At 46.2% G+C, this 70666-nt stretch overlaps 3 protein-coding genes across 6 annotated transcripts in view; 1 reads left to right on the top strand and 2 right to left on the bottom strand.

Moving 5' to 3' along the window:
• Window positions 1-24614: 24614 nt before the first annotated feature.
• Window positions 24615-36933, bottom strand: Gucd1 (guanylyl cyclase domain containing 1). Of its 2 annotated transcripts, none has more exons than XM_015997780.3 (6): window positions 36795-36933; window positions 29849-29933; window positions 28959-29124; window positions 27794-27885; window positions 27347-27588; window positions 24615-26759 (listed from the first exon to the last, which is right to left on the bottom strand). In XM_015997780.3, the coding sequence occupies exons 2-6, from the start codon at window positions 29857-29859 to the stop codon at window positions 26668-26670; spliced, it is 603 nt and encodes a 200-aa protein (XP_015853266.1). In that variant the 5' UTR covers window positions 29860-29933; window positions 36795-36933; the 3' UTR covers window positions 24615-26667. The 2 variants fall into 2 exon arrangements, with proteins under 2 accessions (XP_015853266.1, XP_006979139.1); XM_006979077.4 differs by lacking the exon at window positions 36795-36933 and adding an exon at window positions 36235-36423.
• Window positions 36782-51178, top strand: Snrpd3 (small nuclear ribonucleoprotein D3 polypeptide). Of its 3 annotated transcripts, none has more exons than XM_042266520.2 (4): window positions 36782-36906; window positions 38394-38540; window positions 48043-48235; window positions 50955-51178. In XM_042266520.2, exons 2-4 carry the CDS (start codon window positions 38415-38417, stop codon window positions 51014-51016), a joined length of 381 nt encoding a protein of 126 aa, XP_042122454.1. In that variant the 5' UTR covers window positions 36782-36906; window positions 38394-38414; the 3' UTR covers window positions 51017-51178. The 3 variants fall into 3 exon arrangements, with proteins under 3 accessions (XP_042122454.1, XP_006979140.1, XP_076414754.1); XM_006979078.4 differs by lacking the exon at window positions 36782-36906 and adding an exon at window positions 37093-37230; XM_076558639.1 differs by lacking the exon at window positions 36782-36906 and adding an exon at window positions 37094-37230 and having other exon boundaries at window positions 38399-38540.
• A 15767-nt stretch (window positions 51179-66945) lies between these two features.
• The window catches only part of Lrrc75b (leucine rich repeat containing 75B), an 11378-nt gene continuing 7657 nt past the window's right edge, over window positions 66946-70666 (bottom strand). The window contains exon 4 of the mRNA XM_015997708.3: window positions 66946-70666. This exon is cut by the window's right edge and continues 1111 nt beyond it. The gene's annotated coding sequence lies outside the window, so the exon portion shown is untranslated.

The raw sequence follows: 70666 nt of genomic DNA, 5'->3' as shown, positions 1-70666 counted from the left end.
ACAGCAGCAGGGAACCAGCCTAGGTGTCCATCAGTAGAAGAACGGATAACAAAACCCTGCCATCCGTACGCAATGGAATTTGTTCAGCTGTAAAGAGAAATGAAATTTGCAGGAAAATGGGTCAAACTGGAAATCATCATACGAGTGAGGTAAGTCAGTCTCAGATAAAACTTGTATCTTCTCCCTTACATGTGGATCCTGACCTTTGGTGTTTGTGTGTCTTAGTTTCTTTTCCTGTTGCTGAGATAAAATACCCCAACGAAAGCAGTGTGAAAAGGAACGTTTTATTTCCGCTCACAGATGGAGGAGGCACGGTCCATCATTGTGAGGGAAGTCACGGGCGCTCACATTTGGGGCAACTTGCACATCACAGCTACAATCAGAGGAAATAGAGATGAATACATGCTCACACTCAGCTCCCTTTCCCCCAGTTTCACACAGTCCAGGATACCCTACCCAGAGAAGGTCCTGCTCATAATTAAAATGTGTCTTTCCGCATTAATTAGCGTAATCAAAACAATCCCTCACAGACTTTCCCAGAGGCTGACTTGAGTCTCCATAATCCCTCACGGGCATGTCCACAGACTTGTCTCCTGGGTGATTTGGGGTTCTGTCACATTTAACCTGTGCATAAATAGAGGACTGTGGGGGTGAGCAGAGACTGACACTGGATAGGAGGCTCCGAGTGGGATGAGGTGTTGAGAAATAGGGAGCAGGCAAAAAAGCCATATGTAAATGAGAGAAGAACAGAGGCTACTGGAGGTGGAAGGGCAGAAAGGGGGGGTAAGAAGGGGAGGGAGAGAAGAGACAAATATAAACTTTGTTTGAAAAATGCCATAGTGAAACCTAATTTTTGAATTGAAATTTTCTTAGAAATTAAAAAGAAAGAAAGGAAGGAAGGAAGGAAGGAAGGAAGGAAGGAAGGAAGGAAGGAAGAAAGAAAGAAAGAAAGAAAGAAAGAAAGAAAGAAAGAAAGAAAGAAAGAAAGAAAGAAAGAAAGAAAGAAAGAAAAGAGAAAAGAGAAGAAAAGAAAAGGCTATAGACCTAGAACCAGATGTGGGGTGCTTGCCTATAAATCCAACAATCAGGAGATAGAGACGGGTGATCCTGAGTTGAGGGCAGCTTGGGCAGCACAAGGAGACCCCATTTTACAAAATCAGGCTGTGGGGGTGTATGTAGTCCAGTATAGGAGAGATTCCTACCATGTCCAAGTCCTTGGTTTGACCCCCACCCCTAAACAGAGGGGCTAAAGCAGACAGATACTGGGACTGTATGTGACTGAGGAAAGGCAAGGATTTGCTGAGTTAGCACAGAAACGGACCCCAGTCTTCTGAATCAAAGAGAAAAAGCCAGGTGACCCAGCAGCAAATCGATGAAGAGTGTAACTGTGCTGGATGGTTTTGTGTCAACTTGACACAAGCTAAAGCCATCTGAGAGGAGGGAACCTCAATTGGGAAAATACCTTTGTAATATCAGGCTGCAGGCAATTTCTTAATTAGTGATTGATGGGGGAGGGCCCAGCCCACTGTGGGTGGGGCCATCCCTGGGCTGGTGGTCCTGGATTCTATAAGAAAGCAGGCCGAGCAAGCCATGAGAGCAAGGCAGTAAGCAGCACTCCTCCATGGCCTCTGCATCAGCTCCTGCCTCCAGGTTCCTGCCCTGCTTGAGTTCCTGTCCTGACTTCCTTCTAAGATGAACAGCAATGTGGAAGTGTAAGCTGAATAAACCCTTTCCTCCTCAAGTTGCTTTGGTGATGGTGTTTCCTCACATCAACAGCAACCCTGACTAAAACAAATTGGTACCAGGGAGTGAGATATTACTGTGACAGACCTGACCATGTTGTTTTGGGGAGGACTGTGGGAGGACTTGGAAACTTTGTGCAAGTAAAGCCATTGGGTGTTCAGTGCTTGGTACGATGTTCTGTAGGAGCTTGGGAGATAAATATGTTGAGGGCAGTGTACATGATGGAGGCCTGGCTTGTGAAATTTCAGAGGGAAGTTTAAAGACTCTATGGGGGCCATTTGTTATTTTGAATTAAGATCTTGTGGTTCTGGTCAGCTGGGGCTGAAGAATCAGCTGTGATCAATAGGATACCAGAACTACTAAAGTGAAACTTTTGCTTTGCTGGGATACTTGATGCTGGCTAGCCGGAGCTGAGAAACGAGCAGGGACTAAGGAGAGACCAGCACTGTTGAGGTGAAATCTTCTGGGAAGTGTTCCCTGAGAGTTGGGACACAGAGGCTGTGTTCCAGAGGTGGACAAGGTTGTACTTCGCACTGGTAGCTGAACTTGGTAGTGTTGGAATCACCCAGGTGGTGCTGGTTTTGAAGGCATGAAGGGGTCATGGAGAGCAGCTGAGGCTTGGCACTGTGGGAGGCCATTGGTGAAGGTACAGCCTCAGTGGCAGTTGAAGAAGGCCCAGGACTGAAGGGGTCTTTTAGAGAAGTTGAGGCTTGGCAGCATGAATAGAGCCCAGGAGAGGCTGTTGGTGAACATGCAGCCCAGTTGCGGCAGAAGACCCCGGCGTTTTGGAGATGCCAGTGCCACGGGATGAGCACCAAGGACAGCAGCAGTGGGTGAGTGGAGCCAGCCGAGATTAAGAAGCAGGCTGTGTGTGCTGCAGAGGGCAGAGCTGGAGAGGTGACCCAAGCCCCTTGGAAGAGCACAGAAAATTGTGAGTGAATCCCAGATATTGGATGTTGAGTTATTTACACTTTTGGAGTTTGGGTTTGCTTTGATTATGACTTTCTTTGCCCTGAACTTTCTAATGTCTTCCCTCTTGAAGTTAGAAAGTATTTATTTTTTATTTTACAGAAGACCACAGTTGAGAGACTTTGGATTTTAAAAGACTTTGGGTTTTAAAAGAGATTGGATACTTTAAAGAGACTGAACTTTTAATGTGTTTGAATTTTTAAAGACGGTATGATTTTTAAAGTTACTTTTATTTTTATTTACTTATTTTTTTGTTTTGTTTTGTTTTGTTTCGAGACAGGGTTTCTTTGTGTAGCTTTGCACCTTTCCTGGAACTCACTCTGTAGACCAGGCTGGCCTCGAACTCAGAGTTCCACCTGCCCTCTGCCTCCTATGTGCTGGGATTAAAGGCGTGGGCCACCACCGCCCGGCTGGTTACTTTTATTTTTAATGTGAGATCTCGGGGATGAACAAGAAAGGAAAGGTTGTGTTTTAACACTGAGCTGTTTGTGTGATACGTTGACAAGGGGTCACTTGTGCTGGCTGATTTTGTGGCAACTTGACACAAGCTGAAGTCATGTGAGAGGAGGGAGCTCAGCTGAGGAAACGCCTCCGTGAGATCCGACTGTATGCAAACCTGTTGGGCATTTTCTCAATTAGTGATCAGTGGTGGAGGGTTCACGTGGGTGGTGCCATTCCTGGGCTGCTGGTCCTGGGTTCTATGAGAAAGCAGGCCGAGCAAGCCCTGGGGAGCCAGCCAGTAAGCAGCACCCCTCCATGGTCTCTGCATCAGCTCCTGTCTCCAGGTTCCTGCCCTGCTTGAGTTCCTGCCCTGACTTCCTTCTGTGATGAACAGCGATATGGAAGTGCAAGCCGAATGAATCCTTTCCTCCCCAACTTGCCTTTTGGTCATAGTGCTTCATTGCAGCAATAGTCACCCTGACTGAAACAGTAACTATGAATGCTGAGAGGAATACCAGAACTGTCAGGGGGTAGGCAGCATGTAACCCACCTTGGTAGCAGTGACACAGGAAACATTTTCAGTGTCGGAGACTGAACCTGAGTGTGCTAGGGAAGTGTGCCACATCCCCGGGACAAGGAAGACATTCAGTTTTCTTTTGTTTGGTAAATGCCCATTATCAAGTGATGAGGCAGAGGTGGTGGACATTTGGAGGAGAAAAGTGAACTCTAGATAATCACCTCATCTGAGCATGAACTTGATTTCTCAAGAAGTACAGTAGTTCGCCATGTGATGTCCCTGCTCCTTCGGCCTCCCTCCTTTATTTGGGGGTGGTCAGCAAAGTGAAAAACATCTGCAGGGCTGTAGTTAGTTCCCTGGGAGGGACATGTACCGCTGTTGCTAAGTACCAGCTGGAGGGGGGTGGACAGTCATGCTATCCTTCTGTTTTCCCTGCCATGAATCCTTAGCTCCCTGCATATAGCACTGGATGGTTTTGCGTGGGGTGGGTGGTTCAAGAGGACAGTGAGATGGTTTACTGGAGACTAGGAGTTTATTAGAGTTATTGACAGCATGGACGGACGGACAGACAGAGGGGCAACAGCATGGCTGGGGCTCCAAGGAGAGTTCAGGCCCCATCACCAGAGATAGCCTGACAGGGTCCCTGAAGAGAGGACGAGGAAGGTTCACAGCCTGGCTCTCTGAGAGGAGGCAGGGGATGGGGTGGGGAACAGAATGTGGAGGTGCCCCTTTGAGTGGTGGTACCAGCAAGTGGGCTAGCTCAGGAATCACAGTGTCCCACCCAGTAGGATGCCTATCAGCATATGAGAGGAGGACCCAGCGGAGGCCAGATTCTCACATTCTTACAAACTCTTCCAAAGCAGGGTGTCTGCGGCAGAAATGCAGGCTTCTGCTCTGTGGTCCTGATGCCCAGGTTCTAACTCAAAGGAGTGGGGACCGTGGGAGGAAATCTGATTTGATTTCTCTGTTGGCCCACACTCATCTCTCTCAATGAATTTTTATTCCATTTCTTGTAAAGGTCCAATGTGACACCTATTTTTACCTTTGCTTGAAGCAAGTGGCTCTTTTCTTGTGAATGGCATCCCACCACATTCAGAAGGCAGGCACTAACAACCTCAGAATATGACTCCCCAGTCTCCTACCCCAGCATCCCCGGGGGTACTATTGACTAAAGGGTAAAAATCACCTTCATTTCAGAGACTATACCAGGGTATTAATGGTGATTTGAATAGAAGTCACTGCCCATTGGCAAGATGATCTCTGGTTGCCCATTCTGGGTAGAACACTGGGACCACATCACACCATCCGTTGACCAAGAATTGCCCTGTCCTTAGCTTTCAAGGGTAAGTGTAATAGTTTAGCAGCGGAAGGCGACCTTGGCGGGTTGGAGCCAAGGGGCACCACAAAGTCACACCATGCAACGGAGCTCACCTGGGAGGTTTATTGGGGGGAAGTGCGGAGGGGGCCTCTGAGGGAGGGCAGAAGGAAGAGAGGAACAAGAAGAGCTTGCCTTGAATAAGGGGATATAGCTCATGGGCATGGGGAGAGTGCTCCACTTGGTGGCGGCATGGCTACACATCTTGGCTGCTGATGTGTCCTACTAGGTTTCTGAGAGCAGGCCAGTGTGTAAATGTCTGAACACCAACAGTAAGAGTGTTTGGGACAGCTATACTGGTCTCTGTGGGGGTGGGGCGGGTGTATGCTCCATGGGACATGTCTTTTAACAAGGTGACTGTGATATCGTATTCCCTCAAATATTGTGCATGCTAATAAACTTATCTGGGGTCAGAGACAGAGCAGCCACAATATTAAACATAGAGGATAGGCAGTGGTAGCACATGCCTTTAATCCTAGCATTCCAGAGGCAGAAATCCAAGTGTTCAAGGATGGTGACTCATCACGCCTTTAATCCCAGAAAGCGAGCCTTTAATCCCAGGGAGTGGTGGTAGAAAGCAGAAAGGTATATAAGGCATGAGGACTAGAAACTAGAAGCATTTGGCTGGTTAAGCGTTCAGGCTTTCTAGCAGCACAGTTCAGCTGAGACCCATTCTGGATGAGGACACGGAGGCTTCCAGTCTGAGGAAACAAGACCGGCTGAGAAGTTGGCCAGGTGAGGTTAGCTGTGGCTTGTTCTGTCTCTCTGATCTTCTAGCACTTCACCCCAATAACTGGCCCTGGGTTTGATTTTATTAATAAGAACTGTTAAGATTCCTGCTACAGGTGACCATGTTCCTAAAACCATAACCTGAGGAGACGATGTCAAAGAGGAAGAGGTTGTGTGTGAGACGTTTGTGGTGGTATTCATAATAGAAAAGCGGGAAGCAGCAGAAATGTCAGAGCTAAGTTAACTTCTCCCATTGCTTCTATGGGTCAGTGCCACTAAACGAGTCACTGTGAGGAGGATAACACAGCCTAGTGACAAACGCCTATGAGATATAAAACATGGTGTCCCAGTTGTGTCCGGTCAGAACTCTGACTTTTTTTTTTGTCCTATGAAAAATAGTCATAGGGTGTGATGACAGGCGGTTAAGATGTTGGGATGTTCTGCAAGATTTTCTTAAAATGATCCATTTGTGGAACTGATCAATGCTTTTAGGCAAAAATGATGAGTAAATTTCATGTCATTTATTTTTTTGTTCTAAAAATCTAGCCCACCACAGACTATAACTGACCTTTCTACATTCTCATTTAAGTGAAGCATTTTAGTTAATTAGTAAGCGTACAAAGTAGTTTCTCTTGTGGGTGTGTAAGGGTGTTCTGGTGTTGGTGTGCATGTGTGGTAAGAGGAGCGAGTGTGTGCGTGTGCATCTGTGCACATAGGTATGTAGACCAGTCATCAACTTTTAGTATCATTCCTTGGGAGCTGACTACTCTGTTTTGAGTAGCAGGGTCCCTCACTAGGTCCTAGGCTTACTAATTTAGCTAGGCTGACTAGCCAGAATGTCTACATTGTTTCTTAATGAACCTCTCTTGACAATGTGCCACTGTGGCCAGTCCAGGACAGGAACCCAGCCATTGCCAATCAATTCTTCACTGCTATTAACCCCTTGGACCAGACTTGTCTCTGGATCTGCCTGAGGGAAGGAACCACTGACTGCTGACCTTGGTGGAGGTGTCTCACCCATCTCCTTACTCTTCCCCTGTACAGGCCACACGCATATTCTGGGTTCCAGGAGAGAAAATGGTTTGGTCTGATTTTCCTGGTTTTGTTTAAGCTGAATATTTTACTGAAATACTTCTGAAAGGCCGTCATTTCACAGTTCTTGCTCTCTTGCTTTCAAGTGTCTGGTTTCTTCCTTCCTTTCTTTCTTTTGTGTGTTTTTCAAGACAAGGTTTCTCTGTGTAGCCCTGGCTGTCCTGGAATTCACTCTGTAGACCAGGCTAGCCTCGAACTCACAGAGATCCATTTGCCTCTGCCTCCCAAGGGCTGGGGTTAAAGGCGTGCGCCACCACTGCATCACTCGTTCTTAACAGCTGAGCTGTCTCTCAAGTCCCACATGTCTCATTTCCAATTCCTCTCCGTTATAGACAGGCTTAATGAACTAAATCGCTTTGACTACGTACAATGCATGTATTTCGTAACACTCTCCTCCTCCTTGACTTTCTTTCCTTTGACTTTTGTATGGTATTTGTTTTGTCTTGTTTGTTTGCCGTGATTTTTGAGACAGAATTTTACCTACATAGCACAGGTTGGCCTAGAACTCACTATGCAACCCAAACTGAATTTGAACTCATGAAACTCCCAAGTACTGATCTCCCTGATTTGCATTAATCATCTGTTAAACTCTCATCAGAGCATCTGATCAGTCATTATTTTCTCTACGAAGCCTATCTGATCTTGGGCAACATAAGGAACCCCAGTGGTTTACTTACTCAAGGTGGGGTGTTATTTCCGAAGGCAGGCTGACCTCACATGCATTGCCCAGCCCTGAGAATTGCAGGAGCCTGGTGTCTCCCTGCTCCAAGATTATAAACCCAAGTACAAAATCCAGGTCTTGCCTTGCCTGTCACATTCTGTGCTGGCTTCCTAAGGCTCAGTGGTGGCCTTCTGAACATTTACCAAACACTTGCTGATCACCCAGTGAATGTACCTTGCACCTCCATTTCAGCAGTTCTCAACCTGTGGATCAGGACTCCTTTGGGGGCCATAGGACCCTTTCACAGGGGTCGCCTATGATCATCGGAAAACACAGATACTTACATTATAATTCTTAGCAGCAGTCATATTACAGTTCTGAAATAGCAATGAAAATAATTTTATGGTTGCAGTCACTACAGTGTGAGGAACTATATTAAAGGGTCGCAGCATTAGCAAGGTTGAGAACCAATGCTTTGTTTCCTGCTTGGGCCCCTGGCAGCTCTTGGTCCCGCTGGGTGATCTGGAATGACTGTCCTGGTGCTGCCACCTAGAGGTTCATCTTAGTCTTGCACTTAATTCACAGGAACACTACCCCAATGAGTTCACTTCTGGAGATGGAAAGAAAGGTATGTTCATAAACATTCCTGTTGCTGGGCCTCATCTCCCCTGCTCCACCTGCTTCCTCTGGGAGGGGTCCACTCCATAGTCTGTGCCTGCTCATTGGGCACCTAGGAAGGGATCACTGACAAGTCTCCTCTGCTTCCTTGTGTGTCGTTTGGGAGACTATGGCTGGAGTGTGGATCCTCACGGGTGGCCACCCTGTTCCCCAAATGGGGATCAAATGGGAATGGACTGATCTCACTGTCTCCCCAGGCCTTGTGTGAAACTGTACAGTGAAATTATGGGGGACCCCTTTGTGAGCTCTCTAGAAAATGGGGGGACTCTCACAGGGGTCCCCATCTTCTTTCTTCTCCACCCACCCAACTGTACTGATGATGTCCCCTGAGTCAGCATAGACTGCCACAGGTTCTGGGGTCCACAGGTGGTTGTGATCTGAAGGCAACTACCAACACAGCTCTGCTAGAAATCCTTCACCCCAAAAGCTGTCTCCCCTACCAAAGAGAGATCTTACCTGGCTTGGTGATTCATCACTGCTCCGGAAGGCTATAAGAGGTTGAACATACCTGTCTTCTAGATCCCTTCATGTGAAGCCCCGGATGGCACACCAAACTTGAGAATGTTTTGTATTAGTCAAGGTTCTCTAGAGGACTAGAATTGATAGAATGAATCTGTGTGTACTAAAAGGGGGTTTATTAGAATGGCTGATACCTTTTGAGGATGAGGAAGGTTCACAGCAAGGCAGGGAATAGGGTGGAGACTCTGCTGGCTGTGGGAGGAATTGCTGGATAGAAAGATGCACAAGCCCGAGATCTTAATACATTTTCCTTCCATTTGATTTAGATTCTAGGCATCTAATTAATCTCAATTTCATTTGTCTAGAAAATACAGTGGGCTGGCTTCTGTAATCCATTTTTTTCTTTCCAGGCATTTGCACTTGTCACAAGATAAATGTGCATGTCTGGTTCTGCCTGCCACCAGGCTCCAGAGTCTAGGCATGGAGACAATGGTGGCAATCAGGTCACGTGGATCTTTGCCTGGCTCTGACTCCACCTTACTCGGTTCCTTTGGGGCAACCATCTTCTGTCCCTAAGCCTTAGGAGCAGTCTCCAATGCTGCCTATGGTGTCTGAGAGAGCAGGTGCCTGCCACGCTGGGATGAGACAGTGGTGGCCAAGGCCAGGACCCCTGGAAGGACTCCTGACTGCAAGGCTTGTTACACTCACCTCCAGCAGTTACAAACAGAGAAGATGAATGTCCCACTCTATGTGACTGAATGGCTTTGCGAAGTGTGATTGGAGGAGCCCAGATGCGGACTCTGAACTCTGTTCCCGACTTTATGTGAGTGTGAATCCTTGGTCATATCCAGAGACTCAGATTCTCATTGGACAGATAAAATACTGCCTGTGACAAGGTCTCCTGACCTCCCTGTCCTCTTCTTGGGCAGCTGAGGTTAATGCAGGATTCCATTTCAGTCAGAAGTTGGAGCCAAGAATGTGGCCAGCTCTTTTGCTAAGTATATCCAGGAGCAATGAGTGGTTTCTCTTTAGACCCTTTCTGGAAACAAAAGCCTCCCCAGTGGTGATGGATGTGAGTTCACGCTTCTCTCCTGACCACACCTCCTGAACCAAGAGGTCACAGTCAACTGGGCCGGGCTGTGTGAGTCATCTCACGTCCTTGAACTTCACTGGCATCCATGCTGAGGTCATAATGCAATTATTTGTCTTCATTAGCGTCTGAAATAACCCCAGTCAGCATTGTATTGATGTATTTTCTGCCCCATGGCTGCCCCCTTAGTGGCCAGATGTGTGCCAAGTAAGGTGGTCTGTATTTGTAGTTTGTGTTTTGAGACAGGATCTCAAACTGGGTATCCCTGGCTGGTTTGGAACTTGCTTTATATACTAGGCTGGCCTCGAACTAAAAGAGATCTGCCTGCCTTTGCCTCCCAAATTCTGGGATTAAAGGTGTACACCACCATGTTGAGAGAGAGAGAGAGAGAGAGAGAGAGAGAGAGAGAGAGAGAGAGAGATGACAGGCAGATCTGAGATGTGTATTTGGGAGCTTGCAGAAGCTGTCAAACCCAGCTACAGCCTCACCATCTTGAAGGAGGACCTGGCTCCAGGTATAGGACATCTTAGGCCCCAGTGGGTGACTTTTGAGGTGCACTGATGGGCTTTTAAATGTCCAAGCAGCAGACAGATGGACTGGGAAAGAGAAAAGTTAGTCACTAAAAATTAGTACTTTGTTTTCTTCCTGGGTGTTAGAAATATTCTGGGGGATGGTTCAACAGCCTTGGAAATGTATTAAGTATAACTGTGTTATACACTTGATGTGTTTCATTTGTTATATAAATTCTACCTCAATTTAAGAAATCGCTAGATGTTGCTTATGCTGGTGGATTTGTGATTAGACACACAGGATGCTCCAGGGGTGAAGTACCAGCTCCTTGAGGGTCAGTTTTGGAGACTGCGCTAGTGGAGGGCGAGGACAGATGAGAGACTCACAGAGACCACAGTGTTCCGGTTTGGTTTTGCTGATGCAGTGAGAAAACACTGACCGAAAGAAATGAGGAGGAGGAAGGGCTTATCTGGCGTGTAGGTTACAGCCCATCATGGAGGGAAGCCGGGATAGGCGCTGGAGGCAGGAACCTGGAGGCAGGCGCTGAAGCAGAGACCTTGGAGGGATATTACTTACTGGCTAGCTCCCCATGGATTTGCTCAGCTCCTTATGCAGCCCAAGCCCACCGGCCCAGCAGAGACATCAACACCCACAGTAGGTTGTAATGGGATTATATTATTAGCAATCCATGGAGCCTGCTTAATGATCAAAGGAATTTATTTGGGGGTAAACCCACAAGACAGAATAAAGGAATTTGTCACAGGATCCTGGGAGGGTGAGGCACGACCCAATGCAGTTCTCTGGCGAGCTCTGCCCTGGTCTGTAACAGCATCGAAAACCACGTGGTAGCAATGAGGTAGAGCGTACCTGCATCCCAGGTCTTAAGGGTCCCCCAGCAGCCACGCTCCAGGGGCAGGTACCTCACACAGCTACCTGCTACCTCACTCGGGGCAGTGCTTCAGGGCATGGCTCAACCAGCCACCCACGGACAGGGCTGGGCCTTCCTGTATCAATTAGCAGTTAAGAAAATGCCCCACAGACATGCCCAAACGAGAGAGGCAATTCTCCCATGGAGGTTCTCTTTTCCCAGGTGTGCCAAGTTAACAACAAAAGTATCCAGGGGACACAGCATGGCTGTGAGCCTGTGGGATGTTCTTTTTATGTATCCCCACTTTGGCTATCGTCCCAAATTCTTGAGTTAGCCACAGCCCTAGGTGAGTGTTTTTAAAAAAAAAAAAGATTTAGGACACAGAAGGTTGAGACAACCTAGCCTTCAGTAGGTTGTCCAGGCTGGTCTTGAACTTCTTGTCTTCGTCATGCTAGCTTAGCTAGGACTATAGGCGTGTGCCACCATGCTCTGTGTGGCTGCTGTTTTTATTGTTGCTGCCACAAAAGTTCCTGGTAGACTTAAGGAAGGAGGTAGGGAGTTTCTCATGGTTCGAGGGCAAGGTCCACCATAGCAGAGATATCATGAAGGCAGAAGCTTAGGCAGCTGGCTCCCGTCCGCCTACGGAAGGAATGATAGCCCATGGAATGATACTACCCACCCCAATTGCCCGATCTAGAAACCTTCTCATAGGTTTGCAGGGAGGTTTATCTTCATGCCATTCTAAATCTCCTAAGTTGATAATCGAGCATAATCATTACAGATAGCTTTGTGCAAAGGTATCTTACAAGTGCCATTAAAGTTTATAGCCAGCTGACTGAGATCATGTCATCAAATCTGGATGGGAATCCCCGTGGCTTCTGTGAGGAGGAAGGCATTGTGTACAGATAGCAGTTCCAGTTCTCCGTGAGGGTTCAACCTGCCTCCCAGACAGCCCTCCCTGGGGCTATTAGACTTTGCCCAGCTGTAGTTGGACTTTCCTTGGACTTCCAGCTTGCAAATTATGACATGGAGACTTCTTATTAATTATGAAAGCTTGGCTTTAGCTTAGGCTTGTTGCCAACTAGTTCTGTCACGTGGCTTTTTTTAAAAGATGTATTTATTTATTATGTATAGAGTGTTCTGCCTGCACATATGCTTGCAGGCCAGAAGAGGGCGCCAGATCTCATTACAGATGATTGAGAGCCATTCTGTGTTTGCTGGGAATTCAACTCAGGAAGGACCTCTGGAAAAACAGCCAGTGCTCTTAACCACTGAGCCATCTCTCCAGCCCTGGCTTTTTTTTTCTTTTTCTCCTTCTTCCATTCTGTATGTCTGACTTGTTCCATGTCTCCTGTCATGGCTAATTCTTCTTCCCAGCTTTCCTCTCTCTCCCTGGGAATCCCACCAATCCTCTCCTGCCTAACTATTGACCACTCAGCTTTTTTTTTTTTTTTTTGTATTATTTTATTTTATTTATTTATTTATTTTATTTATTTATTTATTTTATTTATTTTATTTATTTATTTATTTTATTTTATTTATTTTTTATTTATTTTTTTATTTTATTTTTTTATTTTTTTATTTTTTTATTTTTTTTATTTTTTTATTTTTTTTATTTTTTTTTTATTTTTTTATTTTATTTTATAATACCATTCAGTTCTACATATCAGCCACGGGTTCCCCTAGTCTCCCCCCTCCCACTCCCTCCCCTTACTCCCAGCCCACCCCCCATTCCCACCTCCTCCAGGGCAAATCCTCCCCTCCCCCCAGGACTGTGATCAACCTGGTAGACTCAGTCCAGGCAGGTCCAGTCCCTTCCTCCCAGACTGAGCCAAGTGTCCCTGCATAAGCTCCAGGTTTCAAACAGCCAACTCATGCATTGAGCACAGGACTTGGTCCCACTGCCTAGTTGCCTCCCAAACTGATCAAGCCAATCAACTGTCTCACCTATTCAGAGGGCCTGATCCAGCTGGGGGCCCCTCAACCTTTGGTTCATAGTTCATGTGTTTCCATTCATTTGGCTATTTTTTTTTTCAGTAATTGAGTAAAACTGAAATTTATTATAAGCCACAGTCATCCTAGGGACCTCCATGGTTCTATAGCCTCCATGGTTCTATGGGTTGTGGTCTGATTGTTCTTTATTTTATATCTAGAATCCACCTATGAGTGAGTACATACCATGACTGTCTTTCTGGGTTTGGGTTACCTCACTCAGGATGACTTTTTCTAGTTCCATCCATTTGCCTGCAAATTTCATGCTTTCATTGTTTTTCTCTGCTGAGTATATTTCTCTCCATTGTGTATATGTACCACATTTTTTCCATCCATTCTTCAGTTGATGGGCATCTAGCTTGTTTCCAGGTTCTGGCTATTACAAATAGTGCTGCTATGAACATAGCTGAACATGTATCTTTATGGTATGAATCAGCATTCCTTGGGTATATGCCCAAGAGTGGGATGGCTGGGTCTTGAGGTAGTTCGATTCCTAATTTTCTGAGAAACCGCCATACTGATTTCCACAGTGGTTGTACAAGTTTACATTCCCACCAACAGTGGAAATTTTGCTCCACATCCTCTCCAACATTGACTGTCATTGGTGTTTTTGATTGTAGCCATTCTGACAGGTGTAAGGTGGTATCTCAGAGTCGTTTTGATTTGCATTTCTCTGATGATTAAGGATGTTGAGCATTTCTTTAAATGTCTTTCAGCCATTTGTAGTTCTTGTTTTGTGAATTCTCTGTTTAGCTCTTTAGCCCATTTTTTAATTGGACTGTTCAGTATTTTGATGTCTAGTTTCTTGAGTTCTTTATATACTGTGGAGATCAATCCTCTGTCAGATGTGGGGTTGGTGAAGATCTTTTCCCATTCTGTTGGCTGTCTTTTTGTCTTATTGACTGTGTCTTTTGCCCTGCAAAAGCTTCTCAGTTTCAAGAGGTCCCATTTATTAATTGTTGTGCTCAGGGTCTGTGCTGTTGGTGTTTTATTTAGGAAATGGTCTCCGGTGCCAATGCATTCAAGAGTGCTTCCTACTTTCTTTTCTATTAAGTTTAGTGTAACTGAATTTATGTTCAGGTCTTTGATCCACTTGGACTTGAGTTTTGTGCATGGTGGCAGATAAGGATCTATTTGTAATCTTTTACATATTGACATCCAGTTATGCCAGCACCATTTGTTGAAGATACTTTCTGTTTTCCATTGTAGAGTTTTGGCTCCTTTGTCAAAAACCAGGTGTTCATGTGTATATGGATTCATGTCAGGGTCTTCAATTGGATTCCATTGGTCCGATGTCGGTTTTTATACCAGTACCAAGCTGTTTTTATTACTATAGCTCTATAGTAGAGTTTGAGGTCAGGGATGGTGATGCCTCCAAAGGTTGCTTTATTGTATAGGATTCTTTTAGCTATCCTGGGTCTTTTGTTTTTCCATATGAAGTTGTGTATTTTTCTTTCCAAGTCTGTGAAGAATCGTGTTGGGATTTTGATGGGAATTGCATTGAATCTGTAGATTGCTTTTGGTAAGATTGCCATTTTTACTATGTTAATCCTACCTATCCATGAGCATGGGAGATCCTTCCATTTTCTGATATCTTCTTCAATTTCTTTCTTTAGAGATTTAAAGTTCTTATCAAAAAGGTCCTTTACTTGTTTAGTTAGTGTTATCCCAAGGTATTTTATATTATTTGTGGCTATTGTAAAGGGTGATGTTTCTCTGACTTCTTTCTCAGCCCTTTTATCATTTGTGTATAGGAGCGCTACTGATTTTTTTGAGTTGGTCTTGTATCCTGCCACTTTACTGAAGGAGTTTATCAGCTGTAGGAGTTCCCTGGTAGAGTTTTTGGGGTCACTTATGTATACTATCATATCATCTGCAAATAGTGAAAGTTTGACTTCTTCCTTGCCAATTTGTATCCCTTTGATCTCCTTTTGTTGTCTTACTGCTCTAGCTAGAACTTCTAGTACTATATTGAATAAATATGGGGAGAGTGGACAGCCTTGTCTTGTTCCTGAATTTAGTGGTATCGCTTTGAGTTTCTCTCCATTTAATTTGATGTTTGCTGTTGGCTTGCTATAAATTGCTTTTATTATGTTTAGAAATGTTCCTTGTATTCCTGATCTTTCTAAGACCTTTATCATGAAGGGGTGTTGGATTTTGTCAAAGGCTCTTTCAGCATCTAAGGAGATGATCATGTGGTTTTTTTCTTTCAGTTTGTTTATATGGTGTATTACATTGACTGATTTTCATATGTTGAACCATCCTTGCATCCCTGGGATGAATCCTACTTGTTCGTGATGGATGATTGTTTTGATGTATTCTTGGATTCGGTTTGCCAATATTTTGAGTATTTTTGCATCAATGTTCATGAGGGAGATTGGTCTGTAGTTCTCTTTCTTTGTTGCATCTTTGTGTGGTTTGGGTATCAGGGTAATTGTAGCCTCATAAAAAGAGTTTGGTAGTGTTCCTTCTGTTTCTATTGTGTGGAACACTTTGAAGAGTATTGGTATTAGTTCTTCTTTGAAAGTCTGGTAGAATTCTGCACTGAAACCATCTGGTCCTGGGCTTTTTTTTTGGTTGGGAGACTTTTGATGACTGTTTCTATTTCTTTAGGGGTTATTGGTCTATTTAAATGGTTTATCTGGTCTTGATTTAATTTTGGTATGTGGTATTTATCCAGAAATTTGTCCATTTCTTCCTGGTTTTCCATTTTTGTGGAGTACAGGTTTTTGAAGTATGATCTGATGATTCTCGGGATTTCCTCATTGTCTGTTGTTATGTCTCCCTTTTCATTTCTGATTTTGTGAATTTGGGTGCTCTCTCTTTGCCTTTTGGTTAATTTGGCTAGGGGTTTGTCTATCTTGTTGATTTTTTCAAAGAACCAACTCTTTGTTTCATTGATTTTTTTTGTATTGTTCTCTTGTTTTCTATTTCGTTGATTTCAGCCCTCAATTTGATTATTCCCTGGCATCTATTTCTCCTGGGTGAGTTTGTTTCTTTTTGTTCTAGAGCTTTCAGTTGTGCTGTTAATTCATTGGTATGGGATTGCTCCATCTTGTTTATGTGGACCACTCAGCTTTTTATTAAACCAATCAGAAGGTGCCTTAGGCAGAGCCCCATCTTTACAGTGTACAAAAAGATTATCCCACAACACCCAGCCAGCTCCATCATCACCCCCTTCATGTCCTCATAACATCTCCTAATATATACCCTATGAGTTCTGCCTCTGTCTGGGTCTAACGGATACAGACTTTGATGCCAAGAACAATCCCAAAGAAGAGAATCTTAAGGATGAGTTTTTCTCTTTGGTTCTGGGTTTCTGGAATTCTGTTCATTTGACTTGGTTTAAAGACATTAATGACTCTCTTTCCTATTGGGGGGGACCAGAAGTGGGGGACCATGCATGATGGATGCCACCATAAACATCTATATGTGGGGCAGGTCACCAGCCGGTGCCCACGAGTCACAGCCTGCCCTTCCTGATGGCCTTCCCTGTGGGTCTCAGGTTCCCCTAACCAGCCCCATCATCACGTCAGGAAACCCTTCTACTGAGTCTGTGTGTGCTTTATTTCCGTCCATGTTCTCATGGTTCCCACTTCAGTGATGGACCCTGACTTACGATCAGGTCACTCAGTTCTCTGCTTACGTGTTTGTATAACGCAGCCCCGTGGCTGTCCTGCTGTAGGTTTCAGCGTGGTGGTGAGAGAGACTAGATGTCCCATGAAGCCCCTTGGCAGCTGTCAGTGCTGTGCCTGTGTGGGTGTGCCCCAGACACCAACCACAGGTGCAGAAGGTGTAGCTCAGGGGTACAGTGCTGAGCCTCAACCTGTAGTTGACCAGAGTGTCAGGGGTGGGAGGTGGCACTTTGTAGCCCCACCCTTCCTGTTCCTTATCAGAGAAGGCAGCTGTTGTGGAATATTATTTTAACTGGGCAAAGACATGTTACATTTGTTTATGCTGCATTTGTTAGCAATATAAGGATGTGTGTTTAACTATGTAAAGATGTGTTACATTTGTTTCACCTTGCCTGCCGAAGGCACCTGATTGGTCTAATAAAAAGCTGAGTGGCCAATAGCTAGGCAGGAGAAATGATAGGCGGGGCTGGTGAACAGAGAGAATAAATAGGAGAAATCTAAGAGAGAGAGAGAGGTGGGGGGAGGAGGAGGAGGGGGAGGAGGAGGAGGAGGGGGAGGAGGAGGAGGAGGAAGAGGAGGAGGAGGAGAGAACAAGGGACTTGCCTGGGGCAAGAAGCCATGCAGCCTCCAGCCAGACACAGAGGTAGTGAAAGTAGGTTACACAGAAAGAAAAGGTTAAAAGCCCTGAGGCAAAAGGTAGATAAAGAGAAACAGGTTAAGTTAAAAGAGCTAGCCAGAAACATGCCTAAGCTAGGCAGAGCATTCAAAACTAATAAGTCTCTGTGTCATGATTTGGGAGCTGGTTGATGACCCCAAAGAAAAGGCCTGGTACAGGCAACCACATTGCCCAGTAGGTAAATGACATGAACAGCCCCATGTTGGGGCTAAGTGTCCCTAGGTAGCACCTTGGATGACAAAGCCCAATGGATTGCCTGACGATGTTTGCACTGTCGACCTTAACCCTTTTGTGCCGCAGGGACAGCGGCCATTGGACCTCAGTGCATGTTAAGTCTGTCCCTGCCTATGTGGAGATAGTGAAGGGTTTACAACACGGTCGCATTTACCAGGCGGACACTTCCGCCTAGCCATTTCCGGATCAAGGCGTCTCTCGTAGCTAGGATACCCGGTGGACCCGGATATCTCCGCCTAGCAAGTTCCGGGCCAAGGGGTCTCGTGTGATCAGGGTCCGTGATGTTACATGGTCACGTAAGCGTGCAACGTGACCATGTGATCTACGCACACGCGTGGAGTAGTGACGTGACCTGGCCACGCCCCCAGCCGGTTTTAAAAGTGGAGCACCATGTTTCCCAGTCCCTCTTCACGCATGTGTCTCTCCCACAGTCCTGCGCACTCTCTATCCCTGTATTTCTAATAAACTCTTATAAGCGGATTCTGTCGTGTTTTGTGACGTTTCCTTGCAGGGTAAGAACACAACGCAGCTAAATAACTAACAGAGACAAGGAGACCTGGGTCTTTCTAGCCTAGGCTAACTTATCCAGTGACTCCCAGGCCAGAGAAAGACTTTGTCTCAAAAAACAAACAAACAAAAAAAAGCATTGAAGGCACACTGGAGCACCACATAGCTGACCTCTGGTCTCCATATGTAGAGGAAATCAATGCACCACGTTTGTCCTTCAAAAAGATCAACAAAACCAGACATCAGCAAAGCTTACTCCACAGGCCTGAGTACATGAGTAAGATCCCCCAGCACTCCTAGAAAAGAAGTCTCTATACCAGAGAAGCAGACTGAATGATTCCTAGGGCTTGCTGGCCAGACAGCCTAGCTGAACTGATGAGCTCAAAGTTCAGCGAGAGATATTGTCTCAAAAACTAAGATGGGCATGAGCTGGAGAGATGAAGCAGCAGTAAGAGCACTGGCTACTCTTGAAGAGGACTAGGGTTGAGTTGCCAGCTCCCATACCATGGCTTACAACCATTGCTAACTCCAGTTCCAGGGAATCCAATGCCCTTGTTGCTTTTACAAGCCCTGCATACACATGGTTCACAGACATACATGCAGGCAAGACACTCCTACACATAAAATAAAAAATATTAAAAAACCAAGATGGCCAGGCATGGCAGCACCTACCTTTAATTTCAGCATGCAGGAGGCTGAGGCAGGTGGATCTCTTGAGTTCAAGGCCAGCCTGATCTACACAGCAAATGTGAGCTAGCCGTGAAGTCCCCTACAATGTAGTATGTGTGTGTCCGTGTGTGTCCAGACGGGGTGTGGGGTGGGGTAAAGACTCATTCCTAATAACCTGACTGGTTGTAGCCAGCGTTTGTCATAGATGGACAAAGTATGGTTCAGAATTTGCCTTTTATGGGCATGGTCTGATTAGTTATCACCTCATGACTGGCTGAAGCTTGACTACTGCAGTTGGTCAATAGTTGCTTGTTTACCAGGGTTATTTACTCTTAGATTACAATTTGTTTAAACATCAAACTAGGGTACAGTTCACTCTGACTGCAGCCTGCTTTGGGCCAGACTTGATCAATTTTGTCGATAGAATTAGGCCAAATTTATCTGAGTTTGACAATATTTTACCAAAGCTTTTCTCCTCTTCTTTTTTTTTTTTTTTTTTGGTTTTTCGAGACAGGGTTTCTCTGTGTAGCTTTGCGCCTTTCCTGGGACTCACTTGGTAGTCCAGGCTGGCCTCGAACTCACAGAGATCCACCTGGCTCTGCCTCCCGAGTGCTGGGATTAAAGGCGTGCGCCACCACCGCCCGGCTCTCCTCTTCTTTTTAATTTAAAGACAGAGTCTCAGTATGTAGCCCTGGTGGTTTTGGAATTTGCTATGTAGACCAGGCTGGCCTCAAACTCACAGATTCACCTAACTCTGCCTCCTAGCAGCTGGGCTCAAAGGCCACCATACCCAGCTTAGCACGACTCTTTTGAGGAGGGGGTTGCCAAAGCCACTTTATAGTTCTTTTCTCATTGCAGAGGGCCCTCCAGTCCTGGAGTCACCTGAGACAGAGGACCAGGTTTTTGATGGAAGGACTAATTCTTCTTCCCCCACATAAACAGGCCAACACAAGGTATTTTCTTTTCTTCTTCCCTCCAGACTGGAGCCAGAGCTGCGGCCTTATCCCCAGTGTAGAGGGAAGCTGGTCCAGGCTTGTCACCCCGCTTCATACACATGCTCATCCCACAGAGCATCCATGGTCAAGTTGCTCTCTCTCCAGCTTGCCCATGGGGACAGTTACCTGCTGAGGAAGGCCTTCCTGGTCAGCCACTGGTCCAGGGTGAGCTAAGGGTCCTGTGCTCTGGTGTCTGTAAGCTGAGAGCTGGGCCTCTCTGCTCTGACCCCTGGATTCTTCCTCTTCTAGTACCTGGTGCACAGTCAGTCCCAGGAAACATCCAGTGAACATCCAGTGAGCTGGGGACTGTGGGTGACAGAGTACTGGGGACTGTGGGTGACAGTGCTGGGGACTGGGTGACAGAGTGCTGGGGACTGGGTGACAGAGTGCTGGGGACTGGGTGACAGAGTACTGGGGACTGGGTGACAGAGTGCTGGGGACTGGGTGACACAGTGCTGGGGACCGCGGGTGACACAGTGCTGGGGACCGTGGGTGACAGAGTGCTGGGGACCGTGGGTGACAGAGTGCTGGGGACCGTGGGTGACAGAGTGCTGGGGACCGTGGGTGACAGAGTGCTGGGGACCGTGGGTGACAGAGTGCTGGGGACCGTGGGTGACAGAGTACTGGGGACTGTGGGTGACAGAGTGCTGGGGACTGTGGGTGACAGAGTGCTGGGGACCGGGTGACAGAGTACTGGGGACTGTGGGTGTCAGTGCTGGGGACTGTGGGTGACAGAGTACTGGGGACTGTGGGTGACAGAGTGCTGGGGACCGTGGGTGACAGAGTGCTGGGGACTGGGTGACAGAGTGCTGGGGACTGTGGGTGTCAGTGCTGGGGACTGTGGGTGACAGAGTGCTGGGGACCGTGGCAATCCAAGAGAAACCAGCCTCTCTTGTCAGAAGTGAGCATTTAATAGAGGATTTGGAAAGTGAGGGAAAAAATGAGAAGAAAAAATTCATCTTACTCCCTTGGAGATCACTCAAAACTAATGTTTTGGCATAAATCTCTCCAGTGTCTTTAATACCCATTCTAATGTAATTGATCCATGTCTATAATGTTGCCTTTCTATTGTTTCACAATATAATGTGTTTTCCTACATAATAAAAAGTTGGTTTCAAAACTATTTCTACAATCTGCATATTTTACATGCAAATAGTCCCTTATTTAACGTCAGAAGTAAGCTATTCATTCATCCACTCTTCTGTATTGCTAAGACCAAAGAAGCAGGTATGGACCCTTCAAAGGCTAAACCTGGTCCTGTTTCTGATCTTTCCTTCAGAGTCTATCTTCGGGATTGATTTCAGGAAACGGATTGCACGATATTAAAAAGTGCAAACGTTCAGGAACCCTGAAGAGCTAGGTGGCTTTGTCTTACTTGCAAGTTAGTATGTGCGAAAACGAGGTAAAGCTCCATGTGAATGGCCAAGTATGTGTCTGTGAAGCCAGGATCCCGAAGCTTGGGAAGACTAGGCCTGATATCTGTCTCCTAGACGAGACTCTCAACATCATAAGGTCTCCTGATTCTATTAAATCATTCTTGGTTGGGAAAGTCAAACATACTTTTGAGTTGATTTTTTTTTTTTTTTTTTTGGTTTTTCGAGACAGGGTTTCTCTGTGTAGCTTTGCGCCTTTCCTGGAACTCACTCTGTAGCCCAGGCTGGCCTCGAACTCACAGAGATCCACCTGGCTCTGCCTCCCGAGTGCTGGGATTAAAGGCATGTGCCACCACCGCCCGGCTTTGAGTTGATTTTTGAGGAAGCCATTCTAGTACTCAACAGTGCCAGATGCCTACAGATGGCAGGAAGTGTGGCTACCTTGACTGTCAGCCACTGTGGAGTGCCCTTTGTGATGGAAGTGCACCGCCTGCAGGCTACACATGGCTTGGAAAGGCAAAATTAGATCATGAATCCATTCAGTAGGCCCTCATTTGTACCTCAGAGTTGGCTGATCAAACTGGAGTACAATAAAATGGAAAAGTGTCACCAGTGATAGGCAACATCAATCACACTAAGAGCTGTAACTATACCCTAGACGGTTTCCTTTTTAATCTTCCACCATCACCAAAAAAGGCAGGCCAGTCCTTTCATGGACTCTGCATATTGGAGGTATCACATGCCTCTAGTGGACACTCTACTTGGTGCTTTCCACCCTCTGTTCCACAAAACAGCACCCTTGGAGTGGGAGCCAAGAATCACTGAGTATTGGAGCAGTTTAGGGCCATGTCCTGTGCAAGGGGAACTCTTTCCTTGCAAGAGAATTGGCCAAATGCAAGCCTGGCCTGCCATGGTAGTCTCTGCATTGGTAGCAATCTTTCCAGCTCACAACCATGGATGTGTTATGTCCAACACAATGATGGATAGAATCCAGGTCATGCAGACTAAGTCAACAGCCTTACTCCAGCTGGTTCAAAGAAAACATGCTCTTAGGATGGGCATCTATGTATTTATGTGTCTCAGACAAGCAGATCCCAGCCACATTTTACCCAGTTGACAGACCCAAATAGAGGAGTCTTGAAATACCATTTGAAGGCCAGGTGGCGGCGCATGCCTTTGATCCCAGCACTTGGGAGGCAGAGGCAGGTGGATCTCTGTGAGTTCGAGGCCAGCCTGGGCTACAGAGTGAGTTCCAGGACAGGCACCAAAGCTACACAGAGAAACCCTATCTCGAAAAACAAAACAAAAAACAAAAACAAACAAATACCATTTGAGGGGCTGGAGAAGATGGTTCAGTGGTTAAGAGTCCTGGCTGCTCTTCCAGAGGATCCAAGTTTGATCCCCAGCACCCATATGGCAGCTCACATCTGTCTCTAACTCCAGTTCCAGGAAATTTGACACTCCCTTCTGGCCTCCAGTCAGCAAGCACACAGATGGTGCACAGACATACAATGCAGGCAAAACATCCATACATATACAATTAAAAAGAAAAAAATAAGCCAGGCCGTGGTGGCACATGCTTTTCATCCCGGCACTAGGGAGGCAGAGGCAGCCTGTTGAGTTTGAGGCCAGCCAGGTCTACAAAGCAAGTTCCAGGTCAGCCAAGTTACACACAGAAACCCTGTCTCAAAAACAAAACAAAGCAAAGCAAAAATTTAAAATATAAAATAAAAATAAATACCAGTTGAGGTTTTTGAAGGGGCAAACTAAAGCAGGCATTGGCAACAGGCCAAGATTTAGGAGACGCTAAGGAAAATCAAGTGGAATGCTAGGTAGGGCCAGGGTTACTCAATGGGTTCTGCCTACAGGGCAGAGACTAATCCACTTTGTTTGGTATGGCTGCTCCTGAATAAACTACAGCTGCTGGACACCAGCACCTTTCAGCTCAGTTGAGCGATCAGTAAATCAGCAGCAACTGGGTCAAGGTCCCCTGTGGAGCCTGCGACTTTAAGTATGGCCGTGTTCTCCCCTAAAAGGCCAGCTGCCGATTTTCTCCATGTGAAGTTGAGACACCGCCTGGACCCACCAGGTAGCTAGACTCCTGAATAGCGCACTTCCATTTTACTAACATGGCTTTCAAGAATCATCTTCAGGCTGGCCTTTGACCTCACACTCCTCTCGCCTCAACCTCGGGGCTGAGATTACTGGCATGCGCCACCTTATCCAGCTGAAGTACTCTATTTTAAGGGCATGAGTTGCTCTTCCAGAGAACCCAGGTTCAGCTCCCAGCATCTGCATGTGGTCGCTTACAGTCATCTGTAACTCCAGTTTCAGAGGGTCCAGCGCTCCCTTCTGGTCTTCTTGGACATAACGCACATGGTGTACAGACAGACATGCTGGCAGAATCCTCATATACATAAAATTAAAAAATCTTTTTTTTTTTTTTTTTGAGACAGGATTTTCTGTGTAGCCCTGGCTGTCGTGGAACTTGCTCTGTAGACCAGGCTGGCCTTGATCAAACTCACAGAGATCCACCTGCCATTGCCTCCCAAGCGCTGGGCTTAAAGGTGTGCACTACTACCACCCAGCAATAAATCTTGTTAATCAGCTTTGAAGGAGAATCGCTGCTTACTGTGTCAGGGACACAGTAAGCCCCAAATACTCAGAGGCACCTCAAGCTTCCCTCTATTGGAAGCTCCAATCAGCAAAACTACCAACTATAGACACTTAGAGCATTTTAAAGGGAGTGTTCGGGTTGTTGGACCCTCAGGGAGTGACCTAGAGCTCGCTCGACAGCTCTTGGGTGAACGCTGATCAAAGGGAGATGATCTGTAGAGAAGCCCACGAGAAGGACCCAATAGAACAAGCAGTAAGGCACCGAGCTCAGGAAGGTACTGGGCCTACATTTTTTTTGCTGCTGGCGGGAAAGTGAGGAGACAGAGGAGACAGCAGCTTCTCCTTGATTGCTCTGAGGAACTCGAGTGGACTCTAAGCCTGAAGAAAGTGAATGTTGTCAGAGATTATCAGTCATCTCCGCTGGTGCTTGGAGGTGTCCTAATATTATGTCAAATAAAAGCCTAGAGGTGTTGGCTGCAGGCTGGAGCCAAGGAAACAAAGGGTTGGGTTCCTCCCATTGACCCCCCTTTGTTCCCTTCCTATAGATGACCATCTCCTTCACCTCAGTCAAATGTCCTGTCTTCAAGAGCCAGTCTGAGTTCTGAAACATATAGGTACTATCTATTGTCCAGCAGCAGGGCAGAAAAGGAAATTCCAGTGCCAACCAAGACCAGAGACAGCATTTCCAAGGACCCGGTCCAAGCAGCCACACCAAGGATTTGGGGAGGCAGGAACTCTTCAGGTTAACACGGCTTCACAATGCTGGACACAAGGAGCGACCACCGTACAGTGAGAATATTTATTGAGAATGGCTCATTACAAACAAAATATATTTATGTATAAAATCCCCTGCTATGCAAAAGATCCCTTTCATCCTCCTGTGGCTAGAGTGAACAAGACCGTCTACAGTCCCCAGGTGGCCTCCGAGCCTACCCTGGGCTGCATGAGAAGCTGAGACGCCGTGGGTGTCCCATGCTGTGGGCAAGTCTCTGATGCCAAGGCTTTCTCCAGCCCATTTTCATGACTAGTGCAACGTAACAGAGTGCCTTGTGAAACTTCCTCTGTGACTGTCCTCAGACTGTCCTTGAAGACAGCCGCTTTCTTGTTAATCTTACAGACAGGTAGAGTCTAACGTGTGACTTGCCCTGAGAAGCCATTATCTGGGTCCAGGGGCTGAGTATTTTTAAATGTCCTAAATGGTTAAGATGACCACCTTTTATGGAAGCCACCTCCCACGAGCACCCATGAGCCTGTGTGCCACACCTCATGCCATGCGGCTGTCGAGAAGGCTTTACCTATCAACCCGTCCTGTCAGCCAGTCTCAACAATTATACCTGAACCTCTTCTGAGGACACCCCTACCCATAGCTGCTCTGTGGTACTCCTGAGCTTGGAGCTAGAGTTCCTTGGGGCCTTGGGCTACCCAGCATTAAGGCAATGGAAATGAGACCAGACTAAAAGCAGTACTAGTCTCTGAAACCCAGAGTGGCTGCCTAGCCAACAGCACCTCCCTTCAGCCCAAGGCTTCGTCTCATACTGAGGAATAATATGGGTGACTGGTCTGACTGCCCTTGTAAACAGACCACCTCTGCCCCTCAAACTACCATGAGGGGCCAGCTAGTGGTAGGGGAAGCAGCTACCGCCACGTCATGCCTTGAGCACTGAAGACCAAGACCCCTGGAGCACAGGGGTGGTGAGAGGCTGCTGGGGTACCATGAGGCGTGGGCTCCCTAGTCTCCTTAGGAATGACCCATTCCCTCATGTCTTTGGTGCAGCTTCCCGACTCAGCCTGCTGGCCAGGCCACGCCAGTCATCTTATGAAGACCTGGCCTATCTGCCCTTGTAAAGACGTCAGCGGTTTCAAAGTACCTGTGTCTATTATTGTCTTACTCCCCACACAGTGGAAACCCAAGTCTCAGTGAAACGGCACTCTTGCTACCAAGAGCAAAAAAAGGACAAAGAAATCAGCTCTAGTTGATGGGACCTGACACTGGCATTGCCTTCTTCAAGACGGAGGAGACCCAGGATTCTGTTCCAGTGCTCCTGGTGTGAACACCAGGGTGGAGGGGAAGCGGCCTGCTGTTTTAGGCTTCTAGTACCCATCCTCAAAAGGCTCCCAGACTTAGAGGGCAGATAACTGCTGTGGGAAGTCAACCTGGTGTCAGGAGGCCTCCTGGATGCAGGGGCTCTCTGGGGAGTCTCTTGTCAGCTCCCTCTTCCTGGAACATTCTCTCTACTGTCATCCATTTGGCCCTGCCCACTCCTGAAGGCTTTCCGTTCTACAGGAGGGTACCTAGACGCTAAGAAGGTGTCAGCATCCCAGGGGTCAGAAAGCCTCAGGGTGGCTATGAGGTATGCTTATGCTGCATTAGGTAACAAGGCCTCGTGATCAGTCCCAAAGACCTGAGTCCCTTGGAGGCAGGAGAGGGCAGTGACGCTATCCACCATGGAGCTTGGAGCCAAAGTCTGCATTTGGGATGTGCTCTCCCCAACCACGCTGCTCTCTCGGGGTTCCTGCCTCTCCCCCTGCCTCGGGGTAGCTGTGGTCAGACTTTAGGGCTTCCTCTGGGCACAGCTGGCGTCAGACTTAGGGTCTTGAGAGATCCTCTCCTTAGGTGCTCTTGGGTTGTCTCCAGCAACGAGAAGGCGTTTGGGGTAAGTGGCAGGATGACACTGGTGGACAGAGCAGTCACCAAGTTCCCAAGGGCTTTGTTAAACGGGCCGAGACTACGATGCTGAACCTAAGCCCCAGCAGCCCTGAGTGGGGGCATCCTGAGTGGGTCTGGCTCGGGTAGGACATGGGGAGGGTCTGAGGACCTAACACGCCAGGCTCCTGCTGTCAGCTGTCCAGGTAGACAAAGAGGATGTCCTCATCGGTGCCATAGCTGGTTCTGGCCTCCTCAAAGTTACTGATGCTGGTGCTGCACATTCCTGCCAGGTGTGAGAAAGACAGAGTTGGGTCAGTGGGTGCTGGTACCCAGGGGGACTGGATGGGGTCTGTGTTCTGCCGGCCTCGCCACCTCTTGGCTCAAGCTTTCAATCCCTAGGAAAACTTTCTTGCTTATTCAGTCCTTCCTGAGTTAGTTCTTTCTTCTGATACCTTCCCAGTTTAGCAGAGGAAGTGAAGCCCAAAGAGAAGAAAAAGTATGTTAAATATGTCTTAAGACACACTGATGGTCCTTCTCCACACCATGGCCTGAGGACAGTGGGCAGGTCTACAAGGGCGAGGTCTGGCCAGACTTTCTAGCTTGTGTGCTGGCTATCCCAGGAAGCCGAGGAGCAGGGACAAGAGCCTGTGGAACCTAAGTTATCACAGTGGGGACCCGAGGAGGCAGCTGGAAGCCAGGACAGTAGCAGGTTTAGGGTAGGTTTGCCTGTGTGAACAGAAAGACCAGCCCTGATGATGAAATCCCAGGAGAGGCCCAGGCTTTGGCCAGAGAGACATGGGCCGCAGCAGTGGAAAGGGAGAAAGCTGTGTAAACACAAGCCACCCTGGCCCACCCGCCCCCGGCACTCACGGTCAGCATAGGCTGGGTTGTTATAGAAGATGCAGCTGGTCGCCCTGTTGTAGCCACGCAGAACGATGAAGTGGCCCTGGTAGTCAGGGGTCCGGCAGAAGCAGCGGTGGCCGCTGGGAGTAAAGCAGCAGTACTTGACAGGGCTGGAGCAGAGGTCACAGTGCAGCACCCCGGAGTTCACCAACACGATGGCCACGTGGCCCTGCGCCAGGTGTGCCTGGATGTCCTGCACACTCACGGTGCTGTGGGCCAGGGGGGGAGGTCAGCCAGTGCCCGTGGGCCGTTGTCCCCAGCTTCCACACTGATGTCCCCCAGTCTGTACGCATCCCCAGTGTTCTGATACGTAAGGACTGGGCTTGTCTGCCTGCCCGCTGCCCTGAGCTCCCTGCAAGTGGCAAGGTCCCGGGCTGCCACTGTGACCCAGGAAAGCTGGGTGAGGAGGCTTACCATTTCTCCACTCGCACTTTGCAGGCCTTGGCTTGTGCAAACAGCTGGTTCACCCGGGTCTCCTCCGTGTCAAAGTGCTTCCTATAGAAGGACTGAAGCGAGAAGGGCAGGCTGGAGTCGTCCCCATCCCGGGTGCACGCGCTCCATTTAGATGAAGCAAAGAGCATGTTAGAGAAGCAGGAGGGTACGGGAACCCTACTGACAGGCGGGCGGCTCTACCCAGCCTGCCCAGGAAGAAGGCTGTGTCTGTCCCTGGCAGGAGAGTGGACAGGACCACGCAGCAGATGAAAAGGATGCTCAGGAGTTGAGAAAGCAGAAGATTTGGACTAGCTCCCTGAGGAGGACTGGTCAGGCCATTCTCTGGTAGACGTGAGCAGAGGCCTAAAGCAAAGGAGAAGGAAGGCCAGGCTGCCTTTCCGACCCCGCCAGGATGGCTCAGTCACAGCCCAGTGTAGCCAAGCATGACTACGGAACATACTCTGCTTGGTGCTGGGACCTCACGTGACCAGAGCCCCAGGAGGCAGGCCAAAGACATTCTGTTCTCAGGTCCCCTTTTTCTGACTTAAGATTTAGTAGCCTTCTCTACCTGGCATGGGAGGTTCAAAGAAGAATTAGGCTGACTGCCACTGGCTACCATGTGACCGTCCCTTTGCCAACGAGGCCAGAAGAGACGACCCTGCCAAGCCTTGGCTCCTGGGCCAAGATTGCCCCAAGGGCAGGTAAGACTGGGTCTGGCTTTGTAAGGGGACAGAATACACTGGTGTGCTGGTGTAGCCGTTTAGGATGGCATTATTTTTCAAGAAAGAAAAAAAAAGGAACAGACAGACAATACATATTTTTCTTCCAGAATACCAATTACCCTGGTGAGAATAAAGAAAACAAGTCAATGAGAGTCATGTAAGATCAGAGTATGATTCCACAGCCTTTGACCTGTCTTGTGCCGCAGTGGAGAAAGATGCAGAAGTCCAGAACTCAATGTGCAGATGTTCCAACAGCCCAGACCTCAAGGTCACCTGTCTGGAGTCTATCACCACTGCCACTGGTCTCTGTACACCTGTGCATTTACTCAAGTGTCCGGGCAGTGACCCTCCTCTCTTCTGTGATAACTGGGTGGCCTACACCTCTGGTTTCCCACGTGCAGAAGGCCCAGTGGGTAGCTGCTCACCTGGTTCTTGTAACCCTTGTCAACACCCAGAGTCTGGGTACAGAAGCGGTGTCTCACACCAAAGTGGCGCATCAGGTAGGCCAGGTCGATGGTCCAGATGCTCCTGGTCAGCTGCAGCTCCTGCAGGGCATTTTCAAATTCCCCATCGTCTAGCTGGCCCAGGTACCTGAGGGCAAGAGGGCAGAGATCAGCTTGTTCTTGAGGCAAAGCTAGATCAAGTCACCCTCCAACATGAGTGCCACAGCCACAGCTGACGCTTCTGATCCTCAGAAGTCTCTGTCCTTTATCATGAAAGCACCATGGTGGTTTTCAGGGCTCAAACAGCCTGGCACACCGGCTAGCCCCAGAGTGAAGGGCCCGGACTTTGGTTCTTGCATCTCTTAGGGACTATGTGAACTTGAAGAAGTTGCTGCTCTCTTTGGCTTCATGACTGCCTATCTTGGGTCACAGAAGTGGTCTTCAAAACTTCAGGCACTACACATTTGATTAAGTTCTATCTTTTCCAGAATTCTAGTACGTAAGATAGATAAAGGAGAACTGATCTGGGTCTCCAGACAACCAATTAAAAACTCTTGTCCAAGGTGACGGTAATGGTCCTTTCTGGCTCAGACTGTCAAGGTAGCATCCTGGTAGCCTGCTATCAGAGGGGTAGACGATGCAGCAGGCACCCAACCTGAACATCTGTGAATTCCTTGATCATCCCGAGCTCCCAGGCATTATCTGAGTGAACAGCCTGATCCACCTTCTGCTCACGTTTAAACTATGACAGGGCCTAAATGGAAACCGGGTCTCTTAAGTTTCAAACAAAGCCAACCCATATTCTAGACGCTAGATCCCATCCAGGTTACTTCCTGTTTCATCCCCGAGCCACAGCAGGTGTGGACACTCACCGAAGCACCATCCTGGAGCAGGCCAGGCCACAGTCCCAGTGGTATAGCTGCTGGATGATGGGCACAGGCAGCTGCACAAAGTCCCCTGCGAAGAAACAAGAGGGAGGTCTCATTCTCTCTGCACAGTGCCCACCAATGCCACCAACACTGGAAACACCGTGAGAGGCTCTGCTGAAACTCTATAGGATCTCAGCGCCTTCCCACAGCCTGTTATTCCCAGTCCACCAGTACTCTCCCCTAGACATCAGCCACTCCCGCTCTAAATCCTCCAGGGTGTTGGTCTCCATCTCACTTTAAGACAGACCAGTGTTAGCTGCTGCCTCGGCGTGTTCGGTTTCTTCCGCATCACCAGGGCCCACTCTAGACGGCATCTGCACCTGCCACGACCCCTCCCTCACACTGGGGGGAAGAGGGTCTTTGCACACAATTTCCTAGGTGGCTTCCCATGAGCTAACACCCACCCCGGACTTCAACACTTCTAAAGTGCTGCCCCGCTCAGCAGTGTCCCAGCGGGTCCACCTGGCTTTAGTTTCCAGGACGAGCAACATGGGAAGACCATGGCTAGGAAAGGGAAATGTCACACAAGCTAGATAAGTAGAATACTTCTCCAAACTCTAGCTAGTACTGTCCCTAGGCAAACCTCTCAGCCTGTCTGTTGTGAAGTGTAACAGAAAGGGCCACACCCCAAGGTCATAGGTGGAACGAATACCCATTACACCTAGGCATTCTGGTACCATTGGCTGAGTGGAGGAACTATCTACCCCCTTTCACTGGATTGAGTTTTGCTATTCCTAAAGTGGGGGACTTTGGTCTGCTTTGGTCAACAGATTGAAAAATACTTTCCAAGAGCCTGGCACATGTACTGCGGTATAGTGACGAGTGGCATGGCAAGGTCCTGTCCCAGTGCGCAGCAAGAACAAACAGATAGGACAGATAAGCAACGGCGCAGGTTAGGAAAACAGTGGGTGTGCCTCAGAGAGCACAACATGGATGAAGAACAGGACGCGCTGAGGCCCTAAGGGGAGGATGAGCTGGCATGTGGCCGGGAGCAGCTTAGCTGTGAGTATGCACAAAGTTCAGTCTAGTTGGGTATGCTGGCACAAACTTCTAACAGGAGGGGCATAAGGCCAGTCTGGGCTATAGAATGAGACCTACATGCGCGTACGTATACACACACACACACACTACTGGTCACCACTTCACTTATTTGACACATGAAAATCCAGTCTACTCACATTCCCCTTTGAGGATTGGTGGGATCTCCCCTGGGCCAGGTGACTAGCCCTGTGCAAAGTCAGCCCAGGGGCCCACCTCCCAAGCCAGCCCTCTCCCATCACTCCCTGTGTGCGTGTTAAACAGGAGGGCCATGCACTAGCCAGATCTGTCCTGGCTCTTCTGACATGGTGTCTGAGTTTAACCTCCTGCTCCCCCGTGTCTTCAGGGACTGGTTGAACGGCCACTATTTCTAGGGCGTTCCCTAACCCCAGGTAGAACAGTCTCCATCTCTTGTGTGTAATCCTTTAGGCCCGAGTTCACACTTACGGGCATAGAATGCAGCCCTGAAGCAGCTCTTATCTGTAGCCTTCTGGACAGGGTCTCACGATGGTTCCTAGCCATTCACCTCCAGGTGTACCTGTGGGAGGCGGGATGTCACGGCCAACAGGCCACCTGACATTTCTGTGTCTGCTTCCTCCTCTGGGAAATGGACCACAGCTCACAGAATGCAGTGAGTAAATGGAACAACAATATGCACAATGCTTTCTGTAGGAAATGGTGTGAACTACCAGTTAGCTGGGTCTAGGCAAAGCTGAGGCTTCATGCCCTTCATTCTCTTTACCCCAGGCACCTCTAACCTAAGTCTTTCCAAGGCCCTTGGCCTTTTGCCATTTTGTAAATTCAATCTCGCCTGTCCCCTCCCCAAATCCTATTTCATCACCTGTCTCTGCACACAACAGCCAGAGGCAGTTCATCTACAGTTTCTAATCTTTAAACTCCTTGAGATGGATCTGGGGTTAGGCACACACCTTTAATCCCAGTATTCGGGAGGCAGAGGCAGGCGGATCTCTCTGGTTCAAGGCCAGCCTGGTCTACAGAGCAAGATCCAGGACAGGCAGGGCTACACAGAAGAATCCTGTCTCAACAAACAAAAACCAAAACAAACCAAAGTCCTTGGGATGGGCAGATGACTCTGTGGATAAAGAACCCAAGAGTGAGGACCCGAGCTCAGATCCCCAGAACCCACCCCCACCTGAAATCCCGGCAAGCAGACAGGCAGGAAATCTCCAGAGCAAGCTAGCTAGCCAGACTAGCAGAAATGGCAAACTCAAGGCTGAGTAAGAGATCCTACCTCAACATATAAGGCAGAGATGGTCAAGAAGACCATCTCTGATGACACCTGATGTCAGCCTTGGCCTTGCACACGCACGTACATATACGTACAATGCACATACACAAAACACATAAAAAGGAGATAATGAAGCTCTCACCTACTACATATACTTTTTTTTCTTTCTTTTCTTTTTTTTTTTTTGTTCTTTTCTTTTTTGTAACAGGGTCTTAGGAGGCATGGGATGTCCTCGAACTTGATAGGTAGCCAAAGGTGACATTGAACTTCTGATCCTTCTATCTCTACCTCCTAAGGGATTACAGGCACGTGCCACCATGCCTAGTTTTACATGGTGGTGGGGGTGGAACCCAGGGCTTCCTCTGGACACTCACTACACCACTGGAGCCACATCTCATCCTCAGCCTTATACTGGATACTTACATCCCCAGTCCTAGCCTACAGGCCCCAGTTCGATGTAGGTCCACCAGACTCACCTCAACCTTCACCTGTTCCAGCTGTCCCATGAACCCACCAGTCTTAACTGTGCTGAGGCCATCTTTGCACTCGTGACACCCTCAGTCTGGAACTCTTTTCCTCTCTACTGTTCTTAGCATTTCGGCCTCAGTTCAAAAATCTCTTGAGGGTTTTTTTTTTTTTTTCTGACTGTGCATTTGATGGGTGAGGAGGGCGTTCCTTTCTGACATCCTGTTTGTTTCATTCGGTGCTTAGCAAAAGCGATACAAAAAGCTGCAGTCACCTCACGGAGTCCTGAGCTTCCTGAAGAACAGGGATGGCTTGAGCCTGCATCCCTCACAACCAAAACTCACGTTGAAACAAACCCCACAGTGTGGTGGTAAGAAGTCGCTGGGTCTTGAGGGGCTGGAGAGATGGCTTAGCAATTCTGAGTACTGACTGTTCTTCCAGAGGACCCAGGTTCAGTTCCTAGCACCTACACGTTGGCTCACAACCAGATATAACTCCAGTCTCAGCGGGTCTCCAACATCCTCTTACACACACACACACACACACACACACACACAGAGTACACAGAAAACCCACAAGCAAACCACTCATACACACAAAATAAAAATAAATAACTCTTTAAATAAGAAGGTGGGTCTTTAGGGAAGTAACTCAGTCATACAGTCTCTGAATTTGTGCCTTATAAAGGGTCAGGAAAAAGAACTTAGGCCATGTCGTTTCCTTTCCAGCTGCTGTGATAGAACACCCCGACAGAAGTAACTTATGGGGAAAGGGTTTATTCTAGCTCACAACTCCAGGTCACGTCATCATTTCTGGAAAGTCACAGTAATAGGGGACAGCCAGTCATACCACAGCCCATCAGGGACAGGTGGCAAGTAAACATAGCCCTCTTCCCCCCTTTTACCAGTCTGGGGCCCAGCCCAGGAAACAGAGCTGCCCACATTTAGTGTGAGTCTAATTCAATGAACCCATTAAGAAAATCTCTCACAGTCAAGACTAACAGGCCAATCTGACCTAGACAATTCCTCATTAAGTCGCCTTTCCCACATGATTACAGATTATATCAGGTTGACGATTAAAACTGAAAAGCCAGAGATGGCTGAGCAGTTAAAAGGTACTTGATGCTTTTGCAAAGGACCCAGGCACAGTTCAGTTCCAAGCACATAGACAGCGGCTTACAGCTGTTTGTAACTCCAGTTCAAGGCGCTCTGACACCCTCTTCCAGCCTCTGAGGGCACCTGCATGGGCATACATGCAGATAGAACACTCAAGACACATTAAATTGTATAAAGGACATCTTAGAAAGAAGAGAAAGAGAGAGAGGGAGAGAGAAAAGCAAGCTAGCAGCCATAGGCTTTTGTCTTTTTACCCTTCTGATATTCTGCTGTGCCAGGCAGGACACAGTACTTCTCCCCTCTCCTCTCTTCCTGTCATGTGGGCATATCTAGAGAGTTGTCTATAAGGAACAGATGGATCTTAGAATTCTCAGCCTCCAGAACTATGAGAAAATAAATTCCTATTGTTTCTAAGTCATTCAGTTGTGCAAGTGGACTAAGACACCGGGGAACTTGCTGGTCTTGTTTGCTGCTTCCTTGCCTAGTACCTGATGTTTAGTTAAGTAACCCATTATTACACTTGAGGCTGGTGGTGGAGCATTGTCAGGGACCGAGGTTCAATCCCCAGTGCTACAAATTAAAAAAAAAAAAAAAAACAAAGGATGGAAGAAAAGTCAGACTTACTGAAGAAATGATGAGCTGTGGGACAGGCTCTGGGCAAACCAAGGTGACGTAAACCTCAGTCTCCAGAGACTCTTACTCTAAAACAGTTCACCCACGGTATGCTGGTGGAAAACTCTCTGCAGGGTGTGCCGCTATCAAGATGGGTGTCTTCCCTTTCCGGAAGCTTCAATGATGTTGTAAATGGCCTTTTTGCTCTGATCTACTCAGGCTGATAACTCCCCAGGTTTTGTTTTTATCTGACCATTGATCTGGCATGTTGCTTTTTCATCTCTGACATCTAAATGCTCTGCTCTCCCACAACATGCTCATAGAGAGGGCACCTGCTTTCTCCCTGGCCAGCCTGAGAATTCTGTAATAGGCAGGTAGGGCCAACGTTGCATTTGCCTCTACCCAGCCTTCACCCACACCTGGCATTCATACATGCTGTTGAATAGTTTTTTTTTGTTTATTTGTTTGTTTTAAGCTCTACCCCTTAGAATACTTACTTGTCACTACAATGCCCATTAGTTCTAGGCTTCCTGATCACAACTCTCTGTTGGAGACTCCCTCTTTAGTCTGTGGTCTGCGCTCTGGTTCTAATTAGTTGGGCCATGCCTTTTCTTATACTGTTATAAAATGTGGGATAGGACAGTTGCTTTTCAGGGTCCTAAGAGACTCAGCTGTCTGTCCTCTTTCACTCAGCCTTAGAACCCCTAGATCATGAGGCCTCACAGGGCAAGCACCCCTGCTTGGCTATCCTGATCTTGGCACAGACAAGATGTTTGCTGGGAGTAGGCGATAAGTGTAGAAAAGGCCTTGGTATTTGTCCAGATAACAGCGTTAGCATTCAGAGCCCAAAACTGCTGTTCATATTGATGCCTGAAGCCAAGACATGACCCTACCTGACAGCTAGGGTCTGCTTTGGTTGTGGCCTGGCCTCGGTTGTCACTAGAGAAGGAAGGCAGTCCACTCTCCCTGGACACTTTCTCCCTCTCAGCCTCAGTCTGCTCACCTCAGAAAGTACAAATAACAGCAGGAGCGTACTTCCCTGGGATTTATGAAAATTAATTCTACACCGTCTATCAACATTTTACCACTGTATCTACCTCTTAGCGCCCTACACAAGTGAGTCATTATCTGCTGACACTAAGAAAGGGCAATGATCTTGTCAAAGTTCACAGAGATAGATAATTGAGGCAGTAAAAATGCAAATCCCAGTATAGGTCCAAGCCCTGTTCCAGGCCACCACCAGAAGGAACCACTCTCTGAACGTGGTGTTACTCTCCAAATGACACTAAAGGGTTTGGGTACCAAACCCCTTGACCCCTCCCATGAGACGGCACCTCGCCGTAACAGTTTATTAGTACCAACTCTTGGGCCTTAAGCAGAGCTCCCCCATGACGTCCAGCTTTCCCCCCTTCTTGAGCAAGCAAAGGGGCTCGGCGCTGCGTTTGGGAAGCCAGAGGAAAAGTCCCTCCCGTTCTTTCCCCCTTCACAGCCCCAAGCTTTGCACAGTTGCCCCTGGGAACAGGATCCCGCAACGTGGTTCAAAAGCAAAGCAGGACTATTCGTTTCTGGGGAAGGTAGTAGTGCCTTTGCCCCCTTGGACGTTTCCACTTGACTGCTTGCTCTCAGAACTCCCGGAGCTTCCAGCCCCAGGAGACTCGGTAACAAACAACAGGAGTGGCGGACGGGAGATGAGAAGGAATATCCACCTAGCTAAGGTCCACTAGGAGCTCCAGTCTGGGGTGAGGCCGCAGCCGGCCCAAGGTCGCGCGGCCAGACCCTGCCCAGCTCTAGGGCGGAGTCCCCCCTCGGTTTCCCCCGGGGAGGGCAAGGCCCTTTGGAGAGGCACTGACCGGGCTCGAGCGGCTGCCCCGTGGCCTCTGCCTCCGTCCTCATGACCCGGGTGGCGCAGGGCGCCCATGGCCCCGGCCTGGAGCTGATTGCAGCTGCGACTTCTGCTGGGGAGCGAGCGTGGCCGGTGTGGGTAGCGTTCCTCCTTCTCCTCCTCCTCCGCCGCAGCCACCGCCGCCGCCGCCTCCGCGGTTCAGAGACCGGTAGGCGGGGGCTAGGCCACCTCAAGCCACGCCTCGTCCCTTCCAGGTCTGGGACCTGGAGCCCCGCCCTCCCCCTAGGCCACGCCTCTTCCCCGCCGCCCACTTCTCCCCGCAGGTCCCTGCCCGTCCCCGGAAGCCCCGCCCCCTCCCGAGCCCCGCCCCCCTCAGGGCCCCTCCACAGCCACGTTGGAGCCTCACAAACTCCCTCCGCTGCGCTTGCTCCTCTGCAGCCTCAGGTGGTAGCTCTGGCCCCTCGCAATGCCCCCATCGAAACGTCCAGGGATCCTTTTCTGACTCCCTTTAGGTCTTAGCTACACGATGAATAACGATAAGTTCCCCCAGCTCAGTGCGCCCCTTACCTGCTGGCGACCAGACCCAAAGCTTAAATTCCTAGTCCGAGCCTCGCTTCCGGTCGCTCCAGAGCCTTGGTCTCCAGCCTAGATCCCGCCCAATCCGTCCCTGGCGCACTTTGTAAGTGTGGGTCCCCATGTTTCTTTCTAGGATTGATTTTTTTTCCGGCGATTCCCCACCCCCCTGGTCCTTTCCAGTGCCGGAACAATAGTGCTAACGCTCTCGTTTCCCAGCCGGCGGAGTAAGGAGCAAGCGTTAAGTGAGCGTACGCTCGCCGCTGGGGAAAGGAAAAGGAGGAGCCCTGCGCACGGCATTCTGGGAGCGCGTGGTATTCTGGGTACCCGGGGCCCGCCATTCCCTCGCTTCACGCCTTCGCCTTTCTAACGTTTGTGCCAGAACCGAAAAGGGGCCTGCGGTCCCTTGGTGAGGAGAGGCGGCGAACCGGTAAGAGGAGGCCGAGGCTCCCCTAGAGGGTTCGGGGCAGGAAGGGACCCTGCCGAGGAGCTCAGCGGGGCCTAGCGGAGGGCAAGAAGCCCGGGCCGATGCAAACACCGTTTCACCAGCGCTTGGAACAGTTATGCACGCCTGGTCTGCGTGTTCTTATGCACGCCTGGTCTGCGTGTTCTGTGCCTTGCCGGGTCGCCGGTTTTCGAAGCTTGCAAGCACTCATTTCTTACGAATGACCACCTTTCCCTCTGGATCATCGTTTTCACCGTCCTTTGCATCCCCGCCTCCACTCCGATTCCCGCACTGGTCCTCTCCTGCTTCCCACGCTGCGGCAGACGTTTTAGCCAGTGGCCCTGCTGCAGAAGCTCCATGTTCGATCCACTGTGTAGATGCTGCTGCTATTTTTTTTTTCTTCTTCTTGAGCCTTTGGTTATAATCCTGCTGTGTTTCTCCACCGTTTTCGTCATAAAAGCCACACTCCTAAAGTTGAAAGCGGTGGTTCCTCACCAAGAGAGACGGCGTTTAACATCCTTATAGTTTTCTCGTGGACACAGGTTATGTGCTTATGAGGATTACAAAGGCCCTGTGCATAGTCTCTGTCTTTTACTGAGAATAAGTCGAGCGTTTACCCTGATTGTTCTCATGATGAGCATTTCCTGTTTGTAGCATGTATCACATTGTGAGCGCCTTGATACTTTATCCCCACCTTTAGTGAAGGGTCAAAGCTGACTTGAAACCAACTCTTCTAGGTGTCTCTGGGTTTGGGTCCGTATGTACTGTAAGGAACTGTGGCCTTTTAGCCAAATGTGGTTGATGAGCACCTGGAATATTACTAGTGTGACTAGGGGAAATTTTATTTTTAAATATATGTTTTGTTTGAATACATGTAAGCAATGGTTACTTTACACATCAGGTCCATGTCAGAGTTGTTTTGGTGAATATAAAGGGAGGGACTCTTGATTCCCACTAGCTCTCTCCTGTCCAGCTTACCATCCTTCCCCACCTCGCGTGTTTGTGTGTACTTGCCATGGTGGTTCCTTGAAACCAAGAGTCAGACTCCTTCCACAGAAGATGCAGCTCTGACATATTTGCAAAGCTTGTGGAATGCCAGTCCTTCTTAAGCTCTGAAAGGTAACTGTTGTCTCTCCCTTCCACCCCAGCACAGGAAGAGTCCTGCCAAGATGTCCATCGGTGTGCCGATTAAAGTCCTGCACGAGGCTGAGGGCCACATCGTAACATGTGAGACCAACACTGGCGAGGTGTATCGAGGGAAGCTCATTGAGGCAGAGGACAACATGAACTGCCAGGTATCTTGCTTTGCACCTGGGCCTGTAAAGGAACTGTGGCTTCTATGTAGCTTTGCGCCTTTCCTGGAACTCACTCTGTAGTCCAGGCTGGCCTCGAACTCACAGAGATCCGCCTGGCTCTTGCATTCCAAGTTCTGGGATCAAAGGCATGCGCCACCACTGCCCAGCTTACTTGGAAGTCTTGATGGAGTTATTCCCATCCAACAGTTTACTGAATGCTTAATATGTGCCAGACACCCTTACAGTCTCTGAGATTGTTTGTATGTCTATGTAGACCGAGTCTTGAGGCAGAAAAGTCATTTCACGGCCTGATGACCATATTATCAGGTATGTTCCAGCACTTGGGAGGCTGAGGTGGATGATCGAGAGTTCAAGGCCCTGCAAGTTGTATTTGACTTTGTTTTCTCCCATTTGGAAGAAGTGGAGAGTCTTTCAGAAGAGTCAGGGTCAAGAGCCACTGTCCGTTTTCCATCACAGTTTATAAGTGTGGATCTCAAGCTCATATATTATGTGTGCTTTTTTTTTTTTTTTTTTTTTTTCCTCGTAGAAAGTCTCATCTGATACAACAACCAAATTCTGACGTGTGGTCCGGTCATGGTAGTCATCCCCCCCCCCCTTTCTCCCATTAGTTAAGAACTTGAGCTTTGGAATTAGAAATTTGAGTCAGGTCATAATTAATGGCCTTAGGTATCTTAACCACTTGTTCTCTCCTCTGTAAAGTGAAGATGGAGTTATTTTGGATCCCCTGTGCTGTAAATGCCAAGACAGTGAAATACACAAGAGATTCATTGGGGAAGTGGTAGTGCAGAGTAGCTGTGAGAGCGGGAGTATGTGAGTATTAGTTCCTATTCTTTTTTTTTTTTCTTTTAGTTTTTCGAGACAGGGTTTCTCTCTGTCAGAGTCTTTCTACCTGGCAAAGGCAACTTCTCGCAGGAGGAGTTCGTTTTGACTCACAGTTTGAGGATACAGCCTATCGCCGAGGAAGTCGTGGTGGTGGGAATTTGTGAAGGCAGCTGGTCACATTGAGTCTGCAGTGAGGAAGCAGACGAGTGCCCTGCTTAGCCCAGTCTCTACTCTTATTCACTTGAAGTTGGGTCTCCTCACCTCAACCTGATCTAGACAATCCCTCACAGGCATGCTTGTCCCTTGAGTAATTCTGAATCCACCAAATTGATGGTACTAACCATCATAGCAGGGGAGTTTTAAATCTCAGGGAGCAAAAAGAGCCTTGGACTTTAGCTTAATGCTGAGGAAATTTCACCGAAGTGAGAGTAGCAGGAGGCAGAAGTGGATTGGCTCTGCTGTTGCTGTCACTGGCAGCCTGTGGGGAAGGCTACCTCAGAGAGTGCCACGGTGGATCTCCAGAGTGGCAGCTGGAGGCTGTCGGCTCCACACATTCCTCCAGCCTGCTGTCTTCTGAAGTGGGTGAAAGGTGATATCCCTGACTGCTCCAGGTGATCCATACCTTGGAGTCATTACAGAGATCAGATTGTTGTGTGTTTGCAGGAGCTGGCTCAGTGCTTTGCATGTTATATAACTGTTGGACTATACGGTGCCTGTTACTGTATTCCACGTGAGAAAACTAAAGCTTGTAGAGGTAAAGTGTCTTATTTAGGTTCCCACCTATGGGTCAGGTGGCCGGACTATTGCCTTTAGGGTGTGTGTGAGTTAGTTATTTTCTGTGGCTGTGATAACACCATCAGGAGGAGTTTGGTTTGGCTCACAGTTCCAGAGGGAGTGTCCATCATGGCAGGAGAAATGGTAACAGCAGGAAGTTAAGTGCTTACATTTTCAATGGAAAGCTATGGTCGTCTTGGAAAAGGGAACCTGAGTTGTGAAACCGCCTCAATCAGATTCTCCTGTAGGCAGGCCTGCAGGGCATTTTCTTGATTAGTGACTGATGTGGAAGGCCAGTCTATTGTGGGCTGTGCCACTCGTAGGCGGTTGTTTCTGGGAGGCATAAGAAAGGCAGCTGAGGCCAAGCATGGTGGTGCAGGCCTTTAATCCCAGCGCTTGGAAGGCAGAGGCAGGAGGACAACCAGGGCTACATAGAAAAACTGCCTCAAAACAATAGCAACAAAAAGTGTGCATGTGTGTGAGTGCATATAGAGAGAAAGGTAGCCTGCTGAGCAAGAGCCTGGAGGGCAAGTCAGTAAGCAACATTCCTCTGTGGTCTCTGCTTCAGTTCCTGCCAACTTGAGTCCCTTCCTTGGCCTTTTCAGTGATGGACTGTGATCGGGATATGTATGCCAAACTCTTTCCTCCCCACATTGCTTTTAGCTGGGATGTTTATTCCAGCAATAGAAGCAAACTGAAACAAGATTTAGTTTCGAGTTGGATGGTGTGTTGTGTGTTGCTCTCTTTCCCTCTGCTGGCATGGAACCCAGTGCCTATGGCCTGAGGTTAAGTACTCTCCTGCTAAACCCCTTTGCCGGTTTGGGGTTGCTTTTGAGACAAGATCTCCCTCTGTAGATCCCAAGTTGGCCTTAAACACTTGATCCTCCTGCCTTATCATCAATTTTGTAATTACAAGCAGGTGCTACTCCACTCAGCTGTCAAGGTTCTCTGAAGTCCTGTACTACTTGGTTTCCTTCCACAGGAAGGTCCTAGGCGGTATAACTGACCTGCTTAGTGCTGTCAAGATCCTGACCTGTAGTAGTCTGCCTACAGGTCAGGAAGTGCCACTTTCATGGGTCCACTCCTGTCAATTAAGATATCTTTGTTTTAGGGCATTTAGCTTTGTGAGTAGAATGAAAGATTTTGGATAGTGACTATTATTAATGTATTTATTATGCTGCTTAAACAAAGTACTGAGGCTTAAGGGCCTCCTCAGACAGCCCAGCTGTAATATGAAGTTGTTTGTCTAGATTATTGTGGTATTCTCAGAAGTGCAGCCCACATGATGCAAAGTGCACGGATCTTGGTATTATCAATTGCGACTTGGAAATTAGTGTGTCTTGTGTATGAACTTTGTGCCTCCCTTGCCCTCTGTTCCCTCCAGAGTCAGTGATAACAGATAAATGCTCATTTTGATTTACTTGTAGAGTCTGTAAACATGGCCTTACTCTGAGGTGCAAGGAATTGGATCTTCATCATGTCCTAATTTTTGCAGGGACACACTTTAACCCACAATACTGCGCATATCAAGATGATGAGTGTTCATTAGGTTGACCAGAGCCTGAGCACATTGCATAAAGAGCAAACCCCAGCAGCGGGTGAACACTGAACATTTCACTCATGTATCGTCTGGGATTGTGATGGCTCCTGCAGGTTCCCCTTCTGTTTCCTTCCTGGTCCCCAGTCCTTTAAAAATGAGGGCATCCTCCAAACACCTTCTGCATAATATTTCTGTTTATAAGCTTAGGACAGAGACAGGCGGGGTAGTACACAGCTATAATCTCAGCCCACAGGAAAATGAGGCAGAGGAATCACCACAAACTCAAGGCAAGCCTGGACTTTGTGACACTGTGTCTCAAAAAAACAACAAACCTGACAGATTTGGGAACCTGAGAGGATTCCATCAAAACCACTTCTTTCCCTGTGTGTATTGACATAGACTTCTTTAATCTGTGTGTATTTAAGTAGATAGAGCTTATAAAGGCATATTCAGGTGTGAGGACAGGCAGAAGGAAATCATTTTGAGATACAGATTTCTCTGGCATTCAGATATAGGAGATACTATTAAATGATGTGCTTAGGTGCTGGAGGGATGGATCGGAGGTTGGGAGCACTGGTTGCTCTTTAAGAAGACCTGGCTTCAATTCTCAGGACTCATATGGCAGCAGGAACCATCTGTAACTCCAGTTCCAGGAGATCTGATGTCCTCTTCTGGCCTCTGAAGGCACCTGCACACTTACATTGCACATGCATACATACACATTAAATACATGAGTAAATAACCCCCCCCCCTTTTTTTTAATTATGTTCTTACCAGCATCACTATGTAAAAATCTGCCTCTTAGGATCTTGAGAACCTTGGCACTTGTTGGGAAGCACTATATCACTGAGCCACATACCCAGAACTTGATTGTTTTAACATGGTTTATTGTACTGTTGTGTCATTTGAAAGCATAGTGTGTATATATGTGAAATGTATGGTAAGTTCCTGGAAATGGAACTTAGTGGGTCAGAAACACATTTGGGCATCTTAGGTTTGGACGTTTGCACAGGAAGATAGAGATCTTTGATCTCCCATTGTTTATACCCTACCACCTCAAGGTGAGTGTACCGGCCAGAGCTACAGGCAATGGCATTAGCTGAGAGATGGTGCCGTGTAGATGGAAGTGGTCAAAAGTCCCTGTGGTTTCCTTATTCAAGCTAATTTTGTAGCGGAGGTGGAGTGCCCCAGTCCCTTTCCCATCTTGAGAATAGATGACTTAGAATTAAAGACTCCTCAAATGGAGACGTCTTTGGATTTTGGCTCTGGGTGGTAATCATGGACTGAAGCATCATCTGTCTTAGTAGATGCCAAGGGGAAAACTAATATTTTCTTCACGATCAGAAGAAAAGGTTTCTTATGAAAAATGCTTGTAGTCAGATATTTAATAAATATTAAAAGCTCCAACAAGCTGGGAATATAGCTTAATGACACTGCTTGCTAAGCATACCAAAGGCCCTGGATTCAGTTTTTAGCACCTTATATACACACACACACACACACACACACACACCATCTCCACGTCCCGAGTGCAGGGGTTACAGGTGTGTGCTAACATGCCTGTTTTGTTTTTCATTATTTATAGAATATTAGTTTCTATAATCAAATCTATATAGATAAGACCTTACATAGTTAATACAGTATGTTACCCTTATACAAATGGAGAAAAATAACATTTAACATTTCTAGACCCGTGTGGCTGTTAACTCATTAAATTGGGATATTGGGATATTTTTCCAAAGTTGACAGAGCAGCTAAAGTTTCTAAAAATCAAATTTTGTTTATATTTATTTTAAAAAAATATCAGTATGTTATGGAGCAACAGCTTTTCTGGGTCCTGTAGTTATCTGAACAAATTATGGAAACATTCATAAACCCTGGCTTTATGTGATGCTAGGGTTCACTCATGTTAGGCAAGTTCTTCATCAGCTTATGTAGTTAATTTTTTTAATATTGTTTTTCTCAGGCTGAGGCAGGAAGGCCATTTGAGGCTACCCTAGGCATTGTGATGACTCTTTCTAGTTTAAAAAAAAACAGTAACTTTTAAAAAAGAAAATGATGAACATGTGTTCTGGTTATTATCATAATGCCAGTAAATATAATTTAAGAAGCAAATAATAGTCAAATCTATTTCATCATACATCAATAGAAAAATTCTTAGAAATTTTTAAGTGGGAGAAAGCAGTAGAGTAAGTGGGTTTTACAGAAGCTTGGGGACTGTGAGGGCACTGTTTGATCTGTCTGCTTGGCTGTGACAAACCCCTCTGTAAACAAATAATCTGTATGGAGTTGTTATCTTACAAAAATTATAGCCTACAAGAAACTTATATAGAATTGGGTCATTTTGAAAAAGCAAGACATTGCATGTAACTAACACCAGGAAAGTTTGAGATTTCTCAATGCATTGTGGTTGTTGTCTTTGGTTTTTTGAAACAGGGTTTCTGGCTGTCCTGGAAATCACTCTGTAGACCAGGCTGGCCTCGAACTCACAGAGATCCACTTGCCTGAGTGCTGGGATTAATGGCATGCATCACAGCCATCCCATTGGTGATGTGTTTTTTAAAGCAGAGTTACACTGTGTGGCCCCGGCCAGCCTGAAACTTGGAATCATCTTGCCTCAGCTTCCCAGTCACTGGGATCACAGACAAAGGCATTCCTGGCTGTGTGGTTAAAGTTCTATAGATTACATAAGCTCTTTAGCTTGAGGAAGGGGAAAAAAACAACAGTGTTTAGGCTATATGAACTTTCTTTCAAGGGAGTTGTGTTCTTTGTACTCTCATGCCCTGTAACATTTTTGTGTGTGTTTCCTAAGAGTAAAGATGGATCAATCATTTGATAGTGCAGCAACATGGGTGGCAATTGAATGAATATCCAGCATGCATGTGTAAAATTATCCTCAAGTGTGTGTGTACTTGTAGCATGTTGGCAGTCGAGGTCATGTAGAAAAGGAAGACCCACCTCTGAGACTCGGTGTTCTTGTGCCCTCACTACAGAGACCACTTCTGACACTGGATGGGAGAGTCCCCCTACACGCTAACAAAGAAGTCAGTGTGCAGCCTTGACCAGTTGGGTATTCCCTCATTTAGCTCACTTCTGATGCTACAGGGAGAAGCCCTGGCTCTCACTGATTGAGGTTTCAGTCCTCAACACTGTCCTCTCTTTAGACACCAGGGAAAGCCCCAGTTTTAAACTGTGCTTCTGACTGACTGGCTATACATACATCCGTGTTATACAGTCCCCTCCTTAGGTTTGACCACCCTTTGTTTAAGCAGCTCACGGAATTCAGGGAAGTGCATTTACTGTAGAGCATAGGACAAAGGATGCAGATATGTCAAGCAAGGCCTGGGGGCAGAAACTCCATGCTTCTTCGTGATGCACCACCCTCCAGGAACTTCCACTTGTTCAGCTATCTAGAAGTTCTCCGAAGCTTGTCCCTTTGGGTTTTGGAAACTTAGTTGAATAGGCAGGACTGAAATATGGATACCCATGTAAAAATTGATTTGGACGATGACAAGTGCTAAGAGTGGAACCGAGGGCCTTGCTCATGGCAGGCAAGTGATCTGTCACTGAACTCCAGCCCACGCATTCTCTTTCTAAAATGAAGGTCGTGGGAATTCACTTACAGACAGCTCAGAACTAGAGTTTCTCTACAACCTAAGGGAAGAGAAATTCTAGCTTTTGTGGACTGTCTTAAAAAAGGATTAATGAGGTCAGACCCATGGACAAAATACCATATTATACACTCCAGCATTACCTCACAATCCTGTATCATTCTTTCTCCATCTTTGCCCACAGATGTCATTTCAGTTGAATATCTAGTTTATGTTATTCATTGTGACTGTTTAGGAAAACCATAAACTCTTATGTTCCTGCTTGACTTTCAGTAAAACATATATATATATAAAAGTGCTTGTGCCTGGAGAAATGGCTCAGCAGTCAAGAGCAATTGCTGCTTTTCTAGAGGACCAGGGTTGGGTTCCTAGCACTCAGGGGATCTTAACCCCACTGCCCCAGTCATACACTTGAATACAGTAAACCTGTAAGTATTTCTGAATGTAATTAAGATAAACCTATTGCTGAAAAGATGATGCCTTTAGCTTTATGGTGCAAACACAGGGCCCTCCTTGGGAGGGTGCCACCATTTGTTTAGTAGCAGGACAGGACTGCATTAGAGCAGTAGCTGTGGGAGTATTTGTCAGGCGACACGGAGAACCCATCATAGGACATTAGTAGAAGCACCTAGTTTAAGTCTTGTTGGGTCTGTGTGACAGCCTCACGGAGCTTCTCAAGGCACAGTGGGGAGATGCTGAGTAGTAGAGAGGGAGATTAGGCTCAGCAATCGTACATCCCCAAAATAGACATCGTAACTCAGATTAGATAGGCTTTCCTGGGTTTGTTATGTCCTGGGTGATTGAGACAGCATTTAGACATACTTTGCCTTACTTAATTTGGTTTTTAACACTTTCAGGAAGGTAGTCGGTTACACTTGCAGGTAGGGAGTGACACATGAGGGTAGTGTGACTTCGGGCAGGACGGGTGAGTAAAGGTGTAGACCTGACCTTCAGGGACAGATCTGCTTCTGGCAGGTTGTGTTGTCTCCCATAGGGTTTCATGGTACAAAATCAGTCATCCGGGGTCATTGTCATCTGCTTGCTGTCTATATTCATGCTCAGGAAATGTTTGTTGGCTTTTGTTGTGTTGTGTTTCCTCGAGTAGGGGAGGGAGGGAACTGGGGCTCAGAAAATTCTGAAGACGTGCTCAGGGTTACACCTCTGCAAGATGGCAAAGCTAGATCTCACTGGAGATCCTCAGGCCACTTTGGTGTCTTCTGCAGAGTCACAAGTATGTCTGGAATTGAGGAGGTTGTGTGGAATACAGGTTCTTCAATTGGGTAAGCTAATCATAACGACTTGTCCAGGGAACTCTGGCAAGGACTTAGGAACTGAGATTTTGAGGAAATGGTGATAGGAAATAGGAAGCCTACACCTGGTTGGTGGGAAACTGGGGCCCTCTTGCCCTTGAACGCAGAACAGGAACAGTGGTTTGAAATCCTAGAAACCATTCCTGTTGCTCAGATCACGCAGGGAGAGCCTCAGAGCATTGATATGTTTTTCATTGTTTATATCCAAGCAGGGACCACCTGGCCATTTAGAAAGAGCAAGGGAGTGTTTCAGTGTGCAGTGTACACAGAGAAGAAAGGGGAGGACACAGGCGGGGAGATGTGTGCAGTGTACACAGAGAAGAAAGGGGAGGGACACAGGCGGGGAGATGTGTGCAGTGTGCAGTGTACACAGAGAAGATACAGCATATCTTTGCAGTGTGGGCTTCACCCATAATAGAGTGTAATAAAAGTGGCACCTGTTGAATTTGGTGGTGGCAGGTTCGTGTCACTTTCCTGTCCCCCGACCCCACCCTGTGGGTGCCCTGACTGGGTTCATAGAGACTCCTCCTTCCCTTCATCCTACACCTACTCATGTTGGCTCATTGGTCCTCCCAAAGTACTGCCTTAGCCCTGTTAGCCGTTTCTCCATCCACAAGCCTGAGAGGTCTCCCCAGTCTGCGATGTGTCCTCAGTGCTGTGTAGATGTGCTGCTGTGGTCCTTGTGTGCTCAAGTTTTCCTCCTTGTGCAGGCGCTGCCACAGTCCCTTCTCAGTCCCCAGTCACCTGCCCCCCTAAAGTATACTCGGAGAACTGCATCCAGTGCATGCTTAGGACCTTGAAGGTGCCTTTCCAGCCCGAGTGCCTGCCAGCAGGTCCATGAGAGGCTGCAGTTAGACATGAAGTTAGAAAGACTGTCACCATCACTCACAGGTTCCCAGGAGGCAGTGCAGACTGGGCTCTGCAGCTGAGCTCAGAGGTTCCAGCCTGCTGTCTCTGCATATCAGCTGTTTGACTGGGTTTTTGTTGGATTGTAATCTGTAAAAGTGGGAGAGCTCACACGAGAAGTGCCAACCATTGCTGTGATATTTTCCCAGCTTTGGCCGGCCTTTTTTTTTTTGTTATTATTATTTTTAATTTATTTATTCTATTTTATGTGTATGGGTATTTTGCCTTCATGTGTGTATGTGTGTACACACCATGTGTGTGCCTGGTGCCATGGGTCCCCTGCAAATGGAATAACATACAGTTGTGAACTGCCATGTGGATGCTGGGAATTGAACCCAGGTCCTCTAGAGGAGCACCCAGTGCTCTTAACTGCTGAGCCATTTCTCCAGCCCCTTGTCTGCCTCTGTTATTGCTGGTGTCAGGCTTTTATATTTCTAAACTTACTCTAATTAAAGGCTCCCTGGCTTTGTGTGCTTCAGTGATATGACCCTTACAAATAAACGGTGATTCTCTTCCAGATGTCCAACATCACAGTCACCTACAGAGATGGCCGAGTGGCGCAGCTGGAACAGGTATACATACGCGGCAGCAAGATCCGATTTCTGATATTGCCTGACATGCTGAAAAATGCACCCATGTTAAAGAGCATGAAAAACAAGAACCAAGGCTCGGGGGCTGGCCGAGGGAAAGCTGCTATCCTGAAGGCCCAAGGTAGGTGCTTCAGGGCTGGCTTCAGAGTCCTTCGTACCCTGTTTCTTGTTGCATGGGGGCAGGGGTGAATCTGGCCACACTGCTCTCCACACATGCTGCTGTACCCTGTCCTGACCTACCCCCAGACTTGAGAAATCCTTGGTAATAGGGCCTTTCCCATTATCTTTCTTGCCTTACTTGATCCTATCACAGAGTTTAGTAAAATCCCAAATCTCTCCTTAGGGGGAAAAAAATGCAAGGATGGCTCACACTTAGAATCCCAGTACTCCAAAGGCTAAGGCAGAAGAGACCAGCCTGAGCTACATAGCAAGACCCTGGAGAGACAGGCAGAGAGAACCCTGTCTTAAGTGAAATACTCTCCTATAGTGAAGGTCTTTCCTTTTCAAAAATTTTATCTGCCAGTGGTGGTGGTGGTGACAGCGGTGGCGCACGCCTTTAATCCCAGCACTCAGGAGGCAGAGCCAGGCGGATCTCTGTGAGTTCGAGGCCAGCCTGGGCTACAGAGTGAGTTCCAGGAAAGGCGCAAAAACTACACAGAGAAACCCTGTCTCGAAAAACCGAAAAAAAAAAAAAATGTTATCCAAGAGAGCTAGGCAGCTTGCTCTGGTCTAGTGAGGATGTAGGTTGATACCTGGAACAGTACCGTAGCCTTCCTAGAACTGTGTGCAATTTCCTCCCCCCTTCACCCAAGATAGAAAGGGAAATAACAAACCAAAGAAAGAGTTCCACTCAAGTGTGTCTTGATGGACCAGTGAGCTTAGTAGGGTTATTCGGGAGCATGGCTGGCTCTTGCCGCTTCACTGAGAACCCGAACTCAACATGGGTGATAGTTGATGAAAGCTGCTTCGCTGGAGTTCCCCTTCAGTTCACCATCCGCTGTCTCTGTATTTCTCACCTCCCAAGACAGTGTGCAGCTGGGGCAGGATCCCTCAAGGTGTTCAGCCTCATAGTCACAACAGATTGATTTTCTGTTTGCCTTCTGAGACAGGGTTTCCCTATGTAGCCTTGGCTGTCCTCTAGACCAGGCTGGTCTCGAACTCAGAGATCACCTACCTGCCTCTGCCTCCAGAGTGCTGGATTAAAGGTGTGTGCCACCACCATCTGGCTCTTCTTTGTTAATTTTTAAAATTGGGTGAATTAGCTCATTTGTGGGGTAGGGGACACATGGAGATGAGAGGACAACTTGTCAGTCAGTTCTCCCCACCACCACCATGGGGTTTCTGGGACCTGAACTTAGGTCAGCAGGGTTGGCAGCAAGTTTTTTACTTGCTGAAGCATCTTGCCATTCCTTGTTTCAAATTTTCTTAAACTTGACATTAAACCCTCCTGTGACTTATACCAGAGTGTAACCTTGCTGTCCCCAGTGACTGCTCAGCTGCTCCTGGAGGCTGGTCCAATGACAGTTTATATTTAGGTCCCTGAGAAGTTCTGCCACAGGGTTAGGTGCAAAAGCACAGTCCAAAGAAAGTACAGTGGTGTTTGGAAAAAGGGTTGATGGCATGAAAGGTCCTCCATCAGTGTCCTTAGCAGCATATTTCATGTGTTTTATATGTGAGGTATCTTTGGTGTCTAAAGATAGAATAGTTTGATTTGGTTTTGTTTTAAGACTTCTAAAAAAAGCTGTCAAGACAATCTTGGGACCAGTGATGGCTCGGTGGTAAAGGCGGTTGTCACATAGCCTGATAGAAGTTGTCCTCTGACCTCTGCATGCACACAATACACACACAGATGAAGAAATAAATACCAAAAAGTCTGAGAGAGAAGTTTTTCCCTTTGCCTCCAGGAGGGCTGCTCTTGCTTCCACAGTGACTCTAGCTGTCCCGTCTTTGCCAGTCAGATCATTGTGCACCTCAGACATTGAGTCTCCAGTCAGATCGTTGTGCGCCTCAGACGTTGAGTCTCCAGTCAGATCGTTGTGCGCCTCAGACATTGAGTCTCCCGGCCCCACCGACTGCTGCCTGCGCCACCTGTGCCTTTCCCACCCCGGCTCTGGTCCCTGTCAGCAGGTGCACAGGTTCCCATCAAACTCCTCCCTCGGGACTGCTCCAGGTTCCTCGGCACATTGGGTCACAGAGTGGTCGTCTTTGCCTTTTTATGAGTAGTGTTATTTTGTTTTTGTTATTAAGCATTTCTTTCATGCAGAAAGAGTCAAAAGAATAATAAAACCCCTTACCCAGAATTAACAGATGCTAGCATTTAGTATACGTGTTTGAGAGTTTCGAAGGGAATTGAGGGCCAGGGTAGTGCATCTCAGTGGGTAAAGAGCTTGCCACACGGTGTGAGTACCTGAGTTCGGTCATGCATGCATGGTGGCACCTGCTTGTAATCCCAGCCAGCCAGTCTAGTCTACTTGGCAAGCCCCAGGCCAGTGACAGACCTTGTTTCAAGAAACAAAGTGGATGGTACATGAGGAACAACACTAGAGGTCTTCCCGTCTTCTGTGTTCACACACGCACAGGCACATGGCCTCCCCTTTCGCCATACAGAGTGAATTGCATGCATCTGTAGTGGCCTGTTAGTGTGCTGTGGACCAGCCTGAGGATTTGCCTTTTCTGTTGCACGCAGACTGTCAGCACCCCTACCACCCTGATACCAGGGATCAGTGCTAATGCCACTCCCCCCACCCCCGCCATGTGACAAGTGGTGATTCAGAGCTGGTGCCCAGGCTCTAGCTTTTCATGAGATTCCCAAGCATTCTGACCTCTCTTTTTCCTTTCAGTGGCTGCAAGAGGAAGAGGACGTGGCATGGGGCGTGGAAACATCTTCCAAAAGCGAAGATAACTTTCTCTATGAAGAGAATTTTGTCCCTTTCTCTTAGGTTATTGGAGATTGGTGGGGGGGGGGGGCGCTACATGTGCATATGTTGTAGGTTTTCTTTTGGTATTTCTCTTTGTATCAGAAACTGTTAAGTTTAATAAAACTGGTTGTTTTGTGGTTTGTTTATGTGAAGGTTTGTTTTGTTTTTAAGGAAATAAGAACTGTGTGTTCATTCTGTAGTTTGCTTTGGCAGCAGATTAAAATCTGACACCCTTGTACTGGGAGAATGCCAGTACTTTTCAAATAGCACTTATTGATAAGCAGTTAGGTGCTGTTGAGGCCAGTGAGAGCCTCGGAGAAGGCTAACTTGGAGAGGCTCCAGGCACTGTGTTATCTCTGACACGTGCGCTCAGTGTGGTACTTTGCTCAGTTAACCTTTGTGGAACACCATCAGCCTGACCTGGGAAGACATCTCAGACTCTGATCGGCACTCTAGTTATCCTAGCCCTCAGCATTGGAGGACAGGCTTCTGATACTTAAAAGTAATCCAAAGACTCCTGGAGGACCCCATCTGGGCTCCTCTGCTGGCTCCACACAGCACATTAATTATTAACATGAGGAAGATAACAAGGGGGGATAAAGTGTGCAGAGTGAGTATTTGACATAAACACAGATTGGGAAAACAGCCTGGGTCATTCAGCTCTTGGAAAGAAAGTGTTGCCAAAGGTTCATTCTGGAATGAGCTGTAGCAGAAACCCTCAGGAGGAAAGGGGTCAGTCGCTCTTTGTTTATTTGGTCACTTCTTAGGTTTGTAATACTCTTGAGATCCTCCACCTAAATTTGTGTATCTGTTTGGCCATATTCCTTTGCCACACAGCTGCAATGGATCACCTTACAGGTTCCCTTTCCAGTAGTTTCATGTCAGCTTTAATAATTAATTGATTTGTTACCTCCCCCAACTTGACATACATTGGCTCTCTCTTTGGGATTGGAATCAAGCATGAGCTTGCAGCATTAATGGGCAAACTCCACCTAGTAAGCCTTCATGGATGAGCGTAGTCACTACTGCTTATGTGCTGAAATGTTAACATCCTTACACACCAGCAGCAACGCCTTCTACCCTCAGCCATGATTGTGGGCTGCAAAAAGCGGGGGTGAGGTAGAGAGGGCAGTTGAAATGGGTTCTCTCTAGTCCTTCCTGGCTAAGTAATCCTACTTGCTCTGTACACCAAGTGGCCTCATATTCAGAGATGCACTTGAATCTGCTTCCTGAGCGCTGTGAGTAAAGGTGTGTGCCACCATGCCCAGCTAAAAGCAAAACCTTGATTTCACCCCAGCCTTTGCCTCAGTAGAACTCCATTCAGAAGGGACAGACTGAGTCTTCATTTCTAACAGGATCTACTTTGTATTGGAAACCACTTCTTTCAGGTTGGTCGTGTGGTACACAACCCCAGCACTCAAGAGGCCGAGGCAGGTGGATGTCTGTGAGTTCAGGGCTTGCTACTTAGTTCCAGGCCAGCCTGGGTTAGACACCTTTCCTAAAAGACTTTTTTTTAAGTATATTTAAAGTTACAGATACTGTGAGTTTGGGTTTTTTGTTTGTTTGTTTGTTTGTTTTTAATACACTTTTGTTGAGGTTGCATGCCAGCACACATGTGGAAGTCAGAGGACAGCTTCTGGGAGTTGGTTCTTCTACCCTCCTGGGAGTCAAACTTAGGTTGTCAGGGTTTCCTTTGCAAACAGCAAGCAGTTCTGCCATCTCCCTCATCTTTTTCTTTCTGCTTTCAACTCAACTGATTTCTCTCAAATGTGTCCATGTGCTTCCTCCTGCTGTCCCATTTTTCTACATTATCTCGGATTCCTTCTCCTGGTTATCGTGTGTATTCCTCATCACCTGTCTTCCTGATTGTGATTCTGCTACTGCCATATTGGTTGTTAGGTTGTGACTGGTTAAAGTCTTACTGCTGAGCCACGGAGCAGATGGCTGGAGAACTTTCCCAAGGAGTAAGAATGTCCTTGCCAATACTTCTCTCGGCTTTAGTTTCTGTATATTCCTAACTCAAATAAAGGCCTCGAGTCATTATCTGTATCAGTTATTCTTTATCTGTCCAGTCTGAACTGGTCTGCCTCATTGGTGTCATCCCAAGTTCCTGCCATGCCCTTCCTCAACCTAGCTCCTGTTTTCTGTGTAGCTTCTTCCTCTTGATTTATTGTTTTGTATTTTGAAGACTACCTATCTGAAGATAATCAAAGTTGGAACCAGTTTTCCATCATATTGAATGACTATTCCTGGGGATACATGAGCAAACATCTACTCATCCCAGATAGGGAGCCAACAACAGACCAAAGTACAGATATTAGAGTCCAGCTTGGTGAGCCAGTGGATTTTATTAGGGCTGTGTATAGGAGTATGGATGGAGGGTTACTTACAGGAGCAGAAAATGACAGATGCACCACCAAGACTCACCCCAGCATGGGTGACAGCTTATGAAACCCAGAGTGCACTGCATGGCCCAAAGGCAGCTCGCCTGGGCTGGTCTGAGCCTCTTCTAGGCAATTCAACTTGTCTAAGTGTGGCAGTGGCCCTTACTGCTTACATGTGCTTAGGAAGGTAGGAGCATGGTGAGTCAGTTTCAGGGACACCCCGAATCCTTTTGAGTTGTTCAGTTCCTGAGCTTAAGGAGCCTTCCACAGGATGGAGGGTTCAGTTTCCCCTTTGAATATCCCATGAGCTTCCATCAACAGGATGTTTTTATCCCCGAGGACATTACTATACAACACTTCAGAATTTTGAAGGCATTGAGACTTTGTAATTTTTCAGGTGTTATGAAGTGTTACTGTGTACATACCTTGAGACAGATGTGCATGTGTTGTGCAAGCCATGATGAACTCGGAATGGATCCTGCCCTTTCCTGGGAAACCTTTCTTGCCTTGTTAATTTCCTTCCGTGGTATGCCCATGACAGTCTAAGGGCAACTTTTGGATTCTGGAGGGTCAGACTCAGGTCATCAGGTTTGGCAGCAAGCACTTTTACCCACTGAATCATCTAGCCAGCCTTTAGGAATGATGATAACCCCGAGGTGGTTTTCTGAACATCCTGAAGTGATGTTTTGAGGGTAATGGTTCCCTGTTCCTTGATGGTAGTGTCTTCTCTTTGGAAACATTAATGTGTCTGATGCTTTTGTCTCCTTACATAAGTTTTTCTACCTTTTTGATTTTGGGGATTCCTTGTTAAAGATTTTAGCTTGCCTGACAGTCATTAGTAATCATTACTAATGATTGCTAATATGTGTATATAGTACTAAAATATATTACATATAACATACATACACACACACACACACGTAGTAGTAGTAGTAGTAGTAAAAGGAGTATCTGTAGGGTGGTCTGGTTGAGTGCTAGGAATTGAATACAGAGCCTTACACATGCTAAGGAAGTACTCTGCCATTGAGCTAGTGCTCAGCCCATTGTCTTAAGGCTTTCTTTTTTTTTTTTTTTTTTTTTTTTTTTTTTGGTTTTTCGAGACAGGGTTTCTCTGTGTAGCTTTGCGCCTTTCCTGGGACTCACTTGATAGTCCAGGCTGGCCTCGAACTCACAGAGATCCGCCTGCCTCTGCCTCCCGAGTGCTGGGATTAAAGGCATGCGCCACCACCGCCCGGCGTCTTAAGGCTTTCTTGAGTTAGACATTTGGGGAACATGGCTAGATTTAGACCAGATGTGGTGGCGCATGCCTTTAATCACACTTAAGAGTCAGAGACAGGCAGATCTATGAGTTTGAGGTCAGCCTGGTCTTTATATGACGTTTCCAGGCCAGCTGGAGATAGATCCTGTCTCAAAAAAAAAAAAAAAAAAAAGTAATTTTTAAAAAAAGAAGAAAATGTGATACCATAAAACAGTAACTCATCCCCCCACAAAAGGCCAACATGTAACATTGGTTCTGACTACCACAGCTACTATCTTCCTGTATACAGACAAGTTTAGACTCCTCACGAATCTCTGGTACCAACTATCCCAGCAAGTTTCTTACTGAGTATTCTATATTTAAATTAAGTATATAGGATTTTTTTTTCTGCTATTGGCAAAAGCAAAAGGTAATTAGATTTACAATTGTCCTTGAAAAAAAGAAAACAGACAAAATACATGAAATTAGTTTTCAAAATCCCAGGCCTCAGATACTGAAGGAAACTGATTCCTAATAAATAGGGGAGTTACCCATTGTCCGGCTTACACTTTACAAGGAGATTCCACCGTGTGGACCAGAAAACAGAGACTGAGCCTTACTGGAGCCTGCCTTCATGAAGAATCAAAGTTAAGAACTAGAAGCCTTAAGAACCCAGGTTATCTACAGGTTGGTCTTGAGTAGTCCACAAAACATGGACCAGAGCATGACTGAGAAAGGCCACAGTAAGCAGGAAAGTCTCTTACTGTAGACATCAAGTGCTGTCTGATGGCACTGTTAGCTTTTGAGTTGTTGAAAGCCCGTGGTCTAGCAATACATTCCACAAGGTTTAATCACAGGACATTAGGCCAGACAGGTGGCTACTAAGTGGACCGAAGATAAATGGAGATAATGTGGCTCTGGAACAGATCTCCAGAGCCCATCAGTCTTGAATCTTTCACAGGCATGGGATTTTTCTGGAAAAGTCAGTTCGCCTAGAGACGCACTAAGGTCGAGTTGGGAAGCAGACGGAACAAGGGGAGAATATGGCTCAGAGCCTTGATGATTTCTATGTGAGACAAGTTTAATTTCTGTGGGCTCTGGGTAACAGGAGTGCTCCTCAGCTCTCAAGTTATCGGCCCCGGGCTTTGTGTACACGTCAGATAAAGGAGGGACAGGACGGGTCCAGGATTGATTGGTCCGTCGATGAAACACACACTGGCAGACACAGTGTTTGCAGTCATTAGAAAGTAGCCGGTCCAGAGAACAGCACTCTGGCATTAGCAAGACCCAAAATATCAAAGCATACATTCATAAAGTTAAAAAGAAAATGATTAGTCACAGAGAACACTAAAACACAAGGCTCTTTGTGTTATTTAGGAGGAAAAAATATGTCTATAAGCAAATGTTTTTTTTAATCCAGTCTTAATAATTTTAATTTTTTAGTATTGCATGTGGAGGTGTGGGTGCCTAGGGGTACATATGAGGGTCGGAGGATACCAGCTTTCTTGAGTTAGACATTTGGGGAACGTGGCTAGGTTTAGACCAGATGTAGTGGCTTTCAGGAATTGGTTCTCCTTCCACATGGATGGGATCCAGGGATCAAACTAAGATCCTTTTACCCATTGAGCTATCTCTCAAACCCATCAAAACTGACAGTTAACATTCAGTATTGTCAGGGAAGGTTAAAAAAAAAATCTATTGTTTCTTCCTCTCTCGCTCTGCCTGGCTCTACCTGGCTCTGCCTCCCGAGTGCTGGGATTAAAGGCATGCACCACTACCACCCAGCTTAAAAGGTACTCTTATGAAATCTCAATTTACTATATTTAATTAGCTAAATTGGGGGGGGGTGTTGTTCAATATGGAAAAGTTTATTTGCTCAGATTTTCTTTTAGATTTATATATTTTATGTGTATAAGTGTTTTTCTTCAATGTATGTAGATGCGCTGTGTGCATGCTGGGTGCCCATGGAGGTCAAACAAGGGCATCTGATCTAGAACTGGAGCTGGGAATGGTTGTGAATCACCATGTGGGTTCTGGGAACCAAACCTGTGTCATCTACAAGAGCAACAAGTGCTAAAAACTGCTGAGCCATCTCTCCAGCCCCAAATTTGGGGTTTAATGCCTTTATGCTTTAGGGTAAAGTTGAGACGTAAATTTGAGTTGAATTGTAAGGATAATAATGTCTGGTGATGTGATGTGACCTTTAGTAGTACTGGTATGGTTGTCTTTCCAAATGTACTTGGATAAAAACAACAAAGTATTTAGAAAGCTTTACAGAGTTGAGAAGACGACTGAGTATAAAAATGCTTACTTCACACACATGAAGTCCTGAGTTCAAATACCCAGTATGATGTAAAAAACTACGCATGGCTGTGTAAGTCTCTGACATATTGTAGGGAGTAGACAGGGATTTGCCAGCGCCAGCCTAGCACCAGGTTCAATGAGAGACCTTGTCTCAAGGAAATATGGCTGAGAGCCATAAGCACACCTACACACGTGTACATACCACCCCCACACACAAAGCCTGTCAGTGTTATGGACAATATGCAAGGAAGTAAATATAATATTTCATCTTTTACTTTTCAAGTAAAAGGTTACACTATTACATGTAGTTTATATGTATAAGTAACACTTTGATATTAAATTATTTAATATTTGACTGATTTCAGTAATTGGAAAATAAGGAGGGTGTTGCATTTGAAAAACAAACAAAAACAGACTAATTATCAGTACCCATAAAGGTCTTGTCTCATAAGTGAAGAACAATTAGCTTGGACAAGCACTGTGGTGGACCTGCCTAACAAGTCACAAAAACAAGACTTGAAAAAATCAAATTGTTTTTCCAAGCCCATTAAGTATATCCTAGATTAGGCTGGGTATGGTGATTCATGCCTGTAGCATCAAGATGAGCTCTAGGCCAGACTGGGTTACAGAGTAATTGCCAGATCTGCTTGGGCTGGAATGAGGACTCTGGCTCAAAGCAAAGCAGTTTTAAAATGGATATAGCAGAATAAGACTAAAAAGATAACTGTAAGAATATAAAAATACCCAGCATCTTGGTAAAATGTCTGGCATCCACTCAAGCACTGGTAGACCTGCAGGAGACAGGAAAGCACAATAATGAGAGTAACCAAAAGAAGTCCAAACTGATAAGGAGGTTCCATTAGCAGAGAGTGACATTAATAGAATTGTTACAGCTGCATTCCATAGATTCAAATAGTTAAATAGAGGAGTTGGAGAGATGGCTCAGCAGTTAATAGTGCTTCTTGCATTTGCAGAGGACCCAGGTTCAATTCCCAGGGCATAGTGGCTCATAACCATTTGTAACTCCAGTTCCAGGGAATCCAACACCTTCTCCTGGTCTCCAGAGACACTATGCACATGGTACACAACATTCATACACATAAGATAAATATTAAGTGGAAACTTTTGAAAGGAATGTGGTTAGAGAAAGGAGGAAGAGGAAGAAAAACCCAAATTGAATTTCTGGATGTGATTAGCAGCAGATTACTCATTTCACAATAAATAAAAGCTGAACCTGGCAGCTCAGACCTGTAATTCCATTTACCCAGGAAACTGAAGCAGGAAGGTCAAAAGTTCTAAGACTGAGTAATTTAATAGCATCCTATTAATTTAGTCTCCAAAAAGTCAGAGGCAGGTGTGGTATAGTGGTTCATGCCTATAATCCCAGACCTTAGAAGATAGAGGCAGAAGGAGCAGGAATTAAAGGTCATCCTCCAATATACAGTGAGTTCAAGACCTGCCTAGGTTACATAAGACCCACATGTCAAAAATGGAGAGAAACAAAGGTCCGGGGATATAGCTCAGTGGTAGAGGCTTGCTTAGCATACATAGAGGCCCAGGTTCAATCTTCAGCACAGGTAAAGAAAGACCATGAATTCGAGGCATGTGGTGGTTTAAATGAAAAGGGGCCCTTAGGCCCATATATTTCTACACTTGGTCCACAGCTGGTGGAACTTGTGTGGGGAGGAAAGGACTCATTCCCAGTGTTCTCACCCTGCTTCACGGTTGTGGATCAAGATGTGAGCTCTCAGTTTTCCCTTTGCTTCCTGTCATGGACTCTTAAACCTCTGAAACTGTAAGCCAAATTAAATACTTTCTTTTATAAGTTGCCTTGGACATGTGTTTTATCACAGCAATATCAAAGTAACAAAGAAAGACACAACTAAAAGAAACTATGCAACAATTAAACAGGAAAAATGTTGGGGAAAGAGTGAACTGGGGAGTACTTCAGGTGACCCAAAGGAGTAACTGCAATACCCAAAGGAAGAACAAAAGAATTATTTTAAAAAATAATGGCCAGAATTTTCCAAACTTGATGAAAACTAAACAAACGCATAGGTCGAACAAGTTAAGTGAACTCCAAGCAGAAGAAATATGAGAAGACACCAAAACTCAAAACAAGTGGTAAGTAGAAAAATCTTTAAAAGTAGCCTGGAAATAAAAGCTAAGATCCAAGGACCAAAGATAAGGATGGCAGCGTTCTCATTGGAAACACAAGCAAGAAGGTAGTGGAGTATTCTTCGTAATTAAAAAGGTAGGGCCAGCAAGAGGGCTCATGTAAAGATGATTTCCACCAAGCCTAACGACCTAAGTTCAATCCCCCGGTACTCACGTGGTGGAAGGAGAAAATCAATTCTACAATGGTGTCCTCTGATCTCCACATAAGCACTGTGGCACATACACTCACTAGGAAGGCTGAAGCAGGAAGATTGCAACTTTGAGTTCCATACCCAGCCTGGACTACACAAGAAGATACTGTCTCAAGAAAAATGGGTAAAAGAGTTTGCCATACAAACCTGAAGCCTCAATTTGATCCCTGGAAACCCATGGCATGCATGCTAACACTCCCACCCACCTATACACACACACACCATACATACATCATCATCATTTTGTTTTGTTTTGGGTTTTTTTTTTTTTTTTGAGACAGTGTCTCTGTGTAACAGCCCTGGCTGTCCTGGAAATCACTTTGTAGACTAGGCTGACCTTAAACTCACAGAGATCTACCTGCCTCTGCCTCCCGAGTGCTGGGATTAAAGGTGTATACCACCCCCACCATCTGGCCATCTTTTTTTTTTTTAAAGTGTATTTATCATTTGTTTTTGACAGGATCTCATTCTGTATCCTAGGTTGGCCTGGAATTTGTGGTGAAGCTTAGGCTGGCCTCAAAGTTGCAATCTTCCTGCCTTAGCCTCCCAAATGCTAGGATTGTAGGCACGCCACCATGCCCAGCTCAGAAATAAACTTTACGTGTAAAAATATAAATAGTAGAAGTAAGAGCTGAGTGTGGATTCTATAAAATAGAAGCTGAAGGAACATTTCCTAATTCTTTTTATAAGATTCTATTACCCTGATATCAAAATTCCACCAAGACCCAACAAAAAAAAATTGTATACCAATATCCCTTATGAACATACATGAACACAAAAACTCTCAATAAAATACTTGGCAAACAGGGTTCAAGAACACATTAAAAACATTATCCACCATGGTAAAATTGGTTTTATCTCAGAGATGCAGGAATGGTTCAACATACATAAATCAATAAACATAATTCACCACATAAAAGGATTCAAAGACAAAAAAAATGCATGATCATCAGATGAAATGGAGAAAAGGCCTCCAACACCCCTTCATGATAAAAGTCCCTGGAAAGACTAGAAATTACAAGACAAATACCTCAGCATAATAAAAGCAGTCTACAGCAAGCCCACAGCCAACATCATTCTAAATGGAGAGGAACCCAAAGTATATCCACTAAAATCAGGAACAAAATTGTTCACTCTCTCCATACCTACTCAATACAATACTTGAAGTCTTAGTGAGAGCAGTAAGACAACTGAAGGAGATCAAGGGGATACAAATAGGGAAGGAAGAAGTCAACATATCTTTATTTACAGATGGTGTGATTTTATTTTAGGTATAGAAGACTCTAAAAACAACCAGGAATCTTCTAGAATTCTAAACACTTTCAGCTAGGTAGCGGAATTCAAAATTAACACACAAAAAACAGTAGCCTTCTCATATACAAATGACAAATGGAAAGAAAGCAGGGAATAGAACATTTCATAGTAGCCTCTAAAAGGAAGGAAGGAAGGAAGGAAGGAAGGAAGGAAGGAAGGAAGGAAGGAAGGAAGGAAGGAAGGAAGGAAGGAAGGAAGGAAGGAAGGAAGGAAAACTACCTTGAAATAACTCTAATCAAGTGAAAGATTTGTATAATAAAACTTTAAGACACTGAAGAAAGAAATTGAAGAAGACCTCAAGATGGAAAGACCACCCATGCTCATCAATTTGTAGGAATAATATTGTGAAAATTATCATCCTACCAAAAGCATCTATAGATTCAATGTAGTCCTCATCAAAATTCCAACACAGTTCTTCACAGAAATTGCAAAACAATCTTCAGCTTCATATGGAACACACACACACACACACACACACACACACACACACACACACACACACACATAATCCAGGATAGCAAAAACAAACCATGCCATGTTTCAAGTTGTACTACAGAATTATAGTGCTAAAAACAACATGGCCTTAGCATAAAAACAGATGTGGGGGCTGGAGTGATGGCTAAGGGGTTAAGAGCACCGACTGCTCTTCCAGAGGACCCAGGCTCAATTCCCAGCACCCACATGTCAGCTCACAATTGTCTGTAAATCCAAGATCTGACACCCTCACACAGAGATACATACAGGCAAAACATGAATGCTCATAAGATAAAAATAAAAAATGATTTAAAAAACCCAGACATGTTGATCAATGGAATAGAATTGAAAATTTAGACACAATTCCACTCACCTACAGACATAATTTTTGACAAAGAAGCAAAAAATACACACTGGAGAAAAGACAGCATCTTCAGCAAGTGGTGCTGGTCAAGCTGGGTAGCTGCATGTACAAGAATGAAAACAGATCCACATCTATCATCCTGCACATAACTCAACTACAAATGATTCTAGGACCTCAACATCAGACCAGATACTCTGAATCTGATAGAGAGAATATAGAGAATGGTCTTGAACTCATGGGCACAGGAAAGGACTTTCTGAAAAGGACACTGATAGCATAGACATTAAGACCAACAATTAATAAATGGGGCCTCATGAAGCTGAAAAGCTTCTGTATAGCAAAAAATGCCATCATTCAAGCAGAGTGTCAGCCGGCAGAATGGGAGAGAAAGTATTTACCAACTATACATCTGATAGAGGGTTAATATTTACAATATATAAAAAACAAAAAAAATAAACATCAAGATAACAACCCAATTTAAAAATGGTATGTACAACTAAGCAGAAAGTTCTCAAAAGATGAAATACAAATGACTGAGAAACATTTTTGTTGTTATTGTTTGTTTGTTTTGTTTTTCAAGACAGAGTTTCTCTGTGTAGCCCTGGCTGTTCTGGAACTCTCTCTGTAGACTAGGATGGCCTTGAATTCAGAGATTCACCTGCCTCTGCCTCTTGAGTGCTGGGATTAAAGGCTTGCACAACTGCCCAGTGAGAAATTTTTTTTTTTTTTATGGTTTTTTTTGGTTTTTCGAGACAGGGTTTCTCTGTGTAGCTTTGCACCTTTCCTGGAACTCACTTGGTAGCCCAAGCTGGCCTCGAACTCACAGAGGAAACTTTTTTTAACGTTCAACATTTTTAGCTTTCAGAGAAATGCAAATTAGATCCTCTTTGAGATTTCATCTTGGCTGGTCAGAATGGCCAAGATCAGTTTCCAAAAAAAAAAAAAAAAAAGAGAAAGAAAAAAAAAAGATAGTAATGCTGGCAAGGATTTTGAGAAAAGGGAACATTTACTCATTGATGGAACTGGCAAACTTGGACAGCCACTATGGAAATCAGTATGATGGTTTCTCAGAAAGCTGGGATTAATCTACTGTACGATCCAGCTATACCACTCTTGGGTATATATTCAGAGGACCCTATGTCTTTCTACAGAGTTACTTGCCCATCCATGTTCATTGTTTCTCTACTCATAATTGCCAGAGGGCTGGAGAGATGGCTCAGCCATTAAAGGCTAGGCTCACAACCAAAAATATAAAATTGCCAGAAATTGGAAACAGCCTTCATGACCATTGATTGATGAATGGATAGTGAAAATGTGGTACATTTACACTATGTAATATTATTCAGCTGCTAAGAAAATGAAATTTGCAGGTAAATGGACGGAGCTAGAAAAGAAATCCTCCTGAGTGAGGTCACTCATACCTAAAAAGCAAATAGTGCATGTTTTCTCTTCACTTTGGATGTTGACTTTTAGGCTTTCAATATGTGTGCTTCACTCTGAATAACCATGGAGGCATCTAGAAATGGACTTGGGGGAGGGGCTTCTCCCAAGGAAGGAGAACCAGTGTACAGCATTATAAAGAAGTAAAGAGAAAACTAGAATAGGAGGATTAAAGGGAGAGGGCATTGTAAAAGGGGAAATGTGGGGAGGGAGAGCTAAAATGAAAGGTCTTTTGAAAATTTATACAGAAACCTATTATTGCAGAAGCTTTCTAGATATATATACATCTATGAAAAGTATTTAAATGAAGTCACCATATAACGGGGAGACAATGTCCCAACTAGACATCTTATGCCACCAAATAAAACTTCCAGCGAAAGGAATGGGTTACATCTTGTTGATCCCCTGACCAAAGGGGACCCCATGGACACCCTCCCAACCCTTGCCCACACATTACAGGGTATTGCCACAGCTGTTGGTTACTCTCCACAACCTGACAGTAAGGCTTGAAGATGGCACTTGTTTATGTCATCAACCATGGTAAAATCAAGATGATGCCTAAATAGAAGCTTCAACCCTACAGATTAGCTTTGATGTTACCGGAAGGTACTCTACATGCTACCAAAGAAGAAAAGTAATCACCAATATCACCCAGCTATATAACCAGGGGGTGGTGGTGCACACCTTTAATCCCAGCACTGGGGAGGCAGAGGCAAGTGCATCTCAGTGAGTTTGAGGTCAGCCTGGTCTACAGAGCAAGTTCCAAGATGGCCAAGGCTACACAGAGAAACCCTGTCCCAAAAAATTAAACAAAACAAAAAACCCCACCCAACTACAAACTCCCTTCTACTGGTGCAGTAGTGGATAAATATTTAGGAGTAACCAACCACTTTCTGATTGTCCCACTCCACTCAATGGAATCCATACCTTACACTGCTGAAGTAGCCAAGAAGCTCCAGGAGAAGAAAATCTACTACTGTTTTTCTGCTGAAGGAACATAGCAATATAGTGACTTCTAATGACATGCTTTTCTAGACAAGCCATGAGCTCCAGGAGAATATCTACTACTGTTTTTCTGCTAAAAGAACATAGCAATAAAGTGACTTTTAATGACATGTTAGTATGCCCATAGATCAGTACATTGCTCAACCCTCATCCGAGAACTTCCTTTTTTCAGTGGGTGGTGATTAACACAGAGACCCACCACTGGGTAATGTGCAGACGTTGAGAGACTTTGGAACACTTAGTCCTAAGTGGGATGCCTTTGCCGAACACCTCCTGTCAAAGCTCAGGGACCTATACAGAAGAAGTGGGAGACTGTAGGTGCCAGAAGTGGTGGATGACCCTGAGGAAAGAGTGTCTTCCTAATACAAGGGGGCTGACACACACATTCACTCACAGAGACTGTGACATCATACATAGGACCTGCACAGGTTCAACACAGAGAAGGGAGGTAGATAAATGGTCCCACCCCTCACCAAGAAGTTATTTGCAGCTGATGCCTTCTGAGAAAGGGAAAATCAGATTTCTCCAGTGGAGTGTCACTGAGTCTATCAAGCACACCCCAGGACAGGCTGCTGCTCGCATGCTCAGGAGCAGTTGACCAATACAAAATGGAGTCCGTTTTGTGTGTGTTTAGGGGTTGCTTTTTGTTCCATTTTGGGTATTTTTTTTTTAATCTTGCCGTTTTTTGTTTCAATTTTTTATTTTTGTTTTTGCTTTTATAAAGACAGAAAGAAAGAACATGAGGTTAAGTATGTAAGGAGGCAGAGAGTAATTGGGAAGAGTTGAGGAAGGGAAGGATATGATCAAAATATACTGGAAGAAAAAAAACAAAATAAATATCAAAGGCTAAAAAGGATGAAAAGGGGCTGGGGGGGAGGCTGGAGAAGGGTCAAGGTCAGCGTTTAAGAGCACTCTTGCAGAGGATCTGAGTTCAGTTCCCAACACCCACATTCCATGGGTTACAGTCATCTGTAACTAGATCTCCATAACACACACACACACACACACACACACACACACACACACACACACACACACACTTAAAAGTAATAAAAATAAATCTTGAAAAGGAAAAGATGAAAAAGCATATTTACTATCTGTCTTAGTTAGGTTTTCTCTTACTGTGATAAAACACCACAACCAAAAGCAACTTGGAGACAAAGGGTTTATTTATTTCAGCTTACACTTCGACATCACAGTCCATCCTGAGGAAAGTCAGGACAGGAACCTGCAGGCAGGAGCTGATGCAGAGGCCATGGAGGGGTGCCGCTGACTGGCTTCCTCTACACTGCATGCTCAGCCTGCCTTCTTACAGAACCCAGGACCAACAGCCAGGGGTGGCCCCACCCACAATGGGCTGGGCCCTCCCCCATCAATCACGAATTAACAAAATGTACCACAGTCTTGTGTACATGCCAATCTGGTGGGCACATCTTCTAAACTGATTCCCTCTTCCAAAACGACTCTCCCTTGTATCAAGTTGACATAAAACCTGGCCATTAATAACAGTCTAGCTTTGATTGTTAAGCTAATTAATATGTTAGGCACATTTCAGAAGAAGGAATACCACCAGGCTATAAGGGTCCTTTCATGATGATAGCAAGGCGGTTAATCAAGGGTCCATGGCAGACTTAAACATGTATGCTCCCAATAATTAATCTTCAGAACATACAAAGAAAAAAAAAGTTAGTACATCAGTAAGAAATAGACAAATCCACAATTATAGTTAGAGACTTCAGTGTTCCCTCTCAACAGATAAACAGGGAGAAAATCAGCAAGCATAGCCTAGACTTAAACAATACTATCATCACCCTGACTTTGATTAACACTTTTACCCAGCAGCAACGGAATATACATTCTTTACAAGCACACACATTTACCAATATTGGCCATATGGTGAGCTGTAAAATTAATTAAAAAATTCCAACAGTACAGAGCCACACTGCATTCTCAGACAAAAGTAAAATTAAATTAAAAACCATAGGGCCAGCAAGATAGGTCTTGCTGGGCAAGCCTGGTAATGAGTTCAATTCCTGGAACCCATGTAGGAATTGAAGGAAAAAACTAAGTCAATATAGTTGTCTTCTGACCTTCACATGTGCGCCGTTGAACATGTACCCACCCACCCCTACACACCACACTAATAATTATCAGTGTTAGCAACTATAAAGGGGAGGACCTGAAATCCTGTGCACCACTGGTAAGACTGTGAAGTTATATGAAGACCTTGCAAATCAGTGTGACACTTTCTTTCTTTTTTTTTTTTCCTTTGGTTTTTCAAGACAGGGTTTCTCTGTGTAGCTTTGCGCCTTTCCTGGAACTCATTTGGTAGCCTGGGCTGGCCTCACACTCACAGAGATCCGCCTGGCTCTGCCTCCCAAGTGCTGGGATTAAAGGCGTGCGCCACCACCACCTGGCGACACTTAAAGTGTTACAGACACCTGCCATGTGACCTAGCCATTCTACTCTAGATGGTTGGGATATGAACTGTAGCCCCTAAAAGCTGATATACTGATGGTTTGATTCACAGCTGGTGATGCTCCACAGGTGACTGGATTATTAGTGGGCTAATTCAGCAATGGGTTTACAATCGGATGGGTTATTGGAGGAAGAAGCTCACCCAAAGTCCATCTTTTTCTCCCCCGACCTCTTCTTTCTTTTCTAGCAGCCACAAGGTGAATGGCTTTGCTTGAACATGTTCAGCCTTCACTCAGGCCCAAGAGACGGAGTAAACATGGTCAGACACCCTTGAAATAACAAACAAATTCTTCCTCTCCTAAGTTGTTTTTCTTAGGTATTTTCCCATAGCAATGAAAGACTAATTAATATACATTCCTAGGTGCTTACTAGAGAAATAAAATGCTCATGCCATAACTAGTACATGAATTTTCATAGCAGCCTCGTCTGTCATAGCCAGAACCTAGAAACAACCAACTATCCATTAACAGGTTCATGGATAAACTCTGGTACACCCATGAAATACTATTCAAAACACAATTCTTGATACACGCAATAATATAGGTGAGTCTCAAAATAATTATGCTGTTTTTAATATGTATATAGTATATACATATATATAGAGAGGGTATATTTGTATGATCCCATAAGCTGTTCTAAAATCTAGAAAATGGAAACTAATTCATGGGGTATAACACAGTCCAGTGGTTTCTGAGAGGTAGGGGTGGAAGGAAGGGGGTCAGCAGGGAACACAGCAAGCTTGGGGTGACAGACACATTTACTGCCATGGTTTTCATGTCTGTGTAAATATGACAAAACTATGCCGCACACTCTAAACTTGCCACAGTGTGTTTGCTTTATTATGCTGCAATTTTACAGATGCTTATTACATAGCCAAGGCTGGCCTACAGGCATGTGTCGCCACACCCAGCTCCTAACAGCTTGCTTTTTAAATAAATGACTGTTTCCAAATAACAACAAGAAATCTGCAGTTGGGAAGAAAATAGTGGAGGTTTCTGTTGGTGGAGATGACAGTGGTCATGGTGGCAATCGGCCACGGTCTCCCAGGACAAGTGTGCTTTCCCTCGCCACCCAGAGAAACCTCGGTGCAGCAGGGACCAGTTGCCGGGGATTCTGGGCTCTCAGAAAGACTGTTCTAGACCCAGTGGCACGGGCTTGTTACTCCAGCACTCAGAAGGTGGAAGCCCAGGGTAGGCTGCATCACAGGACTCTGGCTAAATGAGTAAGTGATTCAATGGAGAGCTGGGGTAGAGTGCAGTGAAAAAGCACTTGCCTAGTGTGCTTCAGTGCTGAGATAGATAGATGATAGATAGATAGATAGATAGATAGATAGATAGATAGATAGATAATAGATAGATAGATAGATAGATAATAGATAGATAGATAGATAGATAGATAATAGATAGATAGATAGATAGATAGATAGATAGATAGATAGATAGATAGATAGAATAGATGGATGGATGGATGGATGGATAGATAGATAGATAGATAGATAGATAGATAGATAGATAGATAGATAGATAGATAGATAGATAGATAGATAGATAGACAGACAGACAGACAGACAGACAGACAGATAGAATAGATGGATGGATGGATGGATGGATGGATGGATGGATGGATGGATAGATAGATAGATAGATAGATAGATAGATAGATAGAATAGATGGATGGATGGATAGATAGATAGATAGATAGATAGATAGATAGATGATAGATAGATAGATAGATAGATAGATAGATAGATAGATAGATAGATGGATGGATGGATGGATGGATGGATGGATAGGTAGATAGATAGATAGAATAGATGGATGGATGGATAGATAGATAGATAGATAGATAGATAGATAGATAGATAGATAGATAGATAGATAGATAGATAGAGACAGACAGGCAGGTACATACATACATACATACATACATACATACATACATACAATACACAGATGTAGTAGACAGATACATACAGAGATGATAGTAGATAGACAGATAATAGGTAGATAGATAGATGATAGATAGATAGATGATAATAGGTCGGTAGATAGATAGACAAACGATAGACAGACAGACAGACAGATGTGTTTGCAGCCTAGCTCTTGCCAAACCTCACCACACAGAGAGCCTGGATGGACTCCCTAGCACTACATACAGCAAGCTGGCCTGCACCCCTCTGTGGCAGGCTCTTTCCAAACCTCATTCCCTCCTCACCTCAGCAGGACAAGGAGGATTTTTGTACTTAGTTCCCAAATGGACCACACTGACAGGAAGTGATGGGTCTGGACCGAGGATGGATGGGTTTGTAGGTCTCCAAGTTGGCCCCGGAGCAAGGCCCCACATGCTTCCTTCTCTCCTGGTCGATGTTCTCATCACCACCAAGCTGAATGAAGCATACTACAGGCTTGAATGCCTGCCTCCCTCAGAACGCATGCACTGAAAACCCAACAGGCAGGAGATGATTTAAAGAGGGATTAGGTCAGCAGGGCTCTGCCCTCATGATGGAAGTCGTCCTGATTGCCACAGTGGGGCCGCTCTCATGCTCTCTAGACATGTGATACATACCATGACAGAGCAAGGAAGCCCTCACCAGATGGACTCCTTCTGTCAGATTCCCCAGCCTCCAGAACCACGAGCTAAGTAAACTTCTGTTGTTTATAAATTACCAGGATGTGGTATTCTGTTACAGTAGCACACAGAGACACAGCCCTCACTTCTGGAAATCTCCGTCCCTGCCCATGGAATCTCCCTGCTGGTAGTCGTGAGAATGCCGTGAAGGGTCAGGACCACTTGCGTAGCAGCAAGATCAACTTTGCCCACATCTCCTAAAGCCGTTGCAGGCTCCGGCTCAGCTATTGCATCACATGCCTCCAAAAGGTGGAGAAATCGAGACCATCTGCTGCCACCTGGATTTGCCTGGACACTGCCTGGGACACCTGGCTCCAGTCCTCGCACATCATCGTAGGAAGAATGTCGTGGCACGGGGATCTCTAAAGGTATGTGGGCTGGCTTCAGGCCAGCTGTGGGCAGAAAGCAAGAAGGGCAGGGGAGACCCTGAGCAAAAAAGAGTTACAGGGAGAACTCGGCTGCCTGAGCATGTGATGGGGCTATCCGTCTGCTGGGCCCAAAGCTGGCCCTCCCTTCCTCCTCAGCTGGCCCATACTCCACTCTGCTTTGTCTGGCTCCAGAAAGCCCAAATCCTTGTCCTGAGTGGGTAAGGCACAGTGAAAGTTCTATAACTCCAAGCCATGTTTTTAAAACAAGCGGGGGGGGGGGGGGGGAGGGAGGAAGGAGGGGGGGGATCTAGGAGGAGGAGGAGGCTAGTACCTCTAGATGAAGCTCTGAGCGCCAGGATCCAGGATAGCAAGTTCTGCTTAACAGAGAGGGGGCAGTTGGGTCCCAGGCCCAAAGAAGAAGGGGACCTGGCCAGGTCCCCCGGCTAGCGGAGCAGAGCCAGAGGTCCTACACTCTTCTCACTGCCCCCCTGAGAAGCAGCTGTCTGAAGCAGTGGGGCATGAGGTGAAATCCTTTCCCTCACCTGACCTCCCTCCCTGGCCTGGGAGCTGATGTAATCCAGCCCTCTCCCTTCTTGGCCTCTGGTCTGGGGATGTGCTGGAATTGATGGCTTTTTTGGAGGGGTGCTAAATGTGCCATCCATAGTCCACTTGGAGACAGACAGGGAGGTGGGGGGGGTCAGAACTGGTGGGCTCTGGGCACGGGTTCAGAGCGAACCCCCCCCCCAACCCCAGCCTTTACCTTGTCCCCGAGGCTGCCCTCTGTTCCCGGGTCTCTCTGCGGTCACCAGGCCTTAAGTCTTGGTTCTACACAGAGGACTTAGGCCACTGGCTTCCACACCCTGGGTTTCTCTGAGTCCCTTCTCCCACATGCTCTGCCTATCTCCTGGTTGAGCTAAAAACTCTATAGTCTCCTAAATGCGGCAATGAGGGTGACCAGACATTAGGCTTCTAGTTAGGACTCCACCTTGAGGGATTTGGGGTAGGAAGACAGTAACTCCCTATGGAGATACCCTTAAGTCTGTAACTCCGGATGCTAGTTAGGCCCACCTCCACCCATGACGTGCCGCGTGTGACCCCAGAACTAGAGAAAACACTGTAGCTCTTCATCTCTAGCCAGCCAGATCTCCTCACCCTCTACAGGAAGCCTAGGGCCTGGAGCTGGGGAGAGTGGGCAGTGTTGTGCCCTGTGGAAGACAAACACAGGGTCAACCCCCTCAGAACCTTGGTGGCCTTTTGCCTTTGGTGTGT

Source organism: Peromyscus maniculatus, chromosome 21 (assembly GCF_049852395.1).
Source record: "Peromyscus maniculatus bairdii isolate BWxNUB_F1_BW_parent chromosome 21, HU_Pman_BW_mat_3.1, whole genome shotgun sequence".
Lineage (NCBI taxonomy): Eukaryota > Metazoa > Chordata > Mammalia > Rodentia > Cricetidae > Peromyscus > Peromyscus maniculatus.
The sequence above is the reverse complement of the archived record's forward strand: the minus strand, read 5'-3'. Positions and strand labels throughout refer to the sequence as shown.

What these genes read in the sequence shown, in the direction of transcription:
- Gucd1 (XM_006979077.4), bottom strand. Translation starts at nt 36,277, where the DNA reads ATGAGGACGGAGGCAGAGGCCACGGGGCAGCCGCTCGAGCCCG. An exon ending in TGCTCCAGGATGGTGCTTCG is followed by an intron (nt 29,125 to 29,848) that starts GTGAGTGTCCAC and finishes TCTTGCCCTCAG; the next exon opens with GTACCTGGGCCAGCTAGACG. An exon ending in ACAAGGGTTACAAGAACCAG is followed by an intron (nt 27,886 to 28,958) that starts GTGAGCAGCTAC and finishes TTCTCGCTTCAG; the next exon opens with TCCTTCTATAGGAAGCACTT.
- Snrpd3 (XM_042266520.2), top strand. Translation starts at nt 38,415, where the DNA reads ATGTCCATCGGTGTGCCGATTAAAGTCCTGCACGAGGCTGAGGGCCAC. An exon ending in AGGACAACATGAACTGCCAG is followed by an intron (nt 38,541 to 48,042) that starts GTATCTTGCTTT and finishes ATTCTCTTCCAG; the next exon opens with ATGTCCAACATCACAGTCAC. An exon ending in TGCTATCCTGAAGGCCCAAG is followed by an intron (nt 48,236 to 50,954) that starts GTAGGTGCTTCA and finishes TTTTCCTTTCAG; the next exon opens with TGGCTGCAAGAGGAAGAGGA.